General features: G+C 38.2%; 2 protein-coding genes across 5 annotated transcripts in view; one reads left to right on the forward strand and one right to left on the reverse strand.

The window, feature by feature from the left end:
• Window positions 1–2432: 2432 nt before the first annotated feature.
• On the reverse strand, window positions 2433–44467 carry CLCA2 (chloride channel accessory 2). Of its 3 annotated transcripts, XM_084874412.1 has the most exons (14): window positions 43743–44467; window positions 42714–42851; window positions 32239–32389; window positions 28840–28948; window positions 27079–27238; window positions 24860–25087; window positions 21764–21994; window positions 20278–20455; window positions 19173–19279; window positions 16683–16907; window positions 14157–14427; window positions 10894–11067; window positions 7456–7689; window positions 2433–3943 (listed from the first exon to the last, which is right to left on the reverse strand). In XM_084874412.1, the coding sequence occupies exons 1-14, from the start codon at window positions 43926–43928 to the stop codon at window positions 3501–3503; spliced, it is 2835 nt and encodes a 944-aa protein (XP_084730538.1). In that variant the 5' UTR covers window positions 43929–44467; the 3' UTR covers window positions 2433–3500. The 3 variants fall into 3 exon arrangements, with proteins under 3 accessions (XP_084730538.1, XP_084730539.1, XP_084730540.1); XM_084874413.1 differs by lacking the exon at window positions 42714–42851; XM_084874414.1 differs by lacking the exon at window positions 2433–3943 and having other exon boundaries at window positions 7594–7689; window positions 11031–11067.
• An 8469-nt stretch (window positions 44468–52936) lies between these two features.
• ODF2L (outer dense fiber of sperm tails 2 like) overlaps window positions 52937–72089 on the forward strand; it is a 38918-nt gene continuing 19765 nt past the window's right edge. Inside the window, exons 1-7 of one of the 2 annotated variants that reach the window (XM_084874425.1) lie at window positions 52937–53128; window positions 62343–62505; window positions 64749–64878; window positions 67250–67309; window positions 67430–67501; window positions 68020–68136; window positions 71592–71777. In XM_084874425.1, coding sequence (XP_084730551.1) covers window positions 62396–62505; window positions 64749–64878; window positions 67250–67309; window positions 67430–67501; window positions 68020–68136; window positions 71592–71777 — 675 coding nt within the window. In that variant the 5' untranslated portion in view covers window positions 52937–53128; window positions 62343–62395. The remainder of the gene's footprint in view (window positions 53129–62342; window positions 62506–64748; window positions 64879–67249; window positions 67310–67429; window positions 67502–68019; window positions 68137–71591; window positions 71778–72089) is intronic. The other variant, XM_084874426.1, reaches the window with a different exon arrangement.

Here is a 72089-nt window from a genome sequence, read left to right on the forward strand (position 1 = left end):
TCCTATAGCTCTGCCATTAACCAGCACAGTATTTTGTTTTTTTATTTTTATTTATTTATTTATTTATTTATTTATTTATTTTAATAAATTTTTATTGTTCATATTATTACAAGTGCTCCTTCCCCCCCCCTTCCCACCCCACCCTCTGCCCTTTCCCCATTCCCCATTGTCCTCATCCATAGGTGCACAGTTTATGTTCAGTCTCTTCCCACATTCCCCTCTTCCCTTTTCCCCAAGAATCATCAGTTCACTCCCCTTCCATACCTCTGATTCTATTATATTCAACAGTTAATATTGTTCATCAGATTTTTCTTTTTAATTTCCTTGGTTTTTAGATTCACTTGTTGATAGTTAAGTATTTGTTGTTCATAATTTTTATCTTTATTTACATTCTCTTCTGAAAGAACCCCCTTCAGCAATTCATATAATTCTGGTTTGGTGGTGATGAACTCTTTTAGCTTTTTTTTATTAGTGAAGCTCTTTATCTGACCTTCGATTCTGAGTGATAGCTTTGCTGGGTAGAGTATTTTTGGCTGTAGGTTCTTGCTATTCATCACCTTGAATATTTCTTGCCATTCCCGTCTGGCCTGCATGGTTTCTGTTGAGAAATCAGCTGACAATCGTATAGGTGCTCCTTTATAGGTAACCACCTGCTTAGCTCTTGCTGCTTTTAATATTCTCTCTTTGTCCTTTGCTCTTGGAATCTTAATTATTATTTGTCTTGGTGTGGTCCTCTTTGGATTCCTCTTATTTGGAGTTCTGTGTGCTTCCTGGACTTGTAAGTCCAATTCTTTCCCCAGGTGGGGGAAGTTTTCTGTCACTATTTCTTTCAGTATGTTTTCAATATCTTGCTCTCTCTCATCTTCTGGGACCCCCATAATTCTGATGTTGGATCGTTTGAAGTTGTCCCAGAGGTTTCTTACATTATCTTCAATTTTCTGGATTCTCTTGCCTTCTAGCTTCTGCAGAGGAGTGTCTTCTGGCTCTTTATGTTCCAAATCTTTGACTTGATTCTTGCGATCTTCTATTCTGTTTTTAGGACTCTGTAGAATATTTTTTATTTCAGACAATGTATTCTTTATTTCTAGTTGATCCCTTAGCATTTCTTGTTGATCCCTTTTCATATCCTCATAGGTCTCATTTATTTTATCGGCCTTTTCTAGGAGTCTCTTGAAAAACCCTATAAGTGTGGTTTTGAACTCTATATCCAGTCGCTTTTTGTCCTCCATTTCTTTCGTTTGTGATCTATTTGGTTTAGGCATTTTCGCAGGCAGCTTTCCTGATGGGGGCGGAGTTTCAGGGTGGAGCCTACAGCCTTGGCTTCCGTCAGCCCCGCCCTATGCGACTCCTGAGACTCAGGGTCCTTCAGTACTTGTTGCAAGCGCCTCTGAGAGAAAGGTGCCCTCGATTTTCGCCTGCTACCAAACAGTGTAAGCTCTCCTGCAATGGGCCCGAAACTGGGGTTCAGTTCAGTTGGAAGTGGAGTTGGAGGTGGCGTTCAGAGCAGTCTGGAGCCTGTCTCCTTCCCGCCAGGGCAGTCCTACGGCACAGCCGGCCGGCCCTTCTCTGCGCCCTGTGTGCGCGCCTCTGGGACCTCCTTTTGCTGCTTCCCCGGGTACCGCTTTATAGCCCAGCTCCCTCTGGATGAGCCTGGGTCCCCAGGGTCTGGCCTAGAACGGGGGTTCAGAGCAGTTGGGGGCCCAGCACAGTCCGAGTGTTTATCTCCTTCCCGCTAGGGAACGCCAGCCAGGCACTCGGCCTCCCTCCTCTCCGGCTCTGTACTCTCCGCGCGCGCCGCGTGTCTCCGTACCTTGGGCTTTTACAGCTCCTCCGCGCTTCCTTCTGGTTTTCTCCTTGCTTCTCGTTGTAGAATTTCCAGTCAGTTGACTTTCCTGTAGTTCTGGGTAATGTCCATTTTATATTTTAGTTGTATTTTATTGAAATTGTTGCGTGCGGCTGCGGCTAGGTGCCTACCCGAGCAGCCATCTTGGATTCTTCCTAAGCTATCCAGCACAGTATTTTGGATAACTCACATAAACATTCATTTTCCTGTCTGTGAAATAAGGGAAACATTTGGGGACATAAAATCTACCACACCCCATCTCAATATTTTACCAGCCTTTTGATTACAGAGAAGCAAATCCCAAATTAGAGAGAGGAGAGACTGACTCTTAAGTGGGTGCTTGAAACTCTCCCAGCTGCAAGAATGTAGGCACTATAGACTGAGAATGTGACAGGCCAGGCCTGGGATGTAGTATGAACTGCAAGGAGGCAGCTTAGGTAGAGAGATTTGTTGGTTGTTGTTCCCCCAGTGCTGCTTTGAGGCTCTTACTCAAGGCTTCACCCTCTCTGATGCTTTTTCTTGTCCCAATTTACTACAATTTCTTCACCCAACCCCAAAACATATTCTATTTTTTTCTTTTATTTGGTCCTGATTATAAAATATCTAATTTACATTATCTGTAATTAGCCAATAAAGCTTTCAGCTCTTTAATATATAAAGCAAATGATTCTGTTGTTCAATAATCTTTTTTTTTAAAATAGGAGAGATAAGATTAGATAAAAAATGATTTTTAATTTCTTCTGACCTATGCTTCCTTCTCTCAATTTGTTCCCCATCCCCTCGATCAATATAAACAAACCCTGATCAAGAAAGGATTCCTGGAGTCTTAGTTAAACAGAAAACAGAATCAGTCATTTCCAAAGGCCTTTCTCCTGTGACCTTTTCTTGGGTTGAAATTGAACAAAATTATGTAGCCTGTGTATGAATTAAATAAGTTTAGAACTGTGTCTTTTATTTTTTACTTAAAGTCTTATGAAAATTATAACCGTTTGCTTTGAACGGTTAAGACAATAGCTGGGAAAGCCACTTTGATGAGAATAGAAACTGATAAACAATAAATTCAATAGGAATCTTTTATAAAACCAGTGTAAGGGGGAAAGGATAATACCCACATTTTGAGGTTAATTTTTACAGTGATCTGTAGTATAGTTAACCAAATGGCTAGAGGTAAGAATTTTACAAGAGGCACCATATATGAAATGAACATTGATCTTTTGTCATAAACAAGCAATCTGTTCTGAAGAGAAAAAGAGAATGAAAAATTAAAGTAACTAAACAATTGCTTCATATAGACAGTTATATCATCCAGATGTAACCTTCTTTCTCTACTTTGGGCTATGTTTTCTCTTCAATAAAAGGAGCTTTTTCTTGACTCTGATTTGACTTTGACCTTGCCTTGTTGGTCTTTAAAGGATTATCTTGGAAAATATATTTTATTATTTTATTCTTAGCCTAAGCTTAAGGACTTTCTACTTTACCCTCTAAATGTGAATGATAAAAGAATTTTTGTGTTTTTTTTTTATGTAAAAACAGGATCTGTAGTATGCAAAATTCAAAGTACTTTTAACAGTTTTGGTGTTAATTTGTTTTTATGGGTATGTTTTCGTAAAGTGCAAAAGGCATGGGTTTTTACATCTAAGAACCAAGGTAATTTTGTTCATAGTAGTTCTATTTCCTGCTCCTTTCTGTCTGCTCTCTTTTTCTTGTTTAAAATACAATGTGTTACAACTGTAGTGAGGCAAATGATTCCTATCAAACCCATAGCTGTTAAAACTCCTTTCAATATAAGATAATCTCTGGCAAGTACAGGAGCAAAATTTGGAGGAATAAACAATGATGCCTGGGCAATGTTAGATACTGCAGATTTTAAGGAGTTCTTATCTATGGTTCGTATTGCCACATAAATTGTGTGGCTTTCTTGCGTCTCTCCATCAGGTTGATGTTCAGGTCCATTTATGAAAAACTTTGGTGAAAATGTGAATATCTCCTTGGTGCCAGCTGGTTGGGGATTTAGCTTTGATGTATTCACTAAAATGGCATTGTTAAAATCATCTTGAATATTCTGTAGACTTTTACTCATTCTTATTTCATAGCTGTTAGCTGAAATTAAAAATAGAAATGGCAAGGTTAAGTCACTTTGAGTAGGTTTTGTTAATTTGGTACAAATGACTAATGAGAATAGCAAAAACAAGTTAAAATACCTAAGAACAAACATAACAAGAAATATGCACATGAACAAAACTTTACTGCATTATCTAAAAACTCAGATTAATACCTAAATGAGAGGAAAGACATTGTTTTTTGAATAGAAAGATTCAGCATCATAAAGATATTTTTCTCTTATTTTTGAATTTTATTTCATTCTATTAATAGTGCCTCTAAGTTTCTATTTTAACAAGCTTATTGTAAAACTTAAATGGAAAATAAATAATCAAGATTGGCCATATAAAGTCTAAAAAATAGCAATGTTGAAGGGACTAACCTTATCAGATATAAAAAATACTGTAATGCTTTAATAACTAAAAAATTGCCATACTGGTACAATAGTACACATACCAAAAAACAGGCCAAATGCATTCTGGAATTTAGTATATAAATAATATAGAATTCCTTAATTCGAGAAATACAAATTTCTTGATAATAGTGGTGTGACAACTGGATAAAAAGCTGGAAAAACAATATGACCTGTACTACAAACTTTTTTTTTTTTTGTCCAGGATAAATTCTGAAGTGATCAAAAAAGTTTGATTAAAAAATAAAAATATTAAGTATTTAGTAGATGACATAGATAAATTCCAATAAATCTTTAAATGGGAAAGTCTCTTCTAATTAAAACTCAAAATTCAAAAGCCATAAACAAAAAAAAATGATACATTTGAGTATATAAAATAAAAAACTTCTGCATCGGGGGAAAATTCCCACCTCCTAAGCAAAATATAAACATAAATGTTAAGTCACAAAAATATTTACAACTTAAATGTAAAGCTAATTCTGGTAATAGCTGAGTGGCTTCTCTTGGACTAACTGTCCTGCTGATAACAGGCATAAACTCTGAAGAAAGGAAAACATCTACTGAAGCACTGGACTTGGATAAAAAACAGATAGAAACCAGAGGAAAGATAACCTTTAAAAGAAGGGAACCAGACTGGAAATGATTTCTATTTATGTAGCTTTTCTTCTGAGGGCACTTACCACATCAGCACATAAAACTGACACTGATAGAAAAAGCCACTATCTCATTGGGCTAAGAAGTCAGAGAACCAAGTATGGATGGGCAGACTGGTTGAAAATGGAAGAGGCCGAGAAGGACAAGTTCAAAATATGTGTATTAACTTCTCGCAAATCATTTGAAGACTCAGTATTATGCATGTGTGGGTGAAAAAATCAAGGGCTCAAGGGAAAAAATAGTGGGAAGGCTGAGAACTGAGCAGGGTTTTATGCTAATGCCCACAACAGGGGAGATACTGAGTTTGGAGTATGGGTCTTGCCAAGTTAGAAAAATTGCAAAACTCTTCAGAAAAATATCAGATTCCAGAGTCTACAATTTGAAACCACATGTCCAATATATACCAAAAAAGTACTAGCCAACAATTAGTGAAACAAAGAAAGAGGCGATGAAAGCATATATTTATGAGTTAAACAGATACCTTCTTGCTAGTTGGTCTACTCAGATACCTTCTTGCTAGTTGGTTAATTTTAGCATTGCTGATCATTAAATCAATTACAGCTGAGTGATCTCAGCAACTTTATCCATCTATCTTTTGTGTTCTGAGGTTTTGTATAACAAGTTTGAATCATAGTGTTCATCAATAAGGTCTCTATTGGAGCAAAGTTCTCTCTATTCCTTTCTAATGTCCTTTATGATATCAGTTATATACTAAGTTCCAATTTGGTTGTAGTTATTCTTTTCAAGCCATTACTAAACACTAATTCCACATCTTCACTTTCTTTTCTTTTACAGAGGTGTACTCAAAACTATTAGGGGTTTTGAAAAAAATGGTCCCTAGTAGGAATGGGAGTCTAAGCTTCTGTTTGTCTCCTTTGACACACTACTATGCTTTGGAAGGCAGTGAGAAAATGGGGAAATACTAGATATCAGGCATCACTCTTTCCTTTATTAATTTATTTTTTGATATAATTTTATTGATTTCAGAAAGTAAGGGAGACGGGGAGAGAAAGACATCAATGATGAGAATCATTGGTTGGCTGCCTCCTATATGCCCCACACTGGGGAATCTAGCTTGCAACCCGGGAATGTGCCCTGACTGGGCATTGAACCATGACCTACTGACTCATAGGTTGATGCTCAACCACTAAGCCACACCAGCTGGTCTCACTCTTATCTTTAAATAGAATTGGGATTAAGTGTTTGTGGCCTTTACTCCAAATAAGAAACTGGAGAAGTCTCCAGCAATGCAAACTAGTAGCCCAAGGAACTTATTGGGCACATTTTCTTTTCTGATTTCATATGTTTATTTCATTTCTTATACGCAATGCCTTATGAAATAGATAGCTCTAGGCCTCTTTTCCACATAAGGAAACCGAGGCCAATAAAATTTACGCGACTTGCCCAAGATGAAACAGCCGAACTTAAAGCCAGAGTGGGAATGATTTTCCCCCCTTACATCTAGGTTACAGCTATTTCCACTATATAAGGGGCTGTCCATCCCACAGTTTCATTCCTTTCTTCTCTGGCAATAACAGATATTTTGATAAAATAATAGAGGATAAACCAACAATATTGACTGTTTCTCAGAGGCACAGAATTATTTGTAATTGATTCTTTTCAGCAGTGTAGTAAACAGAGACTTATAAGCCAAAGAAAGATGGTCAAAGTTGGAAGCAAGACTGGCAAAGGTCCAAGAAGGTCACTATTATTGTCAGATATTGAAACAACAACACACCAGCAGCCAATGAAATTGGCTTTTCTAAGCTTCCAATCAGAGGCATCAGGAAATAAACCATTTAATGTGTAATCAATGATAACTTTTTGTGTGTATGAGATGGCAAAATGATTGGAAAGATTATTTTTTGAGAAAAGTTATCCTGTTGAATTACTTTGGAGATCAAAAGATGAGGTAGGTGGGAGCCTGAATGCTAGAAAGTTAGAAAGGAACTTCATCAACATTCGCCCAAGCAAGGTAAGAAAGCCCAAGCCAGGGAACTGGTCCCAGCCTTCCCAACAAAACGATGGCCAGAGGTGGGAGAGGCAAATGTGCCAAGTTTATGTGACTTAGGGAAATTGTCTTAAACCCATCTTCTAAATCTGAGCAAGGAGTCACTGTCCAATCTTCAGAAAAGGAATTTCCCACAGTCCATGCTCTGTGATACAGATTCTGTTTCTGCTGATAAGACCACCATTGCATGTGGTATTCATGATTCCAGTCAAGATTTCTGTTTGATTAGCGCTGATCAGTGTACGAAAGGCCTCTTCAATCCAGGGGGAGCTGGCACACTCTCATTCCCGGACTCCACTATGTTCATGACAAACCTCTGTCCCTTTGTCATCTCTAAACTCCCAATGTCATTCTTATTCATTTAACACCTGATGTCATTATTAGAAATGCCTCCTGGTAGAAAAGTAGGTACAGTAATGAAACCAAGAAACCTACCCTGGCCCTGATCGAAGTCTTCTCCAGGCGCTGTCCAAGACAAGGTCACCTCCTCTTCCCCCTGCGCAGCTTCCAGGTCGGTAATGGTGCACGGTGGCAGCGCGTCAGGGTGGGGGCCAGCCGGAACGCCCAGCACGGAAAAGGAGCCCCCCGAGCTTGTTCTGCTGAAGCCCACCTTTTGCTCCTCCTCCCTCCTGCCCACTGATGTTCTTAGGACATTCATCTGAATATTACCTGGGACAGCGAAGAAAAGAAGAGAAAAAACAACAAATTACAACCTCTTGAATAGCTTGTTTTTGACAGATAGTTGATATTTTAAAACTTTTTTTCTTTACTACATTTTTAGAACAACTGAGTATGTTTAGTCCACAATTCATTCATTCATCTATTCATTCATTCATTCATTCATTCATTCATTCAATAACTACTTTGAGGGCATATCCTGTGCCAGTAATAATGGACAAAGCAGCGCCATATGGAATTTATAGTCATATTAATAAACATATATTTATAAATTGTGATAAAGGTAAGAAGAAAAAAAAGCAGGGGACTATAAAATAAAATAAAACAAATACATAATTTAGAGTGTTGTCAAGGAAGTTATGTTTAAAGGTTTCCTAAAGTATGAGTATATGTCAGCTGGTAAAGAGTGGAGGTAAGAATGTCCTAAGCTGAGGGAAGAGGTTGTGTAAAAGTCTGAGGTGAAGAAGAGATATGAAGATTAGAAAAACTTAATTAAGGTGAGGAGGATAGTAGTTTGAGATGAGACAGGAGACTTCATGCAGGACCCGTGGGCCTTGTCATGGTTTTAGAGATTAGTGTTACATGCTGCAGAAGCCGAGCAGTAACACCATCACAGTTGTCTTCCAACAGGTCCCTCTGGCTGCTCTCGCGGGAGAATGGATTCAAGCACAGCAAGTAAAGAGGCCACTGAGATGGCCATTGCCAACAGTCCAGATGAGAAAAGATAGTAGGTCAGGATGGGTGAGAGCAGTGGAGAGGAGGCAAGTAGAAGGCAGTTTGAGGTGTATTTTGGAGATGAAATCAGCAAAAGCTGGTGGTGGATTTGAATGTGTCAAAAAGAGAAAACTGGTGAACAACAACAACAAAGTAGCTCCCAGGTTTGAAAGGGAGCTACTGTACTTTGGCCCTGGCCACTGTTGCTCAGTAGTTGCAGAGTCAGCCTACACATCCAAGGTTGCAGGCTCAATTCAGTTTGGGGCATGTACCTGGGTTACAGGTTCAATCCTGACTCTGGTAGGGGCCTGTGTGGGAGATAACTATTGATGTGTCTCTCTCAGATCGATGTCTCTCTCTCTCTCCCCTTCCCTCTTCCCTCCTTTCTATTCTCTCTTTTTAAAAAATCAAAGGAAAAAATGTCCTCAGGTGAGGATTAACAAAACAACAAAAAAGAGTGAGCTACTTGGGAGGAGAAGCAGATTAAAACTGTAAATTTTACAAGGTTTGTGATTCCTGGAAAACATCTCATTGAAGTGTCAGTTAGTTAGAGATGGATTTTAATCTCCCAAAGAGGTTTTAGCTGGATTTAATAATTTAGAAGTTATGAATTTGGAAGTTATAGTCATATAGATATTATTAAAACTATATGGATTAAGGAGGCTATCTAATAAGATTTCAACTATAATGATAAATTGCATTTATTGAGTGCCTGGCTTACCATGTATCTGATGTGTATCAAATATTTAATTTTCCCAGCAATGCTAGGTGGAGGGTACAATTATTACCCTCATTTTTACCAATGATGAAACTGAAGTACACAGAAACTAAGTAACTTGCCCAAAGTCACACAGCAGGGAATTTGGGAGCATAAGAGGTAATCAAGAGAGTGTCCTATCAGAGAAACCAGGAAATGACAAAGGAGAAATCAATCAGTTGTGTCAGATACTGCTAAAGTCAGGTAAAAAGAGACTGAACTGTGTCCTTTGAGTTTAACAGTGGGGAGGATCTTGGTGACTAGGGCCAGAGCTAGTCCAGTGGAGTGATTTAAATAGGAGAGTGACTCGAATGGAATTCATTGCAGTGAACAGAGTAGTAAATGGGGAGGTGAGAAAGTAGAGACAGCAGGTTTACTTCAAGGAACCCGACAATGGGGACTAGAAAGGTGGACAGTCACTGAAGAGGGACCAATAAAAGGTATTTTAAAATGGCACATAACAAACCACGATTGACTGCTGCTCAGAGGGATGAGTGGGCACACACGAGGCAGAGCCAGCCCTTGGGGAGGAGGAAAGGAGCAGATGCTATTGTGTCTGGAGATTGGGTGGTGTAAACAGCAGCTCTCACTTTTTGGTAAAGTGTGTGCTCAAGGTCATCTTCTGAAAATTAGCTGATAAAGTGAATATTGTGTATGGCAGCCAGGTCTAGGGAACCCTAACTTTTCTTTCTATGCTATCAAGGGCCCGTAAGAAGGGCACAGACAAAAACACAGGTGAATATTACTTTTCTAATCTCACTGTCCACGAGATGGTATTTTTATCCTTTAGGCGTGTGTGTTTTAAAAAGATTCTGAGACCCGTCAGTAACCTGTAAACTCCTTGAGTGGAATCAAGTCTTATTCTACCTGGTATCCCAAGATCCTAGGACTGAGCCTGTCACCTGGTAGGCCTTCAAAAATCTTTGATTTATAAATGAAAGAGAGAATATCTACTTACAAATGAAGTATTGTATTTAGATACAAAATAATTCATTATAGCTGATAAAATACATGGAAAGTATTCATAAACATTCTGCAGTTTTGAAAATAAACAGACTTAGAAATGTTTCTAAGATTTATTTTATAAAATAATGTAGCATATTTCTGTTTGTTATACTTATTCACGGTTTCCTATCAGGAACTATAATAATGGTGTTGAAAAGATGTGGATCTTCTATTTATCTGGCCCTTTTATCTTGAAGGAAGACATAGCATCGTCAGGAAGCACCCAGTTGTTTGTACTATCCAAACTCTTATTTTTTCAGGAACTCATTTCCTGTGTGGATTGTTTGGGTTATTTGCTTCCCTCTTTTAACTCCTAACTACCAAGCGCCTCTTTCCCCTGCCTAAACCTCTGTAGAGGAAATGCAGGAGCTGGAACTGAAAAAAACTCAATAAATTTCTTTATCTTTTAGTAATTCTGATGAAATAGTCACAAGAAGGAGGTCAAAATAGTGACTGAAATGGAGGTAGGAGACATCTGTGGTAATTACCTATCCCCTTCCTGTGATCTACTACCATGAATCTTTGAAGGGTAAAGAGATAGTCAACAACTTATGCACTGACTTGAGTATAAAGTTTGAAATTCCATCTCTCTTTTTCTTTCACTTCTTCCCCCCTCTCTCAAGTATACACACACACACACACACACACACACACACACACTTATCAGTTATATACACATTACATGATGTTACTCAAATAGCAGTGCTAATGATTCTTACCATTCGTTATGTAACCTGGTACATACTTAGCATGACTCCCTGGAAAAGAGTGGTGGCCTAGGATGCTTATACTGGGAGAGTGGTTGACATGCACTTTCAAGCTATATCTACCATTTACAGCAAAGGAGAAAAAATACCTCGAGTAAATTCCATCATTTTTTATAACATCAGCACCTGTAGGTATATAAAAAACAACAACAAAAAAACAAAACAAAAACCCTCAATGTCAACATGTCATCACAGCTGAATAATAATATTTAATTAAATCATTAAGAAATAAGTCATGCCCTAGCTGGTTTGGCTCAATGGATAGAGTAAATGAGCCTGCAGACTGAATCATACAGGCCAAGGCACATGACCTGGTCACGAACTAGATCTCCATTGGCGGGGTGGGGGTGGGGGTGGGGGGAGCATACCACAGGAAGCCCTGATTGATGATTCTCTCTCATCATTGATGTTTCTATCTCTCTTTCCCTCTCCCCTTCTCTCTGAAATCAATAAAATATGTTAAAAAAGAAATAAGATTCACTCTCCTTATTCTTCTCAATTTAGCATATGATGTAATGGTCATAACTATTTTTGATATCTTCAGGTGATTAAAAATCCAGTGGCTCCATAATTTCTCTCTGTGCTTCCTTAATCTATGAAAAATTATTTTCTAAAGGTAAATGAATTGTACCTGCTTCAGTGCTAAGAAAGCATTTAATTATCACCTTTAGAGCTCTCCTTCCTATCCCGGAATAATACTAGTTCCCCACAGAAACCAAGCATATTTTAAAGCTTATTTACAATCATAGATCCTTTTAAAAGTGATCTGTTCCGAGGAAATTAATATACATGCATATATGTATATTTTCACATAATTTCAAGTTTATGAATATCCTTGAAGCCCTTATTTTAAAAAAAAGAAAAATATTCTTGATGAAAAAAATATTTGTAGTTGGTTTTAAAAAGTGTGAAATCATTTAACTTTTTCCTTAGAGGGTACATGGGACTGTTGTTCTGATCAGAAGGGGCTCTCTGACTTGGCGTTTGACAGGGTTTGGTTCCGCCCAATGGCGCCTTGCTTCAGGAGACAACCTGAAAGCTTGGCCCGTGCTGGCCTCTGCTCCTTTTTTTTTTTTTTTTTTTTTAATACATTTCATTGATATTTTACAGAGAGGAAGGGAGAGAGATAGAGAGCCAGGAACGTCGATGAGAGAGAAGCATCGACCAGCTGCCTCTTGCACACCCCCCACTGGGGATATGCCCGCAACCAAGGTACATGCCCTTGACCAGAATCGAACCTGGGACCTTTCAGTCCCCAAGCTGACGCTCTATCCATTGAGCCAAACTGGTTTCGGCTGGACTCCGCTCCTTTTGCATGGACCCTCAGAGAGCAGTTCAGTTCCAAACCAAGTCCAGGACTGAGTGGCAGGAAGGCCTAGATGCCAGGGCAGCAGGGAAGTACAGCTCAGCCCGAGTGCGGATCACATTCCCTGTGCGAGCGTCGTGACCACACTGGCCAAGCAGCTTGCCCTGCTCCCACACCACACACCCAGCCCGCACTCTGACCCTGCCTCTTCACCGAAGTGAGTGTTCTAGAGTCCCTACGGCAGAGGGAGGGCTGCTCCTTAGTCCGAGAAAAGTAAGATTATATTTAATTAAAATAAAAAGCGCTAAGCTAAACTTATGATCGTAGCAGGTTTAGAAATTGTTTTGTGTACTGACTAGTGACTTAATGATGAGTAAGGTCTATCTTGGTGGAGAAATGATAATGGAAAATTTCTCTAAGCCATGGTTTATTTTTCAATTTTATTTAGCAGATACATACCACTTCCAATATAAAAATAAGTATTAGACAATACATGTGTACTAAGGGAAAAAAATCTAAATTGACACGTTAATGCCTAAACAATCTTTTTTTTCATTGTTTCTTTCATTAGAGTATAAATTTAGACACCAAATAGAATGGTTCCAAGGGAATAAATATTAAAGCCTATTGAGTCTATTCAAGTGATCTTTCCCGAGATAACATCCTCCTGGAGGCCAGCCTACAGGCTGGGCAAAGTGGGGACATTCTGCAAAGTGCATTTTTGGACTCTATACAAAATCTGAAAGGTGTGGCCACGGGTAAGCAATGAAGGGTATGCAAGGTCATTTGGATCCATTCCAAGGGACAAAACAGGAGGACTTCTCTGGAATCCCTCTGAGGTAGACTTGAACTAAAATCCTTTAAATGGATGTTTGTTTCATAAATAGCATACAAGGTTGCCATGGCAACATAGTAATGGGTTTTCTCTGAAACAATAGAGGGAAGGGACATGATTTTATCAGTAGATCATACACTTGGTGTTGCTAACATAGACTTGAGGTCTATTGTCATTCTGAGAATTTAGTTTAGGGGGGAAAAAAAACAAAAAAACAGAACAGGAAAGATAAAAGAGCCAAGGAGTTTGTTTTTAGAAGTCAGAAAAGTTCACCAGGAAGAGCCCCTGATGCTGCCGTTTGCCAGCTGGATGTATGCCGTCTGTGTGAGGAGGAAGCTCTGAACTCTCCCCGTGCGGGGTGGGTGCCTTAAAGCAGGGTTTTGTTTTGCTTTACTGTATTTCCCCAGCAGTGGCAAAATCTCTATCTGAACTCCACTAGGCTTGCTGGTTTGGCCTTCTTGTGACCAAATCACATGTGCAAAAGTCACTGGCCATGTCCTCTTATTGACCCAGCTACTCGGCTAAAGAAAGTGTCCAGCGTCATCTTGTGGGTCACGAGTTCAACTTGCAATTTTCTCTTCGCTATTGGGTTCAAGGAGAGAAAAAATGGACTCACTGTCATCGCATCCCCCTTCTTGGGGTTTCATTTGCTCTTTTAATTGTCCCATCTGATGAGTTCAGTGAATAGTGAAGCTGGTGAGTCTGGGCAGAATGTGGGCATGCCATAAGGACACAGAACCTGCTCTTGTGTGACCTCACTGAGTGTGGCCAGCTCCACTGGGCAGGTAGAAGCCAAGACCTATTAAGCGGCTCTCCATCAGTTTGTTCACGCACAGACACTCGGCAGAGGTTCATGGATACTCCCCTTTTCCAAGTTCACATTTGCTTTCCTTGTGCGAATGGAACCTGTAGCTACTTTGTAGGTCAGTGATTCTATGAGAATTTGAGAACCTCACAAGTTTGGGTGAGCAAAACGATTGAATTGAAAGAATATTAAAGATAAGCTGGATAAGGATACTGCAGCATCACAGCAGCTCCTGAGCGCATGGAAAGTGACATGACATTGCTTGTTACCTGATCCATCATCAAAAAGCGTCAGCGTAACAGGATCTCCAGTCTCTGGCTCAATGGTGGCAGTTACAGTGGCATTGAGAATGGGGTAAAACCCCTTTCTCACATTGGCATAAACCATCATGGGGTGGGGAAAAGAGGTGCTGTCGTGTTCTACAAAGGCCTCCACGGTAGCAGAAGGCTTGGCTGAGTGGGAGGCACGAGAGGTCACCGTCACTTTCAAGGACTGAAGAGAATGGTGGGTATTGTTCAGGGTGTAAGTCCAAAGCCCAGGCTGCAAAACAAAGGGGTTCTGCTTTGTCAGGTGTGAAGAACAAGGTAAACCCTTAATTTTAAACCATAGATCTAGGATCCTAGAGGTATTTTTTGTTGTTGTTGTTGTTCTTATCTTATTGATGTTGCATTTTCTAAAATACTACAAAAGAATGTCAGGAATAGTAATATTGCTTAAAATTCAGTATCTATATGGCGCTCACAGCACAACCCATTTACATAATTCTGTACCTCTTTAAGGAATTATGCCCTGAATTTATCTGTGGAGGAGAACACATCTTGAGTCACGTTTTAGAAGATGATAATAGTGTGTCAAAGCTTCAAAGTACTTTGCAAATATTAATCTGGGCCCGTTCACCCAAAAGGATAGTCAATGTTTTTATTCCTTTTATGTAAAGGAGACAATTACAGTAGATTAAGCAGACACTTGTGATTTACAGAGATAACCTTTCCTAAAGGCAATAGTATCCTATCTTGCCTCCACTTCCCCCAAACCTCAACATACCCCCAAATCTCAAGCAGCAAAACTCACATACACTGTTAGGGATGAAGAAAAGGAATACTCTTTTTTAATTGGTTGGCATTCGATAACATCTTTGTTGAGTAATTTATTAAAATATTGCTAAATGTCATCCTTTTTTGCTTGTCTAATCTATGGGAGGAGAGGAGGCAGGGGAAACATACAAAATAATGTCTGGAAAAAGAAGCTTAAGCTTCAATATAGCAGAACTTTGTTCTTTTGATTAAACTGTACATAAATGCTCCTTTTCTTCTCTTTCCTGCTGCTGCTCCTTAAACCCTGGAAGTAAGAGTTGGAACACAATTGAGCAGGAGGAACAAGAGAGGAAGCAATGGCTTGAGGTGTGACTGTGACTCAGTGTGGAAAGGTAAGACAACACACCTTATCCAGCTTTCTTTGTGAGACCCAAGTGCTTTACCATTTGTCAGGGAAGTCACATTTCAGACATCAAGATCATTTATAGGTGTCTACCTATCTTTATTGTAACCATAAAATTAGTAACATACATAGCAGGAAACTCCACATCAAAAACTTCTCCTTGGGTATAATAAGTGTGTTCAGATAGGTTTTATAGGGCACCTAATCCAGACTAAGAGGTTGGGCAAAGGCAGGGAGAAGTAGGTCAAGTATTTCTGGCCCTTGTGCACAGGTGTGTAAAGAACATGATGAGCTTGAAGAAAAGTTAAGTAGGAACAGAGCACAGGCTGTTTGGGAGAACTTGGGCAGAAGCTGGAATATGAAGGCCTTGGTATATAAAAGTAACCACATGGGTTTTATCCTGGGACCAGCAAAGAGTTTTGAATAGGAGGCAGGTTTGTGCTTCAGAAGGATCACCTGACAGGGATAATGACGGCTAGCCCAGAGGCAGGGAGACTGAGCAGAGGCTGGGGGGAGGGAGAGCCACCAGTTATGAGGCTGGGACGGCATTCAGGTAGTGCAGGAGTAATTCTGGTCAATTCACCACCCTGCAGAATTCAATCTTCTGTTCCCTTCAAACTCCTACCCCCTTTCCTGTCCTTGCTGATGTGGCTCCTGTGTATCTGTCTAGTCTCATCACCCCCTCCACTTTCCTTCCCCTACATCCCCACCTTACATGCTACGCAGTAGCTCATCCATATTGAACAACTTGTAGTTCCACGAAGAGCTGTGTTCCTTTTCTCTGAGCCTGTCTGTGTGCTGTTCACTCTGCTCAGAATGTCATTCACACCTTTGCCCCCTTTATCTTCCGTATTTCCAGTTTCATATTTTCACTTCAGGAAGCATTCTTCCCACCCCTACACCCCATCCCATCTGCATATCCCTCCTGTGTGCTCTGAGAACCCTGTTCTGATTCATAGCATGGCATTTTATTATGAAGCACCTAAAACAAGACTCAATACATAGTAAGTGCTCAAAAAATATGTATTGCATGTATTCATATTATAAATTCTAAGTAGAGGGCTTTTTCTAAGTGTACAGATAGGTATGTTTATATAGATTTTGTAAAGAAGGAAGTAAGCAAAAATAAATTATTTTTACTGCATACATACTAATTTCCTTTGTTAAAGTTTTGAACATACTTTAATATGTTCCCCCTTAAAATTTTAGCATTCACAAAATGCCCTCATAAATTTAAAGTAAAATTTTGCTATATCAGAATAGGATTTCCTTTACACAATGCATTTAATTAGGTGATTCAACGGAAAGTCATTTACTTGACTAAATGTTGTCATTATGAACAAGCTCGGGACACCTACCTTAGCAGTTCCTGGAATCCTGAGGCGCGCAGCCCTCAAGGCTTGATTGACAGTAAAGTTTTGTGTGTAGTATTTTCTCCCATGAGGTTCAAACAGTTCAATCTCAGGGGGCCCGCTGGTCTGCCATGTGACTAGAAAGGTAGTATCATTGCCCACACTGTTATCCACAGTCACAGTGTTTTCCAATTGATGATGAGGTTTAACAATCTCACCCACACTTTCAAGCTGTTCAAAAGAATACATAAAAAATATGTATTATGAAAGTTTCTAGTATATGCATAATCATTCCATCTTTTTCTTTTGTGACAAAAATGAATAGTAAACAATAATCACTTAATGCTAACATGTATTATATTTGCATAAATCATTTTTCATGTAAAAATCTGTTGCCAAAGCAAAATATAGTGTATTATATAAGTACAGTAGATATAAAACATTTTGTTACAGATAATACAAGTGTTATGCAACAGCATTTAATCATTGTGTAGTCAGAATAGATACAAGTTTATAAATAACTTTGAGAAATTATTCTCAGTCTTGGAAAGCATATAAACCTTTTTTGGTGGATGACAACAGAGACATTGTGGACTATTTGCTAAAATCAGTTTAACAAGTGTTTGTGACCTGCTGACCTCTATACCATATTCTGTGCTGGGCCCTGGGCTATTGGAGGAGGTTAGATGTGGTTTTTACTCACAGTCTACTGGGGCTAATGACAAAAGCAAGTGGGGAGAGGTGGCCAAATCTGGGAACATAAGTTTGATTTAAGACATATAAATAATATTTTGTTACTTTTTAATATATTTGTTTTTGTTTCATACTAGAGGCCTGGTGCATAAATTCATGTACAGATGGGGTCCAGCTGACCAGCACTGATCATAGCCAATAAGGCTGGGCAGGTCAGGGGGAGGGCACATGGAGGTTGGCTGGCCAGCCTTGGCCTCGATTGGGGTGAGGGATACTTGGGGTGGGGTAAGTCAGGGGGAGGGGACCTGGGTGATTAATGGACTAGCCCTGCCCCCTGGTCGAACTCTGAGTGGAGGGGGCAATTTGCCTATTACCCTTTTAATATAATATATAGGACTAGAGGCACAGTGCATGAAATTCATGCAGGGAGGGTGTCCCTCAGCTCAGCCTGCACCCTCTCCAATCTGGGACCCCTTGAGGGATGTCTGACTGCTGGCTCCCACCACTCGCCTGCCTGCCGGCCTGATTGCTCCTAACTGCTTCTGCCTATCATCCTGATCACCCCCTAACCACTTTCCTGTCAGCCTGATTGATGCCTACCTGCTCCCCTGCTGATTGCCCCCAACTGCCCTCCCCTGCAGGCCTGGTCCCCCCCCCCCCCCAACTTCTCTCCTCTCCTGACCTGATCACCCACAACTGCCCTCCCCTGCTGGCCATCTTGTGTCCACATGGGGCAGCTACTCTGTGTGTTGGAGTGATGGTCAATTTGCATATTACCTCTTCATTAGATAGAATTTTTGAAGTGGAAATCACAGGTAGAAAGATCATTCAGAAAGCTAATTGCAGTCTAATAAATATTGTCATTTTTAATTCACCTTTTTTCACTTCTTAATTTTTTTTTTTTTATTGTTGACAGTATTACAGATAACCCCCAACCCACCCTCCCTTTTTCACTTCTAATCATGGAATGATGGTTATTGCCTCTACTGTGTACATATAATCATGTTAAAAATTTCCTAGGAATAATTTACTGACTTCATGTAAGGCCATTAACTTGGCAGGTTCACTTACCACCTGTGAGGAAACAGCAGCTGAAATTTTGTTCAGCTATGTTCAAAATTTACTTAGAAGAAAAATGTGGGCCCTTTTAAAAATTAGCTTGATTAGAGGATGCTTTTGTGAGCAAAATCAAACTGTGGTTGTTAAAAAGATACTTAGGAGGGCAGGTGACAGGGGGTAGGGGAGGCTGGGGGAAGATCTATGGGGGGGAAGGAGGTATATGTACTACTATATGTAATACTTTAAATAATAAAATAAAAGTTAAAAAATATATTTAGGAATTTTTAGAATTTAATGGAATAGTTGATATATATATATATATATATATATATATATATATATATATTTGTATTTGAGAGGAGCTTCAAAAAAGTTTTTGGATAAGCTAAAGTAAAATGGATTCTGATTTATGGAAAGTTATTATGGAACTGAAACTAAATACATCGTTTTTAATTTTCCTTCTGGGCCTTACCTCCACTGCATCCCCACCCCCACCCCCATTTTGAGCCATGAGGAAGGAGCAATAGTCTGCTTATAGACCTTGAAAAGCAATTACAGAAAATGACTCCCAGGGCTGGGAAGTACAGACATCAGGTAGAAATGAAGCCTGGCTCGGGTGATTCCAGGAAGTTCATTACATAATCAAATAAAGTGATTGAGGCAATTAACCCAATTCATCTGTTTTCCTTGTCTCTCCCCCCACTCCCCCGCCAGCTGTAACTATGACATTGAGAAGATTCTGACCTGAATACATTGTTGAAAAATGTCTCCAGTTCCCGAGGAAATTCTGCTGAAAGCATCAATCATGCTATTGGAGGTTGATTTATCTGGAACAAAGAACTTCAAACCTCCTGAAATACATGATTTGGATGTTAACTCTTAAAACATATAACAGAATACAAGAATAAAATCTAGGATGTTTCCAACAACTTTTCTTTGTATAAGAGGGTTGGTTCGGGATAACTAGGAGCAGTGCTTGATTTGTTTACATGGCGCTCTCACAATCACATAGGGAGCAGCACAAAGGGGTGGTTTTGTCTCTTCTGTCCACAGATGTAATGTGAGGGTCTAGAACTCTACTCCGTACATGGTAAAAACTCAATAAATATATGTTTATTAATCTTATAATGAATATAATTCCTGGATAATCTAGGTTAATTGTGAGCTAATGTCTGATTTATTAATGTCTCCCAACATTATTAATGGCTCCCAACCACTCACCTTCCTACCTGCCTGATTGCCCCTAACCACTTCTGCTTGTCAGCCTGATCACCCCCTAACCACTCCCCTGCCAGCCTGATCAACACCTAACTGCTCCCCTGCCAATTGTCCCTACCTGCTCTCCTATATATTTATATTTGCATTTTGAAAACATCATTTTCAAAAGTAATTCAGTAAGACTTAACTTTCAGTTTTCAAGTCAGCATACCCATTTTTATTGAATATAAGAATATAAGATAAGATTATTCTGTGCCTCATTTAGAAAAAGACACGTGGCTTACAATATTACATGTGTCTTTACCATAGAAGTTAATGCATTTCGTCTTAAACATATTTTTAGTTCCCTGATCATACATGCTCAGGCTAGTTTAACAAAGAAATTATAAAAAAATATTTTCATTGGATGAGTATAATTGTCACCTTTTAAGTAAAATGGGGGAAAAAATATTCAGCAAAATTCAGGGAACTTTTAGCAACGATTCGTGTGTATTTTTCCTTAAGAAAGCGGTTGTATTTTTTTCAGTTCAGCCATGTATTCTGTTGACATAATCTGGTTTCACTGTTGTGCTTTGAATACTCAAATTGAGAGGAAATGCTCTAAAACGTAAATTTCTAGGAATTCATTTACCTGTACGCTGTGCAAGTCCCTCCAGGTGTTTGTCCGCAGAGGCACCCAGGGCAATGGTGTGAATGGTCGAACCCCTGCTGAGCACCGTGAGCAAGCAGCTGCTGATATGCTCATCATGCCCGCTGGTCACTAATATCAACACAGCGCCGGAGGCTTCTTCGTTCAGTTTCTCAGCCACCTGAACAGGGAGTATCGGTCATTCGGAAAGAAATATAAATCAAATTGTCGTATTGAGCAGGAAAGTTCATTCCGAAATTCCCCACCAGGGGGCACATGCCTCTCTGAGGTCCTCTGTGGCACCTGCACTCCATGCCCATCCCCATTTAGTCCTCACCACCCCACCAGCACCTGCCACCCTACACACCCCTGCCCGTTTGCTTGTGCACAGGGACTCTTTCTATTCCAATCACCCTGATGTGCCACTAGTTCAGAATAGAGTCCCCCAGGGGGGATATGAGGGAACTTGACCCTGTGAGATCTGGCCGCTGAGATCCAGTGAGGGACCAATAAGGGCCCTAGAACAGTGGTTCTCACTTATGGCTCATATTAGAATCAGATGGGGAGCTTTAAAATATTTAGTGGCCAGGCCACACCCCTGATCAATGAAATCAGACTCTCTGGAGATGAGACCTAGACATCAGGGTTTTTTAATTCCCAGGTAATTTCAATTCAACGGGCAGCCAAAGTGGAGCAATAGCAGGGGTCCTCAAACTTTTTAAAGTGGGGGCCAGATCACGGTCCCTCAGAGAGCTGGAGGGCCGGACTATATGAACTACTAATTCCTACTGTAACACCTCGGCTGCGCTCACTGCCCAAAAAACCTGGCGGGCCGGATCAGACTCCTCTGCGGGCCGCATGTGGCCCACGGGCCGTAGTTTGAAGACCCCTGGAGGCCCTATAGGCAGCAGCAATGGCGATTGATGTGCTTTGCTTGATACCAGATGTTTGATTGATCGCTGCATCCCAGACACTGAATGCAGACTTACGCTAATTTAGATGAACTCTAACATTCCTGAAACATATCTCTGGTCTTGAGTTTTATATGCTTGAGGTCCGATATGACTGCAGGCAGGAGCCAGATATGCTGATTTTGACTGGAAAACCCAATGGCCACAGCTAGGATAATCCCAGAATTGACAGGGACAGTTTCAGCAAGTGTCCAGAGGATGCTGACATCTCCCCACCTGGGCCTTTCTTTTCATTTATTTACTCCTCCTTTCAACAGGCAGTTATTAAGCAACTATTACATGTCAGGTACTTTGTTAGGCACAGGGACTGCAATGGTGACCAGGACATGGTTCCTGGCCTTAACGATGATCCATCATTGCTCTTCTATAGTGAGGCTGTACAACCACATTGTAACAGATAAGCCCAAATCGGATTAAAAACAAAACAAAAAAACCAAACAAACAAACAAACAAAAACAACAAACAAACAAAACAAAGGAAAGGAATGTGATAGTGATCCCAGACTTGGGGTTCTGTACCTCAAATCCCCTCTGAAGCCCTGAGCAGATGCTGGTTTCTGCGTCAGCTGACACAGTGGCAGGCAGGTGTGAAACCAGCAGCTTTCGGTCGTCATCATTGTTAACTTGGTGTAGCTGGGCTCTGATCTCTCCTTTGCTGTTGAAACTGACAATGCCCACAAAGGTATGACTTTCAACAATCTGCATCAAGTAAAATTCTGCCGCTTGTTGCAGTCGAAGGAATCTGTCCGCCTATGTCCCCAAAAGAAAAAAAAAGGTAACAATATTTGGTTGGCAAACAGAAGTCTGATTAAGTTACCTAATGAGCAAAGATTTCTGCTAATTCTTTAGGGTTTTGATTTGCAAAGAGTGACACCATGCTAAAATATTGTTAGATCAACTGCAGGCTCAAAAACTAATGCTTTTCTGGGAGGAGAGTGTGGTTTGGAATTTCTTCTCTGACAAGCTGTTCATAATTACCACTCTCAGAATACACATCCTCGCTATTTCTCTCCAACTCAGAATTCCTTTAAAACTCAGCTGTTTCTTTTAAAATTCAATCTTCATAAGAGAAAATATTGAAAAGAAGTGGAGAGTGGCACTCAGAAGTATCTGTCCTGGCACTGACTTCTGTTATAATGTTCACCTTAGGCTGGGCACATCATTTGTAGAGGATGGAAAAATAATGTATTTCCTCCTAAAATAGAATTGCTGTGAGGTTCAACTAACATATATGTGCCACTGTACCATTACTCCTTGAACTACTAACCAAGTATAAAGTAATATTAGTGACCCGTCTGGGGCAGGGGATGATGCTAATGAATTCATTAGGGTCACTTGTTTTGATGGCTGGAACCGGAAGCTGAGCTTCAGGGACAACCTGTTTAGAGATAACCGTGGTCTCCATCTAGAACCTAGGCCTCTCTCTCAACATCTGTACCTGCACTTCGCACTGCTTAATAGAGACGTCACCAATTTAATGTCCCTCTAGTATCACAAACTCTACACACTTTGACTTCGTTGCCTTCTTTCCCAACTATTATTTCTCTTACAATATTGAGAGGTAAGTTAGTAGAGTGAATAAAACAAGGACTTGCCTTCAACTTTTGCTAACTATGTGACCAGAGAGAAATACTTATTTTTTTTTTTTAGCTTCAGTTTTCTATCTGCAAAATGGACACATAGTAACCACTTAGTAAATTTGCTCTTGCTCACATCACAGTCATCATCTCATTATTCTCAATGACGGCCTCTACTCCTAACAAGTTAAATGAGCAAGCTGGAACTCTCCTGTATTGTCCCTTGTTACCAGCCAGCCCCCACATCCTTGACCATATCCTATCAACTTGATGTCTTCAGTTTCTCTCAAATTCATACCACATCTCCATCTTATCTGCCAGTTCATCAGAGCCACCCAATGTCAGTTATAATCATACCAGTTGATACCCCTTCCCTGTACAAATCTTTCTAATTTTGCCTCTCAGTCATTGCACATACTCTTCTCTTCCTTGGGATGTCCTCCCTCCCCCCACCTCCCTCACTTCATCCAACCTAGCAGGTACTTTCACACCCTTCAAGGTTCAATGCTAAGGTCCCTTGCTCAGTGAGGTCTTCCTCAGTCCCTTTCTTCTACAGAACTAGGTGCCGCTTCACAACTCTGTGGAGCTTCTTCACACTCAATCGTATTTATTCCCACATGTCACATCTCCCTCACTACGTTGTATTTCAAAGCAGAGACTCTATTCTGTCATTTCTGTATCTCCCAAACCAGCATGGTATAGAGGCCCCTGGTAAGTAGATTAATATCAATGATAGTATTATCAGGAAAAGGAAGGGAAGTTGGCTTTCCCACGAGTTTGTTACTTTAGGCTTATTTCTCATCTGCTTCTTTCAGCTCTTCTTTCAAGTACAACTATCTTTCCCTTTCACTAAATCCATGCATACTCAACACAGGCAGATAGCTGATATAAATTACCCTGAGGCCAAATTTGAGAAGATTGTGCCCTTGTCAAACTACAGGTAGGCAAGTGTGCAAAATTACTTAGAAGCTTAATGTATTAGTAGTGTTCCTAATATTTCAGAGACCAGCCAGGAAAGGCAAATTTTCTAGGACTACTGATTCAGACAATAAAAAAGGACAAACTCTCCCTTAGGACAAATATGATTGTAAAATAATAGCTACCAGTTATGAACCAAAAACTTAATATTATTTCATTTATTTCACCTCAACAACCCTATGAAGTAGATAGTGGTGTGCTGGTAAATGTTTAAAAATTGGCTTTCTGGTGTGTGTGTGTGTGTGTGTGTATGTGTGTGTGTGTGTGTGAGAGAGAGAGAGAGAGAGAGAGAGAGAGAGAGAGGAGAAAGAGAGAGGAGAGAAAGTGGAAAACCCTGATTGGTTGCAGTTGACAATTTCTGACAATTTCTCCTCCCACTGAGGCTGTTGTTAAGCCATCCACGTGATGTCACTGAATGCACAGTTGGAAGAGATGTGTGGCAGACCCATACAGCTATATAATAGAGCAGAAATTACCACAGGAGCATAGATCAGGGGTCAGTGGACATTTTCTGCAAAAGCGTAGGAAGTAGATCTTTCAGAGACTAAGACATAAGCCAGTATCTGAGAGTTTTGGTGCTTTGTAGAGTGGGTTTCTGGAGGGCTGCTAGATAGTCAGACAACCGAGATATGGTTTTCTGTCCACAGTGACATGGAAAATGTACACAGAATGGATATTCACGTTCACTGCCAATTCACAGTCTCTTGCCTCCACCAAGAATCTTTCCTAGTGAGTGGAATATGGACAGATCAGAGCCTTTCATTACATGTAAGAGTTTTAGAAAAGTTCTTGGTTGGAAAATGTTGCAATTAGTAATAAAAATAAAGATTAGGAATTATCTATATATTTCATTTATCTGCATTATCTCAATTTCTGGGATACATTCTGAATTTGTTCCTCTTATCCCCAAGAAAAGATGATGTCTATGACTATTCCAAACTTTCGGCCTCTCCCTCCTCTGCTCTTAGACTTTGGGAAAAAAAAAAAAAAAAGAATTAAAAACTGATAGGGAAAAAAAAAAGAAGAATGTTTTACAACCATTGTGGTTCAAAAATGTTACCTCTGCCATCTTGCTGGACACATCCAGCACTAAACAGACCACTTTGTCCCCCGCCTGGACAAGGGAGAAGGTAGGAGGAGGCGGGAGCTCAGTCCCGTTCATGGGAGGGCTGTGATGAAAGTCAGTGGAGTCTGAGATTACGTCCCATGTACTTCTGAGGCTGCACACTTGGTTCTGTCGGTTTGGAGCTTCTTGGTTGTGGGTACTTGCGTTGCAGAACTCAACCACCTGGAAGAAGAGCAAAGCCTGTGAGAGACTGAAGCTCTTCTGTCATGCTAGACATGCTGCTCGTGCTCAAGCAACTAAAGGGAAAGGGGAAGGTGAGCCGAGACATGGAAATAAGTGCCACAGCAATGTTCTTCTTTACTTCAAAGCTGACATCAAATATACACCTAACCTTTGGCACCCTTTGCTTGAAATACTGGCATCCTTGTGGTACTGAGATCAAGCTCTGTTATAGTTTATTTGCATTTGGATAACAGAGAGAAGACTATATATAACACACACACACACACACACACACACACACACACACACCCCAAACTATCTCCCACCTTCCTTAGCATGATATTGTGTTAAAGAAAACACCACTTGGAGATTATATTTTGGTCAGCTTATTTCTTGAACTAATATTTAATGACTACTGCTCCTTTATTGATCAGTCAACACATTGACCTAGTTCAAATATTGATATCTGTAAGAATAGGATAAGGAGAAAATTGACTTAAATCTACTTCCTGATCTTTCTCCTTATTTGGAAATATAGGTAGAATTCATTTAATAATACTAGATCTGTGTTAACAACCCTTTTAAAGGTGTGGTTTTCATTTTTAAGTAATGTGTCACCAACTATTCCCAATGCTATATTCCTATGAAGAATGGCTGCTTCCTGTTAAATGGAACCAGGGGCTCTTAGAGCCAGAAGAATCTCTTAGTCCCAGTTCTAATTCATAGAGGAGGAAATGGAAGCTCCAAAGGGTTCATGATTGCTTAAGAACACAAGTTTTTTAGTAGAATGTGGAGACAGGAGTAGAACCTACTTTCTTTGTTGTTATTTGTTTTTAACTCTCTGTTTCATGATCGTGGTTAGATGATTGTAAAGCTTATCTTACTGGGTATTAACACGTCGGTCTTTCAAAAGATTACAAGAACAGTATCTAGTCACTTCAATGTGGGTGAAATACATGGAATTAGGTTGGCTTCATAGACTAAAGCTATACATTAAAAACATAATGGATCAGACAAGAAACTAAGAAATATCACTTCAAATTTAAGGAATGACTCAGTCTTGACTAAAATCAGACTGAAGAAAAAAGTTGTCTAAAAAAACTGTATTAATCCAGGGAGTATTGGTCGGCTGTGGGAACTGATAACTTCACAGAGACACATGCCCACGGTGCTTTAAGCTCCATGGAGCAGAGATGACTCACAGACTTGACCTTCAGGTTTTTTTGTGAAGATGGATAGATTTATCTAGTCAAAAAGGCTGATGCCACTGAACCCCTATATCACCTAAGTCCCTCCTTTCTGAGAGATTTCATGCTCTCAGAGCAGGCTTCTGATGGGGACTTGATTCCATGCTGTTTACTTTAGAGAGAAAATGGGCTGGACTAAGGAGGCTAGGATTGGATGCCCATGGCAGAGTACTCTTTTTAAGTAATTTTTAAAATGGTGTTCTGGATTTATACACTAGTCTCTTGCCAGTTGGTGTGTAATGATGACAAGGTTGAGTTTCCCAACCTGCAAAGCCAGGTGTTAGTTGATGTTTCTTGGTAGAACCTGAATTTTCTTTTTAAGGTCTAGGCTATGTGAAACAATGGAAAGAGAATTAGTGCAATTAAAATAAGAGTGGATAGCTACCTCAAAAGAGAGAAGCAATCCTGTTATATCCCTCATTAACCCAGTTCACTTCCCTGTGAAAAGATATAAGAACACCACCATATGAGCAATTTATTTTTTAGATTTAGTGTTCACATTGTTACATCACCTTCTCTGGAAAGCAAATAATCACTTTTCTTAAGGAATCTATTTTTGGTGATCATCTTTGGGGTCTCAGTTACTTTATAATCTGTAAAATAAAAAGTAGATGAACTCTAAGGTCCGCCAAGCTCTAAAAAATAGTGAGTCTTATTTTTTTGTTTAAATATTTAAAACACATCAGTCTGTCTTGGGAAGAGATGAGATCTTGCAGAAGTTTGTGATTCCAAGGGCATACTTACAGAAGATAAACTTTGCATGAACATTATTGATGATGTTGCATTTTGCATGCTGTTGTATAAAAACAAGCAACCTTCTTGGAAAAGCTTACTAGTAATACAGTTCTCTTGGGGGCAAGGCCCTTTTTCACACACAAATACGCCGGTGATGTCAGATGAGCACCTAAAAATAGAAAGAAAAAGTATGTCTATTTTAGAAATACTTGTGTTTTTTTCTTCACTAGCTCATATAATAATGAGTTGCAAAGACTGAGGCTTACTAGAAACATATAAAATATTTTTAAAACTACTTTATTAAAGTTCAATTTAGAAATAGACTCTATTTTAAAGAATTTTGTCCTGATGAGAGGTTTTGTATTGCCAAGGATTTTATCAATTAAACAAGGTCAAAGCAAAAGTTATAGGAATCAATGTGAACTTTTTGAGATTCCTGGAAAAGCATGAGAGGCAGTATTCTAAGTCAAGGTTCCTTTGAGCTCATTGCCATTGGACATTGGAGGAAGAGAAAATGGACATATGATAATAAAAATGACAATATTTAATGCATTTTTGTATGTATATTTTATGTATGTATTTTATGTATTTTTTTCATTCCATTGTAATAATTACACTCTAGTGTAATTATTAAAAATAAAAATAGAATGAAAAAATACATAATAAAATGATAATATTTAAAAGAATTCCTTCCGCCGAAACCGGTTTGGCTCAGTGGATAGAGCGTTGGCCTGCGGACTGAAGGGTCACAGGTTCGATTCAGGTCAAGGGCATGTACACTGGTTGCGGGCACATCCCCAGAAGGGGGTGTGCAGGAGACAGCTGATCGATGTTTCTCTCTCATCGATGTTTCTAAGTCTCCATCCCTCTCCTTTCCTCTCTGTAAAAAAAAATCAATAAAATATATTAAAAATAAAATAAAATAAAATAATTAAAGGATTCCTTTCTAAATACTAATTTCAAATAGTTGAAGGGAGTGAAAAAACAATACAATCTTAAGGAGAGGAATCAATCAACACCTAACAAAATTACAGCTTGGCATACCTTTTGAGTCAGTAATTCTTGGAGGTTATTTAATAGATATACAGATCAGCCTGCATACATGAGAAATGGCACATATATAGCATTATCACCTGTAGTAATATTGGTAGTAAAAGACTGGGAACAACACACTTGTACAATAGGAGAGTGACTGAAAAATTATGTTACATCCATATAATAAAACACTATCCTACATAATAAAAGCCTACTATACTAAGTGTCTGACCTTTCAACTAATCGCTATTATGTGCACTGACCACCAAGGGGCAGATGCTCTGACTGGTAAGTTAGCTTGCTGCTGGGGTCCAGCTTATCAGGACTGGACAAGATGTGCTGGACATACCCTGGAGTCAACCTCCCATGTTCCTTCCCTGATCTCTAAAATATTTCTTCTAATTAATTTCCTTTCAATCTGCACAAATCTATGCACTGGGCCTCTAGTGTAATTATTAAAAATAAAAATAGAATATAAAAAAATACACATTTTAAAAAAAACATCTAGAAAAATCCTGAGGAGAAAAAAAGAAACTAATAAAAATGGTTATCTAGAGGGAATGAGAGAGCACAGGGTAAAGACAATAATGGATCTAAGATGTCTAATATAACTTTTGGATATTTGAGTCACATAAGCATTTTAAAATTGTCAATTAAGTTTTAGCTGCCATTATATACTTAACTGTAGAGTAAAAAATAAATAAACTGAATTTTTAGCATTAGAAAATTACTAACCTTGTTACTTCAATTTGATTTTGCCCATTTATGTAGAAAGGCTTTTCATTGTTATATTCATCAAACACACCCCAACGAAGATGGGCCCATTCGTGGACAAACACTCTGCCTGTGGACGAGAGAGCTTTTGTTTTGAGTCCCTAAAATCTCAGCAATAGATTTGTTAATCAGTGCAAATGTAACAGTACTTGACTATATATGCTCAATCCAAAGGGTTGAAGTACAGTTTTCTCTTCCACTTTCATCTTTCTCACTGCATTTCATCACCTCTCCTTTATACCCTACCATCATAAAAGAGGCAGAGTCACATATGTCTAGACCCATAAATGCAAACCGGTGATTGACTTGCACATCTATTTGAAACTGGTGAGCAGTCCTACATCTTCTCATTTCCTCAATGAAGCTGCCTAACAGGCTTCTATTTAGCTTCATATAGGCCTATAATGTCAGGATTTGCAGAAAAGAAAAGAAGCATATTTAAGTGCAATGAACTGAATGTTTACATGCCCACAAAATTCAGATGTTGAAATCCTAATCCCCAATGAGATAATATTAGGAGGTAGATTAGATCATGAAGGTAAAACCCCATAATGTGATTAGTGACCTTATAAAAGAGATTCCAGCCCTGACTGGTGTTACTTGGTGGTTAGAGTGTTGGCCTGCACACAGAAGGTTCTCGGGTTTGATTCCCAGTCAAGGGCATGTACTTGGGTTGCAGATTCCATCCCCTGCATCAGTTGGGGTATGTGCGGGAGACAACCAATTGATATGACTCTAGAACATCAATGTTTCTATCTGTCTCTTTCTCTCTGTCTCTCTCTCTCTCCCTTTTTCTCTTTCTCTTTTCCCACTCCCTCCCTTCCACTCTCTCTCTAAAAAAAAAAAAAAAAAAAATAAATCAATACAAGCAATATCTGTGGGTGACGATTAACAAAAAGAATAAACGAATTAGAGAGAGAATCCAGAGTGTTCCTTTCCTGTTTCTGCCAGGTGAGGACACAAAGAGAAGATGGCTGTTTATGTACCAGGAAGGGTATATTTAGTGTCAGCAGACACCGAATCTGCTGGTGCCTTAATCTTGGACTTCCAGACTCCAGAACTGTGAGAAATTTCTGTTGTTTATAAGCCACCCAGTCTATGATATTTTTATAGCAGCCCAGACAGAATAAGATACAAAATAAGCAAATAAACCTTTCTTATTGATCAGTCTATGTTATCCAAACATGCCTGATTTTTTTTTTCTTGGAAATAATTCTACTATCCAGAACCATGATTAGAACATTGGGGCCAGGGAGAGAGGAAGGAGCAAAGAAATCATAGAACTTCCTCTCTAACATAGATGATTCTTTTTCTTTCCTTTTCTTTTCTTCATTTTTCTTCCATTTTCTTCCTTTTCCTTCCATTTTCTTTTCTTTCTTTTCTTTTCTTTTCTTTTCTTTTCTTTTCTTTTCTTTTCTTTTCTTTTCTTTTCCTTTTCTTTTCTTTTCTTTCCCTTCCCTTCCCCTTCCTTTTCCCTTCCCTTCCCCTTCCTTTTCCCTTCCCCTTCCCCTTCTTTTCCTTTTCCTTCCCTTCCCTTCCCTTCCCTTCCCTTCCCTTCCCTTCCCTTCCCTTCCCTTCCCTTCCCTTCCCTTCCCTTCCCTTTCCTTCCCTTCATTTCCCTTCCTTTCTCTTCTTTTCCCTTCTCTTTTCTTTTCATCCCTGATTCTTCACATTTATATTTATTTGCAACTCTTAGCTCATGGAAACTCTCATCCTTAGCATACAATCCTTTATAATTTTTTCTCTACCTCTCTAAATATTTCATTTTCTTCAACATTCAGATAAAAAGTGACTTTTCCTTCCATGATGCTTTCCAGTTTAACTCGTCTTTTAAAGTGCACTTTAAAAATTGTTAAAGTTATGGAAATCCAGGAAGTGTTTGCTCAGATGACTCAAGCTGTGGCATATTGTGCAATTTTTGACCTTGGGACAAAGGAAGGGAGGGGAATAGTGTAAGTTGAAAATCTTAAGGAAAAATTTGTGCCTACTCATGGAATTTAGAAGTGCTGATGAAATTATATGTTTATGCAGAAATTATCAATAACACATAGTTACCAGAAAAAAACTCTTACAAAGTTTTAAGTGTCTTATAAAATGTGTTTTATAGAGTGTGTCACCCCAACTCCTACTAGCTATATAGAGGATAACAGAATCTATTTAGATTTAAATGGGGGTAATCATAGTAGCATCATTGAAAAGCAATACTATATGTTAAAATAAAAAACAAAAAATTAAGATTGGGATGGTTAGTTCTTGACCTGCTGATCTTTTCTCACCATAGTTTCCCCCTCAGATCTCACCCACTAAATGCCAGTTTCCAAACCTGACTACTCTCCCAAACTCCAGCCACACACATTCATCCACAGGCTTCTTCCTCCCCCCCCCCCCCCTCAGGATAGTTCACTGTTCCTCACAATCCATTTGCCTTAATCCATACATATGGATTTTCTCCTTTAAGTTGATTCCTTCCATTTCTGCCAAAAACTTGGTGTGTTCCTAATGCTGCTCACACACATCCCCCTTATCCTTCATACTATAGCACTTCAGACCTCTTTCTCCTTTTCCCTTCTGGAATGTCTCTCATCACGTAGAGTTGTTAGGATTAAACACGATAACATTTGAAAAGCAAACAGCACAGTACCTAGAACATGGAAAATTCTCATTGTTGTTATTCCTACCTTTCCTGTCCTTCTCATCTCACTGCCTCCACATTCCAGTCTCGTGGCCTTGTACCTGAACTTCTCTAGGTTGTTCTCCTTTCATCCAGTTTTCCCTCATTGAGATGAGGAATACAGCTTATCCTCACAGCCCGGTTCATCATCTTAAAACACTGCTTTGATGTTGGCACTCCCATGCTTACTAGTATACACTTTCAATGGTGACTTACTAATTTGAGCACTTGAAGTTCTCCATCACTAACTCCCATGTGTATGTCAGCATTTTCACCTGCTACTTCACTGCCCACAGTCACTCTGCCCCATTAATAGGATCTGCTGCTCACACGTTTAAATATGCCCTGAATTTTTCTGCTGGAACAAATTTATCCATACTATTTCCACTGTTCTCTCCCCCTTTTCCTTTTATCAAAATGACATTTAACCTTGAAGATCCTCTGCTCAATGAGGCCATTTCTGACATCCTTAGTTTTCTCCTTTCACTAAATTCTTACAGTACTAACTGTCGGGGCCATTAACCTGGTGCTTAATTCTTTCTGGCCCACTTTGTTCCTCATTTTTTCATGGGTGTATGGCCTCTCTCCCAACAATAGGGTAAATCTTGGCAAATTTCAAGTTCTCTGAGTCCTTTTCCACACTAAGCCCAGAATATTGTAAAAAGTAATGGCAAATGTCTATTTCTTACCTCGTGGTCCATAGCCAGCTGTTAAGTCATCATTCAGTAGAAAGTCAGGTGTGAAATAGATGTGTTTTCCTTCTTTTCCACACCCTCTATATTGTAGGGTAAATGGATCACCTCCATGTGCCCCATACCAGGCAGTCACTATAACATTTGCCTAAATTAAAAGAAATTCCTTGTAATAGCTCAACTGTGATGTTGGTGACATAAAAATATACACATTAAAATACTTTGAACAGTACACTTAAGATCTGTACATTTTATTGTACAAATTATATTCATATTTAAAGACATATGTTTTAAAGTGCCTTATAAATGGAGTTTAAAATGCATTTCACAACTAAATATCAACAAAATTATTTGGCTACTTCAAAAACCATGTACATTTTTCTGATTGCCAATGAGGTTGAACATTTGTTCATATCTATTGGTCGTTTGTATGTTTTCTTGGGATAGGTGAATTTTCAGGTCCTCGGCCCACTTTTTGATTGGATTGCTTATTTGTTTGGTGTTGAGTTTTATGAGTTCTTTATATTTTTTGGAAATTAAACCTTTGTCAGAGCTACTGTTTGAAAATATCATCTCCCATCTGGTTGGCTACCTGTTTGTTTTGTTGTCCATTTCTTTTGCTGTCCAGAAGCTCTTATATTTGATATAGTCCCATTCATTTATTTTTGCCTTTACCTCCCTTGAATTTGGGGTCAAGTCCATAAAATGTTCTACTGCAGTGAAATACCACCTTACACCAGCTAGAATGGCCATTATCAACAAGACAAGCAACAAGTGTTGGAGAGGTTGTGGGGAAAAAGGAAACCTCATTCACTGCTGGTGGGAATGTAGACTGGTACAACCACTATGGAAAGCACTCTGCGACCCTTAAAAAATTAAAAATAGAGCTACCATATGACCCAACAATTCCACTCCTGGGTTTATGCCCCAAAAAATAAAAATAACATATATGCAAAGATATATGCTTCCCTATGTTCATTGCAGCATTATTCATGATGGCCAAAGGTTGGAAATAGCCAAAGTACCCTACGATGGAGGACTGGATAAAGAAGATGTGGTACATATACACAATGAGTACTACACTGCCATAAGAAAGGATGAAATAGCATCATTTACAACATGGATGGACCTTGAGAACATTATGGGAAGTGAAATAAGTCAGACAGAAAAAGCTAAGAACTATATGATTTAACTCAAATGTGGAATATAAAACTGAAATTTATGCACCCAAACAGCAGTGTGGTGGTTGCCAGAGGGAGGGGGATGGGGGAAGAAAGGGGTCCTAATATGTGGTGACAGGAGAAGATTTGACTTTGGGTGGTGGTTACATGGTCCTATATATAGATTTTGTAAATTAGTAATCCACACATGTAACCTATATATTCATGTTGAGTAATGTCACTCCTATAAAATTATATTTTAAAATCTACATTTTAAAAGTTTAGCAAATTTCCAGAGAGTTTAATTTCTTCCATTTGCCCTCCCCGTTTCCCAGATTAAAATTTTCTGAAATTGCACTGAGCTGTGCCACCTTCAGATGGGGGTCCAAGATGGCAGCACAGGAAGATGCTGAGCTCGCCTCCTCCCTTGGACACGCTTCCCCTGCAGGTGAGAGCTTAACATCACACCCCCAGCACCTGGGATCTGCACTGGAGAGACATGCCCCATACGTGTCTGGCTTAGAAAACCTACGGGGATGATATCCAAGGGACCCAAAGGGCTTTAGGGAACTGAGATTCTTCTTTTTAAGGGCTCATGTGAGGTCTTATTTGTCTGGGGACCCAGTGCAAAAGAAGAAGTTTGAAAAGTGCTTAGACTATATGAGAAGGAGAGTCATTTACTAATCTTAAAGCACCTGAAAGCACCTGCTGATGGAGCAGAGAATAATTGAAACTCTCTCTGGAGATGGAGGCACTGGCAGATTCTATTTTTTCATTCTCCACCTGCCCTATTACCGCAAGTGGTGAGACTGAGTGTTGCACCCTACCCCACTACCAACCCCCTGCCCCACCTCCCAACACACATACTGCATTGCTAGGACAGGCAGGGTGAGTAGTTTCCACACCGTCCCACTACCTTGCTGAAATGGGAGAGTGGGGTTGCAACATCCAACCACTCCCTGGCTGGGAAGATGAACAGAAAGTCACCAGCAAAGCCAGTTGCAACACTTTCCCACTCCCTGGCTGGGGCCTGCAAGCACTAGCAATCAGAGCATCCTCCTGCTCCCTCCCTAAAGGCAGCATGTGTGCATGTGCACACACAGACAAGACATTTTCTCCAGGCATCACTGAAGCCCAGGCAGGACAGTGAAGGGTTTCTTGCTGCCTTACTGAAGACAGCCAGCATCACCTAGGAAACACTTCCAGATCTCCTGATCTGGAGATCAGCAGGGCTAATGATTGTGGATATATTCACATACTTTAAAAGCTGCTGCCTTGAGAGTCTGGCTTCCAATGAACTTGAAACTAGGTGTTAAATAAGATTGATATCCTTGAGAAACTGACAGGTCTTGCCACCCCCTCAACAATGGGGACCTGTTAAGAATAAATCAGTCTGTTTAAACCTCATAAAGGTTTAAGAGACAACCAAGAGCTAGGGCAAAGTTGATTAATAAGGTTCATCACTCATTCCAGACTGAGAGAAATAGCTGTTTTGCCTAATACACACAAACAGAGAGTTAAACGAAGTGAGGAAACAAAGCAATATATTCCACATAAAAAAACAAGAAAAAAAATCAGAAAAATTTTAACAATATAAAGAAGTAATCTACCTGATAATTCAAATGAATGGTCATAAAGTTGTTTAACAAACTTAGAAAAAGAGTGAATGAACATAGTGAGAACTTCAACAAAGAAAGAGAAAATAAAAGAAAGTATCAGAAGATATAGCACTGAAGCTTACAATAACTGAACTGAAGAATATACTAGAGAGGTTCAAAAACAGACTGGATAAAGCAGAACGACAGATCAGTGAGCTGTAAGACAAAGCACCGGACCTGACACAAGCAGAGTACCACAAAGAGAAGATAATTTTTAAAAAGTCAATATGGCTTAAAAGACGCATAGGACAACATTGAGAGGAATAACATTTGCATTAAAACAGAAGGCAAAGAGAGAGAGAGAAGAGTCAGAAAAGTATTGAAGAAATAATGGCTGAAAACTTCCTGACCTGGGAAAGTGAACAGACATCTAGGTTCAGAAATCCCAGAGAGTTCCAAATAAGGTAAAGACATATGCACCAAGACACATTGTAATTAAAATGGCAAAAGATAGAGACCATTTTGAAAGCAGTAAAAGAAAACAACTTATTTCATATAAGGGAAACCCCATAAGGCTATCAGAAGATATTTTAGCAGAAATTTTATGGGCCAGAAGGGAGCAGCAAGACATATTCAAAATGCCGGAAAAAAATAATTTTCAACCAAGAACACTCTATCAGCATGGTTATCACTCAGAATTCAAGAAGAAATAAAGAATCTTCCAGAAGAAATAAAGCAAAATCCAAAGAAGTTTGTCACCACTAACTTATCTTTATAAGAAATGTTAAGGGATTTCTTTAAGCTGAAAAGAAATGGCACTAATTAATAACAAGAAAACACATGAAAGTAAAAATCCTACTGATAAAGGTAAATACATGCTTAAAGCAACAGAGTCATCACTTATAAAGGTATTATAAAGTTAAAAGAAAAATGTAGTAAAATTAACTAAAATTATAGTAATTAGTTAAGGTATGTATAAAATAAAAAAATTTAAATGTGACATCAAAAATATAAAACATGGCAAGGGTAATAGAAGTGTAGAGTTTTAGAATGCACTCAAATGTGACTTGCTATCAATTTATAGCAGACTGTTTTATGGATATAGGCTGCTCTATGTGAGCTTAATAGTAACCACAAAACAAAAACCTATAGCAGATATACAAAAGAGAATGAGAAAGGAATGTAAGCATAATATCAAATAAAGTGGTCAATCCACAGGGAAGAGAGCAAGAGAAAAGAATAAGAACACAGAGAGCCAAAACCGGTTTGGCTCAGAGGATAGAGCGTCCGCCTGCGGACTGAAAGGTCCCGGGTTCGATTCCGGTCAAGGGCATGTACCTTGGTTGCAGGCTCATCCCCAGTAGGGGGTGTGCAAGAGGCAGCTGATCGATGATTCTCTCTCATCGATGTTTCTAACTCTCTATCTCTCTCCCTTCCTCTCTGTAAGAAATCAATAAAATATATTTTTTAAAAAAAGAAAGAAAAAGAACACAGAGAAACTATAAAACAGCTAATAAAAATTAATAAAATGTCAGTAATTACATATCTATTAATAATTACTTGAATGTTAATGGACTAAATTATCCATTCAAAAGACACAGAATGGATAAATGGTTAAATAAACAAAATGTGTCTATTTGCTCCCTACAAGAGACTTACTTCAGATATAAGAAGACTCACTGACTGAAAGTGAAGGGATGGGAAAAAATGTTTCATATAAATAGAAATTTAAAAATCAAATCATATAAGACAAAAAGACTTTAAAAAGACAAAGACTGTAATACAAGACAAAAGGCATTAAATAATGATAAAAAGGCTAATCCAGCAAGAAGATATAACAGTTGTGAATATATATGCATTCAACATAGGAGTATCAAAATATATGAAGTGAATATTAACATACCTAAAGGGAGAAATTGACAGAATTCAATAATAGTAGAGACTTTAGCACCCCATTTTTATCAATGGAGAGATCATCCAGTCAGAAATCAATAAGGACATATCAGGCTTAAGGACATTTTTAGATCTATTAAGATGGATTTAATAAATATATGCAGAACATTTGATCCAAAATAAGCAGAATACATCTTCTTCTCAAGTGCACATGGAACATTTTCCAGGATAGATCAAGTTAGGCCACAAAATGATTCTCAATAAATTCAGGAATATTGAAATCACAAGCATCTTTTCTAAATACAATGGTATAAATCTAGGAATTAATTACAAGAAGAAAACTGGAAAAAGCATGAATATGTGGAGATTAAACTACATGCTATTGAAGAATTACTGGGTCATTGAAGAATTCAATGAGAAAAAAAAAAGCTAGAGGAAAGTGAAAACAGAAATACAACATCCCGTAATTTATGGATGTAGCAAAAGCATTTCTAGGAGGGAAGTTCACTGCAATACAAGCCTACTTTAAGAAACAAGAAAAACCTCAAATAAATATTGTAAGTTTACACCTAAAAGAAATAGAAAAGAAGGACAAACATACCCAAAGTTAGAAGAAAGGAAATATTAATGACAAGATGGAGATGAAATAAAAATAAAAACAAGTCAATGAAATTAAGTGTTGATCCTTTGAGAAGATACACCAAGTTAACAAACCTTAAATTAGACTTATCAGAGAAAGAGAGATTGAGATGAGAGAGAAAGAGAGTGAGAGTGGGGGAAGGGGCTCAAATAAAATAAGAAATGTAAGAGAAGTTACAAATGTACTACAGAAATGCAAAGAATGTACTGTGAACAATTATACTCCAACAAATTAGACAACCTAGAAGAAATGGATAAATTCTTAGAAACATACAATCCCTAAAGATTGAACCATGAAGAAATAGAAAATCTGAATGGACAAATTACTAGTAAGAAGATTGAATAAGTAGGCAAAACCCTTCCAACAAAGAAAAATCCAGGGCCAGATGGCTTAATGGATCAATTCAACCAAACATTCAAAGAAGATTTAATAAATATTTTTCTCAAACACTACCAAAAAAATTTGAGATGGGGGAAACACTTTACAAAGCCAGCATTACTCTGATAACAGAACTAGGCAAGGACTCTACAAAAAATAAAATATAACTAATAAACATAGTGACAAAAATCCTCAACAAAATATCAGCAAGCCAAATTCAACATTATATTAAAAGGACTACACACCATGATCAAGTGGGATTTATTCCAGGGATACAAGGATTTCTCAACATCCACAAATTAATTTAAGACACCAACATAAAACAAAATGAAAGATTAAAATTGTATGATCATAATATGATCAATAAATGCAAAGAAAATGTTTAACAACATTCAAATGTTTATCAATGATTTGTGATAAACATAAATACATTTCCTCTATAGCAGCTCTCAATGAAGTTGAAATAGAGGAAATGTACCTGAACATAATGCGTCCTGATTTCTAACTATGCTACAAAGCTATAGTAATAACCAAAACAGTATCAGTATAAAAATCGACACATAGATCCATGAAACAGAATAGAGAGCCCATAAATTAATTCATGCATATATAGTCAATTAATTTATGATAATGTAGGCAAAAATATACAATGGAAAGGACAATTTCTCAATAATGGTGTTGGAAAATTGGACAGCTACCTGCAAAAGAATGAAACTGGATTATTATCCTACACCACATAGAAAAATTAACTCAACATTGATTAATGACTTGAATATAATACATAGTAATTTTGGGTGTTTTTTTTTGGAGGAGACATCTCACTCTAAAGACAAGGGCAAAAATAAACAAATGAAATTATATCAAACTGAAAGCCTTCTGCACAGTGAAGGAAAGAAACTGTCAGTTAAACAAAAGTCAATGGGAGAAAATATTTGCAAACCATATATCCAATAAGTGGTTAATATAAAAAAATATAAATAACTCTTACAACTCCATAACAAAAAAAATATGATTAAAAAATGTGCAGAGGGTCTAAATAAACATTTTCCCATAGACATATTGATGGCCAATAGACACATGAAAAAATGCTCAGCATCATTAATCATCAGAAAAATGCAATTCAAAACCACAATGAGATATCACCTCATACCTGTCAGAATGTTTAACCTATATAATAAAAGCCTAATATGCAAATTGACCCAACAGCAGAATGATCAATTGGCAGGGGGTAGGGCCAGCAAGTGGGTTGATCCAGGCCAGCCAAGGCAGGTGCCAGCGGGCAGAGGGAGGGGATGTCAATTGGGGGTGGGGGAGGTGGGCAGCAGCACCTAGTGATGGCAGAGGGGTGATCAGGGGATAGGTCTGGCCACTTGCCAGCCGTCCCTGTCCCCCTAATGGCCCATGGGTTGCCTCCCACAGAGTGAGGTCAGACTGCAGCTTAGGCCCACTCCTAAGGGATCTCTTCCTGAGTGCATGAATTTTTATAAATCAGGCTTTTAGTTATAAAATAAGACAAGAAATAACAATGGATGAGGATCTAAAAACCTGGGATCTTTTATGCACTTTTGGTAAGAATATAAATTGGTGCAATCACTGTGGAAAACAGTATGAACTTTCCTCATAAAATGGGAACTAAAAGTGGAATATGATCAAACAATTCCAATTCTAGATATTTATCTGAAGAAAATGAAAACACTAATTAAAAAAATAATAGATGCACATTAAGTTCATTTCAGCATTATTTACAATTAGAGGCCTGGTGCATTAAAATTCATGCACTGGAGGGGGCGTCCCTCAGCCCAGCCTGCCCCCCTCACAGTCCGGGAGCCCTCAGGGGCAGGAGGCAACCCAGTGATCAGGAGAAGGCGATGCCACATCACACCTCTGCTGCCACCATCACACCTCTTCCAGCCCTGGTTACCTGTGCCTCAGTGGCCCTGGGCAGCCAGGCAGCCACCATCCAAGGCTTGCCTGAACCTTGGGCCAGCCTGGGAGGTTGGGGGGCTGAGGGAGGAATGAGGAAATCCAGAGGTAGGAATGTGGAGTGACCAGGCCTGCCCGGGAGTGGGCCCGGCCTTGCCACATGCCTGCCACCCTAGAGGAGTTGAGAGGAATGGGTGGTGCCATCTTGTGGCTGTGGGCACCACCATCTTTGAGAGCAGGGCAGTCAATTAACATATTCCCTCCCTATTAGCTGTGGGCGCCACCATCTTTGTGATGGTTTGATGGTCAATTAGCATATTCCCTCTTTGTTAGATACTAGCATAGCCAACACATGGGAGAAAAACCCAAGTGTCAATCAAAGGATGAATGGATAAAGAAGATATTATATATATTATATATATACTAGAGGCCCGATGCATGAAAGTCATGCAAGGGCCGTGGCCCCTGCTAACACAGGGCTGCTTCTGCCTTGACCCCCCACCACCACTGTGGCTTTGTCTGGAAGGAAGGACATGCATTAGACTTTTGTTATTATAGATGTTATTACAGCAGCAGAGGTGTGATGTGGCATCGCCTTCCCCTGATCGTCAGGTCACCTCCTGCCCCCGAGGCTCCTGGACTGTGAGAGGGCAGGCCAGGCTGAGGGACCCTCCCCGCCAGTGCATGAATTTTCATGTACTGGGCCTCTAGTACATATATAATATATAACATATAACATATATAATACATACACACACACATACACACACACATACACCCACACAATGAAATGACAAAGTATGTAATCTTGTCATTGCAACAACATGGATAGACCTGGAAGGCATTATGCTAAGTGAAAGAAGTCAAAAAGAAAGACAACTACTGCATGATTTTACTTATATGTGGAATCTAAAAAACAAAACCAGACTCATAGCGAACAGATTAGTGGTTGTCAGAGGACAGGGGGGTTGGGATGTGGAAATGGGTAAAGGGGATCAAGGTATAAACTTTCAGATATAAAACATGTCATGGGGATACAAGGCAACACCCACAAAAAAGCAACAGTTGTCATGCCCTTGTCATTTGGACAAAATCTCATTCCTATTTCCTGAAATTTGTCCTGAAGCAAAAGAGAAAGTGCTTTGCATAGAATAGAATACTCAGGCTGTTCAGGATTAACTTTTTACCTTGTAGACCATAGTAACCCAGCGCAGGCCTACTATTCCTAACCCTTTCTCTCCTCCCCTCCTTTCTACCTACATGAAACTAGATTCACAGGAATCACCTTGCTTGTCCTTGAGTCCTCCATAGTGCCTAGAACGGATACTGTGCATAATTATTATCCACTAAGTGTTGCCTTAATTGATATTATGAGGTTAAAGAAATTGGTATCCAACAGATATAGGAACAGCTTTCAATGACTATTATTTTCTTTAATCTTTCTGTTCAGTCATATTCTCATTTTTGCTTTAGTTGTTTATTTCTTCATTGGGATCAGGAATACTACCTGGTTTGGGGTTGATTATCTCCAATACTTCTTTGTTCCACAGATGGCAAAACTGGTTAATGCAATCTGTATAGAAAGCTAGAGGCAACATAGCTTAGTGCAAAGAACATGGGTTTGGGAATCAAATTGCGGCTCTGAAATTTGCTAGCTGTTTGACTTGAAACAAAATCCTTAATTTATTTGAGCCTGGGTTTCCCAATTTGTGATAACAGCAACCAATTTTAGGGTGTGGGGGAATTAAACAATATATTTGTGTAGAATTCCTGGCACTCAGTTGCATCTTAAAAAAACAGCAGCTCTCTTTCCAGTTTATCCCAGGTCCTCCATCTCTCATACCTCCATGCTCAAGAATTGCAAAATGCTTTCCTCTGGTCATAAATCAAATGCTTATCAGAGCCTCTGTAACCTCTTCAGGACGCTGAGGTGCCTATCTAGATTGCTATACCATTCCATTACGGAAAGAGTAACTTCAAAAAAGGGCTAAGAATTAAAACAGGCTTCATAGCAATGACACAAATGAGCAGAGGGGAAATGATGGCATATGTCCCAGTCCTGTTTGAGCTGTAGTTACAGGTCTCCAACCCACTCCATTGCTGGAGCCCTGAGCTACATTTTCAATGCCTCTGCTTCTGTGCCTACTGGCAGTGCCATGGCTCCTGTTCACAATAACTTCAGTGATTTACCAGATTTACTTACCATTTATTTATAGCATGCACACCAGTATGAGCCAGACATCATTATAGATGTTTAACTATAATTTATAGCTTATCAGAGTCCTTTGAAGATTAAATTCTTTTTTTTTTTTGTTTTTTGGTTGGAAAAGAGGAAATAGCCACACACCCCCCTCCCCACTTTCTGCCTTCCTTCTTATCAACATACTCCTTGAAAGCTGTCCTAGATATGAGGTAATGTGAAATTTTCCTAATTTACACTTTGGCAGAAGACGGTCATATTTTCATGTGCATGGGTGGCCAATGTTTCTCTATGGACATGCATGTTTACTGCCCTGACATATTATAAAGATAGCCATAATTGGAATTGTTCCCTTTACAGCTCAGACTCAGTAGATAAAGCTAGGTTTTGGTCCTTAACCAGATATTTCAGGAAATATTCTGTAGGTTACAAAGTAAGGAAATCTGAGAGGCTACCTGAGCAATGGCATTTTGCTCACCTTTTAGCACAAAATTTGTACTCCTTTATTAAATATCTATATATTTTGTGGTTAACAATCTTCCCAAAATGTCATTTGCATATTAATATCAATGACTTGTTTTTGCTTAAGTTCTCACTTTTAAAGTTTGAACACAGTATATTTCGATTGTTTCACCCTCCCACCCTTGATTGAAGCTCATTTAATGAAACTGAATTCTTACCTTTTCATATGATTCTTGTTTAACTTTGCTATAATTATTAGCTTTCCATGTGGCAGGTATTAAAATCTTTACACTTCTGAAAAATACTCTTTTCTTGGTAGCATTGAACAGGTAAAAAGAAGCTTCAGTTACCATTTCCTATAACCAAATAAAAGGAAAGCTTGTTTTATCCTTTATCATTATAAGTTCTTTATGTTTGAGTTTGCTGGTCACAAATAATGAAAATATTTTGAAGGAGCCCATTTCTATTAGAGACAGCATTAGACTGTGCAAACTTAGGAAAAAACTAAACTTAGATGGTTGTCTGAAAGAGATTTTTAGGACAGTAATTAGGTGTCTGGGCTTGCCTATGTAATTTTCCAACTTTGTGAAAGGCTTTGCAGGTTTTACCAACAAATCCTTTTCATGTTACACCTGTGGGCATGTTCAAGACCACACCTTATAAATGTTACTAATTTCACTAAAGCATCAATGAAAGGAGGCTCATGAGTAATAGAGTTGTGATCCTTCCTGATTGTAAGGTGAAAATAGTCAATTAGAGAGCATTCAGGTAAAAAGAAATATTTTTTTGCTCTTTGGCACTCCATCCAGACTACCACTCTTTCTGTCTGAGGATTCTCACCCTCAGGAGGGAATCCAACCACATGATTTTAATAAGCATGAAACCATGCTTATTCATCAGTCAAACATCTGGTCTTTGTAGCCACAGTACTTATTTCTTAAGTTGCTACCCCAAAACAGTCATGCAGGAACACAAAAACACTAAAATTGGTAGTAATCAACAACAAAAAATAAAAGAGGACTAGATCAACAGTCGGTGAACTGAGACTCCACAGAATTAGGTGAACACACTGGCATGCCCATAATTATAACTAAAGCTTGGTGCAATCTTTCAGAAACACTGCTCTCTTTGCAGCTCAAATTACAAATCAAACAGGTTTGTTAGCTCCTTACAGAAGGCTACGGGATAATGAATTTGACATAATGTCCTAATGGGATAATGAATTTGACATAATATTTGCCACTCACCTTGATATTTGGGATGAGGTTCTGATCCTCAGACACCTGAGGGTTGATTGCAATGAGTAACCCGTCATACCCATTGTCTCGAAGCTGCACTCCAGCTCCCAGGAGTAGGAGTTCTGGACTTAGAGCCACCAGGAGAGTCGCAATCTTCAGGGGGCCAACAGTACCTGCTTTGTCCCTGTGGGTCATGTTGTAGAGAAGCCTCCGACTGGTTCACTCACACTGGTCCTGCCGGATGCATGGTGCCAGGTGACAGGGTAAAATAGTTTCCTTCTGAACTTGAAGGTCCTAGAACGTGTAGTGGAGGAGGTGCCTTCTTTGCCAAATCGAGGGGTGGACCTAACTGAGACCTGCCTCTGCAAGTCCTTTTTCTCTAGGCAATGCCACACGTGCCTGTTCTGTGGCTGAGCTTTCTCCTGAATCATAGTTGGGCAATAAATCTTCCACCTCAGATTCATTTTATATTTCTCTGAAGGAAGGGGAAAATAAGACAAAAGGAGCTTGAAAGAGAGAGGCATGAGTGGCTGGGCTGGAAATGAGAGACTCTGGATTGTTCAATCCACTTTCTCTAGAAACACAAACATCTATAATGATTCTCCTCTCCTTATCCTTGACAGCCTTCTCCATCCGTCCTCGCAACTACTTCCCCACGGCACTCCAGTCATATTTTGTTTGTTAAGATTCCTTTGTCTGGTTATTTTGAAGATGTAGAAATCCATCCTGCGGCCCTGTGCCCAGAGCCTTGGGTCAGATAGTCTGGGCAAGCTCTCAGCTAATGGCTGGGGGAGGGTATCAGGTATCCCCCCAGGGAGCACCAAGTGCCGGGAACTTGGATGCCTGAGCAGACCGCAGAGGCCTGTCCCTCTGCCCTGGCTGCCTTCTTCCCTCAGAAGCTGGGAAAAGAATGAATTTCTCCTTCAGCAACTCTCTCCTTGAGGGCAAGACTCTGCCTCCGTCAGCCCTCCATTTCTCCAGTACCTATTATAGGTTCTGGATTGAAGTAGGCCTCTCAACTATTTTATGAGTGATCAATAATGCCTGATCATTACAGAATGCTTTAGAGTTTGCAAATGAACACACTTCCGTGTAAATTCCCTGATGCAGGTAAAGTTTTTACTTTTTCAACGAAGGCACCGAGTCTCATGGGGATTATGAAAATTAGCCAATGGGGTGAAAACTAGTATTTATTGTGTGATGGGTCTTATTGCCCCAATGTTATGGCAAAACTCAGGCTCAGAAAATCAAAGTAACTTGTGCAAGATTGTAAACGTGTTGTCATAGTGCAAGAATGAGACCAACTGACTTTAAATTCCATTTATTTATTTATTTATTTATTTATTTTATTTTATTTTATTTTCTATATCATGGTTCACTCATGTTCTCAAGAAACTAGAAATGAAATGTGAAGAACTGTAATGCACTGCTTCTCACCTGCTTTCCTTCCAATTCCAGTTCTGGTACAGAGCTCCCTAACTTTCAAACCCCCTTTTTCATAGCATCAGACCCCTCTCCTTTGTAGCATGTTTATGGTCATGATGTCACATGTATACTGTGCAGTTGGTTGTCTGCTTCCTGCTGAAGGGCATGTGAGAGGGGAGACTCTGTTTGGATCACTACCTCCTCAGTGCCTAGCTCAGTAAACTCACAGTGAATATGTGTTGACAGAATAAATTGAGTCAGGAGAAGTAAATAAAAGCCAGGTTACGAAGGAGCCATGAGTTGTAGTGTGATAATATTTCCCCTGCTTCTTATTTGATGGTATCCCTTCCAGAAGGTGTCTCTTCTTCTTGTTCCCTCTTGCAGAAGCTCTTTAGTACTGGTGCTCCCCTGGGTGTGGAGGGGAATGGAATGTCACTGGTCGTCGCTTGCTGCCAAAGTTGCTCACTCTGCAGCTCAGAGGTCAGCTTAGCTGCTGATTATCTTCAGCGGCTAATTCCCAGCTGTGGGCTTTTCCTGCTCGCTCACTGTGTCGGCAGAATGGAAATCCACAGGTGTGGCAAGGCCAAAGGCGTTACCTCTAACTGTGACTCAATGAATGGAACAATACTCTTTATCTTCAACTTTCCTTGGCAGTTTATTTCCTTATGCTAATCTCTCGTGACTTCAAGAAAACATTATTATTAAGAAATATGCTTAAAAATTCAACTCATAAGCCACACTGTGGAAGTAGCTTTTGGCCAAGAATAAGGGAAGAGTTCCTTCTTGTCAACATCACAACTTGTATAAGTAGTTCACTGGTTCAGGGTCATTGAGGACTGAGTCTTCTTCACTTATTCTTTTAAAAAAATTTTTTTTTATTGATTTGAGAGAGGATCGGAGATGGAGAGATAGAAGCATCTCAATGATGACAGAGAATCACTGATTGGCTGTCTCCTGCATGCCCCCAACTGGGGATTCAACCTGTAACCCAGGCATGTGCCTTGACCTGCTGGTTCATAGGTTGAGAGGCTCAAACACTGAGCCATGTCAGCCACGCTCTTCACTTATTGACAGTTATAATGGCTCCCCTAGAATGTGCATGTGAAAATATTGGCTATAGTGTGCATGCAGCTTTAAAAGGAACAGACATAAGCGAACAATCTTGTTCAACTCCACCTGGGTTGAAACCTAAACAAGCTACGCAGGCCTTTCTTACCCTGGGCGGAGACATTCATTCCTGTCTATCTGCTATTTGCTTCCTTGGTTCGGGAACCCAATCCCCAGGTCTGGCCACTTGACTGTATTCCACTTTCATCACGTGTCCCTTCCAAGATTCCCAGTCACTGATCTATTCCCTGGGAGAGTCACATTCACTCCTAAAAGCCTGTTCCACCACCTCTCTTCTGACCTACCCTCAGAACCCTTCTTTGCTGTCAGCAACCAGGCCTGCTGAGTATCTCTTCTTCCTGCCTTCTCCTGTGGCCAGGCTGACCCTGCAGGGGAAAACTGACTTGACTAAGTGACTTAAGAGTCATTCCTGAGCAGAGTATCACTTCTGATAAAGTATGACTTTGAGAACAGAAAGAACAATGTATCCTTTCATTCAAAAAATATTCACACCGTAGATCCGAATACTCATGTCCTTAGATTTTATGATATCAAAGAAATGAAATATGCCCGAAGTGAAAAAAAATGGGAACACAATGCTAAGCATTTATTCAATGTTGTAAAAACTATAGGAATTTGTTCTGTTCTCATCTGATTTCAAGAAAATAAGTTATTCAATTTCAGTAACTAAGGAATCTAAAGCACATCTTTGTTCATTCTCGGATGGTGCAGTTCAACCTGTTCCCAAAAGGCCACTCTGTCTGTTTCTTTTTATAGAATCTGCTGGTGGAGACCCACAAGCAAAGTGAGTAAAATATGTACCCGGTGTCAGAGAAGCCAGGCGATTTCACATCCTGAGGAATAAAAAAAAAAGCCGTGGATTTTTACCTCTCAGGCCTTTGTTACAGTTCTTGCAGCAATCCCACTCCGAGGAGGAGGGGAGAGGACTACATGATTTATGGCCACTTTAGTTTTTGAAATAAATAAAAATGGAAGTGAGACAAACTGTTCAGACTAAGAATCTAAAAACCGAGTGCCTTCCTTACCGGTTTTCTTCATCCATTTTATGCGGCTTCAGTTACCTGCAGTCAACTTCGGTCTGAAAATGTTAAATGAAAAATGGCAAAAATAATAAACGAATACGTTTTAAGCTGTGCTCCGCTCTGAGCAGCGTGATGAAATCTCAGGCAGTCCCGCTCCTGCCCGCCCAGGTGGTGAATCATCCCTTTGTCCAGCGTTCTCACGCTGTGTACTCTACCTGCCCTCCAGTCACTGAGGAGCCATCTTGGCTTCAGGCTGATTGTCACAGAATCGCTGTGCGTGTGTTAAAGTAACCTGTATTTTACTTAAGAATGGTCCCACAATGGCAAGAGTAGTGAGTCTGGCAATCTGGATATGCCAAAGAGAAGCCATGAAGCGCTTCCTTTAAGTGAAAAGGTGAGCACAGTACAGTAAGATATCTTGAGAGAGACCACAGTCACATTGTTTTTATTACAGTATAGTGTTACAGTCATTCTATTTTATTGTTATTGTTAATCTCTTATAATGTCTAATTTATAAGTTAAACTTTATCACAGATATGCAAGGATAGGAAAAAAAAAAACACCCAGTATACTTAAGGTGCAGTACTGTTCCCCGTTTCAGACACCCCCTAGAGGGCTTCGCTGCACCCTGTGGGTAGAGGGGACTACTGTACTCATTTTCACAGCAGAGGAGTGAAGTGCATGGTCCAGATGGGGCCCAGGAAGCGTTTTGTGTTTCCCCACTCACCACAGTGCCAAAGCATGGAGCTCTTACACTTCGTTTCTAGTTTCTTGAATTCTCCCCATGCAGCCTTTTACCTCCATGCCTTGGCTATGAAGCCTCCTCCTTGCCCTCACTGTGGCAATAACTCTGCAGATGACTTTGTACATTAAAAAACAACAACCAAAAACAACAACAACAACAACAAAAACCCTCCAAAGTTTGCCAAAATAAATGGGAAACAAGAACTACTTTTAACGATAAGCCAATAAAGAAAATGTGGAATATTCCTCATTTGCCAAATGGGCATAAAACTGCCTCCTATAAAATCCTTTATCTGTTACATCATGTCGAGATAAGGTGTTATCATTATTCCTATCATCATGTTGCAGAGAAAAAAAGAAAGAGAAAGTAGAAATGTAAGGGAACTTTTTTAAAGAGGTGAAAAATAACCAGGGAGACTCAAAGATCAATAAATGAAAGCAGAAGCACAGAATTTGAGCTCTGTTTGCCTAGTCTCCACTCCTGTTTTCTTCCTGCTCTGATTCTGACCTCAGTGTCTCTGAAGCTCAGAGGTTCTTCCAGAATTCCCCGCTGCCCTGACTCCACCCACAAAGGGCATCAGGTCTTTTGGGTTTCCTTCCTCTCCTCTGCTACTGCTGATACTCCATTTAACCACACAAAGCAGAAAGCAACTGCAACACGTTGAAAGATCTGGCAATTGGGGCATTAGGGCTCCCCCTTCTGTTCTTGGGGTGCAGGTACCTGGAGCTCTGAATTTCCAGAAAAAAAAAACTCCAGACAAATTATTCTGCAGGAGCTTCCCTCCAAGAGTGCTAGTTAGAGTAGTGTTTTTAAAGTATTTTTAAAATTTTAGAGAGAGCGGAAGTGAGAGAGAGAAAGAGAAACATGGATTTGTTGTTTCACTTATTTATGCATTCATTGGTTTCTTCCAGAGATCAAACCTGCAACCTTGGTGTATGGGGACAGCACCCCAAGCAACTGAGCAACCAAGTCAGGGCTTATATTTGAGTCGAGTTTTAATATATCTCAGAATCACCTGTTCAGATGCAGATTTTGACTCTGTAGGTGAAGGTGAGGCCAATATGGTGCAGGTTTACCAAACTCCCAGGTGCTGGTCCTTGAGCCACACAGTTGGAGTGTCTATCAGAAGGGCTCCCAGGGAACATTCAAGGAGATACTTTGTGATTACAGCCCTTTCACCAGAAAGCAGCAGTCTTTGTAGTCTTTAAGTATATTTTTTTAACTGTCCTCCCCTGCAGGCTTGATTGCCCCCAACTGCCCTCCCTTGTAGGCCTGGTCCCTCCCAACTGCCCTCCCTGCTGGCCATCTTGTGGTGGCCATCTTGTGTCCACATGGGGGCAGTATCTTTGACCACACGAGGGCAGCCATCTTGTGTGTTGGAGTGATGGTCAATCTGCATATTACTCTTTTATTAGATAGGATAGAGGCCTGGTACATGGATGGGGGCCAGCTAGTTTTCCCTGAAGGGTGTCCTGGATCAGGGTGGGGGTTCCCTTGGGGCATGGGGTGGCTTGGGCAAGGGGCCTGTGGTGGTTTGCAGCATGGCCATGCCCCCTGGTGACACAAGCAGAAGCCCTGGTATCTGGGCTTTATTTTATCTTCTACAATTGATACTTTGTAGCCTTAAGTGGATGCCTTTGCCAGCCATGGTGTGTGGAAAGCTTGCCAGAGAAAGCCAAGCCTCCCTCCGTGGCAGCAACCATCTTTGGTTAATTTGCATATCTGTTCCTAATTGGCTGGTGGGCGTGGCTTGTGGGTGTAGCAGAGCGATGTCTAATTTGCATATTACTCTTTTATTAGAAAGGTTTTTTTCTTCATATTTGACACTTGGGAGGCCATCATTTTCTTGATGTGTTTAGCTCTCAAATTAATTTCTAGTTATATTAATCAATTTTAAAACAATACAAGAATAAAATAGTGTCTATACTCTCTATGAGCACATAGCATCTTTATGCCATGAGACTTAAATCTCTTACATTATGTTCTTAAGGCCTTTAATACCTAATCAGAGCCAAACAATAATAAATTTAAAAAAGAAAATTGCATACCCATGCATCATTTTTGTTGTTGTTGTTCAGCCAGTAAATATCCAGAGAATTAAATATTGAGCTTAACATATAAGGATAAAGCAGTGTTCTTTTATGATACTCCAGGCTCAGCAGCAATCTGCTTGCAATCTGATGAGAGAACCCAGCTTCTGCCACATGGAGGAAAAAAACCACCCAGCTGAACCCTGACTGAATATCTGATCCACAGAACCATAAATAAAATTTGTTGTTTTACACCACTAAGTTTGTTAAATTAAATGAAAACATATTGAAAAAACACATGTAATTCAGATAACGGGGGATTAACCCTATGAAAATTTAGGGTTCTGGTACCACAAATTTAGGTTTTCTTGGGTTCAATGGTCTGAGACATATTAGTTTGTCCTTTCAAAATGAAAACTATTTCACTTGTCATTCCCTTAGCTCATGGCTTTGGCTAGGGTCACTCACACAGGTACATTCGATGGGAACATGTTTGGGTCTGGAAAGTTAATGGCTCCCATGTCTGGCACTGCAGGTGAGTGGCTTAAATAGCTGGGATCTGGCTGCATTTTGCTCTACAACAAGAAAATCAGATGATTTCTTATATGGTACCTGGATTCCAAAAGGAAAGCAGAACCTGCTAAGTCTCTTGATTGGCATTTTTGGATGGGCTGGAATGAATTATTGCTCATTTTAATAACAGTAGAATAAGGGGTCTATAGAAAAATTCATATCCAATCAGCTTTCAGGAAAAGATTAGATTTAGAGGATGAGGAATCCCATATTTACTTGGACAATTTGGTTAAAATAGTTAATTTGTGAATCTTATGAAATCTTTTTGAGATTTTGTGAATGTTTCCTCTGCCATTTTAAAAAAGTAGTTTTCATAAGATTAGCCTTTTATATTTGCAATTATTATTTTTTTAACTTTATTGTTGAAAGTATTATGTCCCCTTTTTTTCTCCATTGACCCCGTCTAGCCCCCCTGAGGCCTTTACCACACTATTGTCTGTGTCCAAGGGTTATGCATATACGTATACAAATTCTTAGGTTAATCTCTTCCCACCTCCACCTTCCCTCTGCGATACAACAGTCTAATCCATGCTTCTATGTCTCTATACTCTACCAGTATTACATGATTTTATTCATATGTGGAATCCAATTAGCAAAATAAACTAATGAACAAAATATACCCAGAGGCATATAATTATTTTTCTAATTGTGATGATTAGAAAGGTTAGCTAGAATCCTAGATTAGTGGTGGAAAGGCCCTCAGAATTATGTATTTTGCCCCAACTCGACTGATTTTATTTTTATTTTACTTTTTGTGATAAACCTGGCCCAGAGAAGTTAGTTAACTTCTCATTAATGAGAGATTACTTATATCTCCAGTCCCCAGTGCTTTTACCAGTTGCATATATGAAAGTTGTATTTATTATTGTTAACGAAAAAAACACTGAAACCTGTAAAGAATTTTTTTGTGAGTTTATTTGAGCCAAAATTGTCGACACGTGCCGGGAAGCAGAACCTCAACGGATTGAGATAATGCTCCGGAGAATGGCAGGTTACATTTCTATATTTATACATTGCAATCAAAGGAAAGGGACGTAGGTGAGTTACATGAAATTCATTGGTGATAGATTAGGGAGGTGGGACAGAGCGAAGCGGGGAAACCTCTGGGATAGGGTAAAAGGTTAAATGATGGACATGAGCTTCTTTCACAGAGATGGATACAGGATACTCTAATGTAATTAACAGTTGACAATTAACTTGATAACAATAACAATGAGGAATGTCTCGAGGCCATTTGTTGTGCCCTGAGGGGTCGGGGTAAAAGGAAGTTACAAGTTACCCAGACATCTCGCAGATATGTTTTCTTAGATGCATGAAGGCAGAGGGGCTCAGTAAAAGATCAAAGTTGATCTTTGTCAGGTGAAATCTCTGGGACATGACTACCTACTATAACCTGTTAGATATTTAATTTTCAAACCATCTCTTGTGGTTATCTTAGGTCTCTGGGTTTGCAAGACCGCCACACAGGCCTTCCCTGAGCTTGTCAGGTTAGCTTGTGGCTCTTTTCTTTCACATTATGAATAAACTTGTAATTCTCATGAATTTTTGGCTGCTGGGGAAAAATATGTTGCTGGAATAATCAATGGAAAATATTTTTTTGTGTGTAATCAATAATGAGCAATACCACAGTTAAACTGCTCAGCTGATAGTTGTTCTATTTGTGAATATGATGTCATACATTCTTAACATGAATTTTAAGTTGAAGTGTTGGATAAAGTTTTATACTTTTCCAAATAAAATCTGGCTTGCTTGTTCTGGTGTTTATAAACCATAGCAGCTGATTGTGGCACAGTTAGACTTTGAGGCCTGAAGGCTTCTTGGGAATGTACATAAAGTGTTTTCTCATTTAACTGAAGAAAACAGAAGCCCAAAGAGTGGCTCTTTGTCTCGGTTAACAATTCCACATAGTATTTAAAATGAGATGTCTTCCAGTAGTGGTAGCTTTGGCTTTTCCAAATCTTCCTTTTAACAAGCAAAAGCAGGGCACTTCCAGGCCAACCAGAAAATTCGGAATCTGTCAGCCTTCTTTCCCATTCTGGTTGAGTTCAGGTAAGTTGTTACTGAAAGTCTTACCTTCCATAAAACAAAAGACTGGGGAGCGGAGGGGAGAGGCAGAGTGTTTAAGCTGAGAAGCATCAAAGAGACAAAGAGCCGCCGCTCCCGGGCCCCGCCCTTCACTCCTGCCAATAGCAATAGGCGCCGGCGTCCCTTTTCCTGCGCTTGGCCAATGGGCTGCGCCGTCAGCGGGCCTGACGGAAGGGGCGGGGCGGGGCGGCGGTTGCCACGGAAGCCACAGGCTGGTTACTAGCTGGGCTTTGGTCCCTCTGAGCCTCAGCGGGCACAGTTCCACCGCCCGCGGTTCTAGGAGCTCGCCTGCTTCTGCTCAGGGCCTCGCCTTCCTTCCTAGCTTTCACCTGCCGCACTGCCCCTGCGACCTGCCCCCTCCCTGTCGACCGGGTCTGGAGAGCACAGGTACCCTGGCCCGGTTTCCCCAACGTTCGCGGAGCCACCCTCTGGGACCCCTCTCATCTCAGGGCGGCGGGATGACGTCACGGCGACGTGATGACGCAGCGGTGGGGGCGTAGGCACGCTGGTCGGGGAGGGAAGCTTGAGTTTGCAAGGCGAGTGGGCGATTGAGCGGGCGGGGGTTTGGGGTTCTGGGACCCTGAGCTCAGGCCCCTGGGCCCACGCCCTCCGCTCCCCCAGGCTGGCAGCCTGTGCTGGGAGAAGGCCGGGAGGCTTGGAGGGATTTCTTTAAGGAACTGCCTTTTAGTCTGGCGGCTGACTTTTAAACGCCTGCCTTATGACGTAGCAGACCGTAGGTGCATAGTGGGCCTGGGGCTCTGGGCCTGAGAAACACTCCTGGAAGCCTCGGGAAGTAGTTCCTTCTCCAGGGGCCTATGTTCCAGGCTCTGGGAAAGCCCTTCAGGTGTGTGGCCTTGGGCAGGTGGGTTAATGGTCCCTGCGTCAGTGTCCTCTTCTGTAGAAACGAGGACGACAGCCACTTTGGAGTGGTGGTCATGCAGGAGATTAAACCGGCGCCAGGTTTTGAGTCAGGTGGTTAGTGAGTGGTGCTGCTTGTTGGCTGAGAAACCAGAGGTGGCGGGTGCTGGGAATGGAAGTCTGTTGAGGAGACAGTTTCCCGATAGCCTCAGGCATAGTGAGGGGTCGGGTGGTTTTGAATGAATTACTTGGAGTAGCCTTAAGCACCACTGGGTTCATTGTAGTTACAGGAACAACCGCAGAGAGCCTGTTTGCTTTCAAAATTAGTTTGGTTTCCTTCTGCTTGCAATAAAAAATGCCATGGTCATGTTTGTAAATCTTTAACATCTAAGTGTCCATTTTTTTTCTTCTCTCTCTTTCCTTTATTTTTGCAATTGAAGTGTATTAATAATGTAGTTTTGTATCCCAAACACCCAAAGGTATGAGAAAATGGCTTTGTTTGTATTATTATTAATCATTGTGCTTGGTCTGTACAAATGATGTAACCCAAAAATTTGGCTATAGCAATGAGGTTGACATAACATCTATTGACTGGGCACAATTCTTTTGGAAGTCAATAATTGTTTTCCCCTGGGCTCTGGTTTAGTAGTAGTCAGTTTATGACTACGTTGAGGATGATTTGTAATAGTCCTGCAAAGAATAGGTTTCAAAAATTGTTTTAAAGGTAGAGTTGGTTCTATAACAGATGATTCAGGCCTGCAAATAATTTCAGGAATGGTTATTGATTGACTCGGGATGATTATTTTTAAAAAATGAACACTTAAAGGGAAGACTGGTTGGGAAAGCAGTCCCAACAGAATGAGCCAAAGAGGTCCTCAATAAAACAAACACAAAAATTCTCGCTTGTAAGTGCTTCAACTTCATTTTGTTTGAACTTCACCACAGCTTTGGCTGACAAAGGTTAGTCTCATTTTATAGAAGAAAAAAACCAAGGCACATTGTGGCTAAGGATTGCCCATGTCAAGTGGCTCACAAGGACAAAAAACTGATGATTCTTGCTCAGTATGCTTTCATTTTAATACTAGTATGCTGCATCTGGGTCGTCAAGGAATGCTTAAATTACATTCTGTCCTGTACTCCGTTTGAAAAGAAAGAAATAGTACTTTTAAAAGATTTTCTTCAGTCTGGTCTAAGTTAATTTTGGTAGTTAAAGCTATCATTTTATAAAACATGGAGCAATTGATTCAGATAGTTATGGGTAAATGAGGTGTTATATTTGATCACTTCTTTCTGTGATCTCTTGCTATTCTGGCATTCTAATTCTAATCCCTTTGCTGTTCTTCATGTTTTTATCACCAGTGGAAACAACTTCTGACTTCTTCAAACATTTTTATAGAGAAAGAATGTTGAAATTTCATCTCTCTGAGACCCTAATAACCAGTTTCACTGCTTCTGTTCTCCCTTTCATATGCCTAATTCCATTCTCCAAAATACCACTGGGTTTGTCTTTTAAAGATGCACTTCTGATCTCTCATTCCCCTGTTTAAAATTATTTGATGGTTTGTTTTAACCTTTAGGAAAAAATTCAAGCTCTTGAGTTTGGCATGCAGTTACTGTTTTCATCTTTTGCCACTTGTCCTTGCAATTCATGTTCCCTCATGATTCCTTGCTTTTGTTGGAACTTTGCTCTCTACCTGGAATGACTTTTGCTGTTCTGTGTTGCCAACCTCAAACTGTTTGCAGGACTCAACTAGGTTCCACCTCCTCTAGAAAGTCTCCCAGGATCCTGCCAGTTGGTGTTGGGTATCCTCCTCCATGTTTTCATGGTATCCCATGAGTTCCCTGTCACAGCCTGGAGCACACTGGAGCTTAGTGGTCTGCTCACTGTCTGCACTCCCTTTAGATTGTATGCTCTCCCTTCAAGGAGCCCAATCTTATTCATCCTTCATTTCCTGGTACAGAATATATATATATTTTAATATAAACAGAATTTATAATACTAGTGTTGTTAAAACCTGACTGGATTAAGGCAGGTTTGTATGTTATTTTTTGCTGTGTAGATTCTTATTTTTATTAATATTTTAGTATCTTATGGCTTTGGTTGAAAACTGAGTTCTACCACTTCCTTATTTGTATCTTGGGCAATCTATTTAACTTTCCTAAAACTTTTTTTTTCATCTGTAGCTTTTAGAAATTAATAGCAATCTGATTAGGTAAGATGATGTGTATAAGGTCAGTGCTCCATTAATAAATGACAGAAATTGTCCTGGTATTGAAGAAATGGAAAATGCTTTCTGTTTATCTGACTTTACTAGGTATTAGACAATGTCTGAACAACTTTGGGCCAGTATTCTACCAGATAATTGGGTTTTATATGGGGCTCCTTTCTTTTCAAAACTGTTCCCATTGGAGAACTAAATTTTTTGATCACCCTAACATATATTAGATCCTAACCTATGACCTTCAGTGTGTTAGGTAATTTTTTAGGGCACAAGGTGATGGATATGACATTAGTTCCTACAGATTTAGTAGCAAGTTAAAAGAAAACAATAATATGAGCATTTATGGAGCAATTAAGTTCTAAAATATGGTTCTGAAATACTATTAGATGTTTATGATTCTCGGTGGTTTGGAGCAATCAGGGATATTTTGGAAAGGAGGAGGGATTGGACTTGAAGTAATAATCCAGTATTTACAAATCAGTCTCTCTCTCTCTTTTTTTTTTTTAAATATGTATTTTATTGATTTTTTACAGAGAGGAAGAGAGAAGGATAGAGAGTTAGAAACATTGATGAGAGAGAAACATCGATCAGCTGCCTCTTGCACACCCCCCACTGGGGATGTGCCCACAACTAAGCTACATGCCCTTGACCAGAATCGAACCCGGGACCTTTTAGTCCGCAGGCTAACACTCTATCCACTGAGCCTAACCAGTTTTGGCTACAAATCAGTCTCTCTTGATGTCAACTTTCCCCCTATATTATCAATTCTGCAACCCTTTTATATTTAAACTAGATGCCCCTTGCAGGAAGATACCTGCAATAGGGCTTCCTGTTGCGGTCTCCGCTGCCCCACCAGCTTCTCTCCCTTCTCCCCGGCCCTGCCTGATTCCCTTCCTTCTGTGCCGCCCCACTTACTTGCTTCTCTGCAGCTTAGTCCTTTCTGCAGCAGTTGGCTTCCTTCTATGCTGTCTTCAATCTTTCCTCTGGCCTGGATATGCAAATTAACCACCATCTTGGTTGGGTTAATTTGCATACTCACCTGATTGACTGGTGGGCGTGGCTTGTGAGTGTAGTGAAGGTGTGGTCAATTGGTCAGTTTGCATGTTTCTCTTTTATTAGAGAGGACTAGAGACCCAGTGCACGAATTCGTGCACAGATGGGATCTGGCTGGCCCAACCCCAATCAGGGCAGATCAGGGCTGGGCCTGTCGGGAGGAGGAGACAACAGGAGGTTGGCTGGCCAGCCCACCCCGATCAGCCGATCAGGGCCAAGTCGGCTGTGGGGAGGGGCCGTGGGCAATTGGCCGGCAGGCCTCACTCCCAATTGGGCTGGCAGTGGGTGTCATAGCGACAAGTGGTTCTGGTTGCTGGCTTTTTATATGTATAGATTATTTATTGGACAGAGGAGTTAGGCAATTATTTACAGTCATGTTTGACATAATGAAATTTCAGTCAACATTGGACCCCAGATACAATGTTGGTCCCATAGGATTATAATGGAGCTGAAAATTTCTTGTCATCTAGTGATACTATAGGCATCCTAATGTTGGAACACAACACATTACGTGTTTGTGATGATGCCGGTGAAACGGACCTGCTGTGCTGTCATTTACATAAAAGCATAACACATACAGTGTTGTATAGTAGATAATATGTGATAATAAATGACTATGTTATTGGTTTATATATTCACTGTACTACAACTTTTATTATTTTTATTTTAGAGTGTACTCTTTCTACTTATAAAAAAATTTGCTGTAAAAGAGTATGCCATGTTATGGCAGCAGCAGCCTCATACATCTATTTACCATGTTTCTTGATTATATTAGTTCTTTTGTGTCTGGTATAATCTCATGTTGTTTTGTACAGTAACATGCTATTTAGGTTTGTAGCCTAAGAGCAATGGACTCTACCGTATAGTCAAGATGTGTAGTAGGCTATACCATCTAGGTTTGTGTAAGTGCACTCTATGATGTTCACACAACAATAAAATTACCAAAAGCATTTCTCAGAATGTATCCCCATCATTGAGTGGTGCATGAATGTATCTAAGTTAAATTCTCTGTATCAGAAAAAAATTTTTTTTTCTATTTATAGTAGCCTTTACTCATAAGATCAGTTTTCTACTTTGGGTTATTTTTTACTCTGCCTATTTTAAAATTTCTTATACATTTTTTTTTTCATTATAGAGTCTAAAAAGACCTACAATTATTTCTCTAGTAAACTTTTGACTAGTGTCCAGATTAGTGAGAGAAAGGATCAGCTTTCCTGTATCTATTTTGTGTTCCTTGTTGAATATTTCGTAGTGAATTTTCTGTAGAAGCTTTGTGTGCCTTTGTTTGAAGCCAATGGGAGCTACATTTCCAAGAATTAATGTTTGACCAAAAAAACAAAAAAACAAACAAAAACAATCTGCAAGATTAATACGCTTTTTTTCCCCCCCACCAGAGAGATTAGTTTTAAACGCATATTTGTTTGCAGATGGTTAGTTTAGTTAGAACAATCTAGGTGCTAAGGAAGGTCTCATGGATTGTGATCTCGCTTTTTTTCTGACCATGGCCAGCATCACAGTCCCTGAACAGCCATCCCTCAAATGTTTGTTACTGGCCAAAATGGAACATAGTTTAGTGAATGTAGCTGGATCAGCATAAACCCATGACCACTCCTGGAAAAAGTTTTAAGAACATGCCTTTTTGGTAGAGGACTGGTAAAGTCATTTCTGTATAGGAAATTTAATTCTTTAAACATGAAAAATATTTTAAAATTACTAATCTTTAGGGATTTGATCATTAAGTATATGTGCAGAATATGTGTCTTCGTTTCACCACAAGTTGTTCAAAAGTATTCTTTATACATTTGTCAATTGGCAGTATATTCTACAAAATTGGCAGTATATTCTACATTTTCTTTTGAAACATCTGCTTTTCCATACAAGAATATATTTGGGCCACTATGATGATAGCATTTTTAATGAAGATAGAACTTTTTATGCTAAAGAAAATTACTACATTGTTGTTCAGCACACATATGTTTTTGGTTATAGTATTGTCACAACACAAAAATAGTGGAGTGCCTTGGAACCTCTGAACAATTTTTATCCTGGAAAATACTTCTAGATTGTAAGACTGTGATTGTTGATGATTTCAGTGGAAATAATATCTGAGATTTGACTTATATTTTTCATGTTTTGAGGAATCAGTAATGAAGATAACCATTTTAATGCTGGGCCAAAAGTCACTCTAAAATCCTTATTTTTACAATGTTTTAATTTTATTTGTTTACCTTTTAAAATGACACAATTACTTTTATAGGTGATAAAGCAGAAAAATGTTGTATGATTTTATCTTGTGATAAAACTTTTAGAAAAATTATGTAAGTAGCTATCAGTAGCCAACAAAACCATGTAAGAACTCATTAAAAATACTAGGTTTTCCAGTTAATAATACGGATTTTTTTTTTCCATAAGATGGAGTTACACATACGTTGATACATATGCGATTTGATATGTATGCTATTTTGTGAATTGACAGCGAGCTTCAAAACTTCATATGTCAAATTTGCTGAAGGTGTTAACATAGGTATTTTTACACTTAAAAATGAATTTTGTACCCCCCCAAAGAGAGCAATTGCAGGAAATTTTAATTCATTACTTTATTTTGAAGAAAATTGCTGCTGAAAGTTGTCATATATTTCGGGAAGCTTGTGATGAACATGCTCCATCTCAAGATACTTGTGAACACTGGTTTAAACGCTTTAAAAGTGATGATTTCGAAGTGAAAGACGAATGTCCAGGCCAACCGAAAAAGTTTGAAGACCAACAATAACAAGCATTATTGAATGAAGATGTATGTCAAACTCAAAAACAACTTGCAAAAAGATAAAACTTTGCTCAGTAAACAATTTCTGATCATTTACAAGCAATGGGAAAGATTTTAAAGGTAGGAAAATGGGTGCCACATCAACTAAATGAAAGACAAATGGAAAACTGAAGTCATCAGTAAAATGTTGCTTCAGTGACACAAAAGAAAGCTTTTTTGCATTGAATTGTGACTGGCGATGAAAAGTGGATTTATTTTGAGAATCCCAAATGCACAAAATCATGGGTTGATGCAACCCAAAATCATGGGTTGAACCATCAACATTGACTGCAAGGCCAAATCGCTTCAGCAAGACGACAGTGCTCTGCATTTGGTTGGATCAGGAAGGTGTGGTGTTATTATGAGCTTTTAAAACCAGGTGAAACTATTAGTACTGATCGCTACTGACAATAAATAATCAATTTGAACCACACTTTGATTGTGAAATGCCCAGAATGTTCCAGAAGACATGGCAAAGTAAATTTGCTTTATGATGATGTTCCATTACACATTTCAAAACCAGTAAAAGAAAGTTAGAAGATCTTGCCTGGGAAATATTAACCCACCCACTGTATTCACCAGACTTTGCTCCTTCAGTTTACCACTTGTTGTGATCTATGGCGCACACACTTTCTGAGCAGCACTTCAAAACGTACGAAGAAGTGGAAAATTGGGTCTCTGAATGGTTTGCCTAAAAATAAGAAAAGTTTTATTGGGACAGTATTCACAAATTACCTGAAAGATGGGGGAATTGTGTAGCTAGCGGTGGACATTACTTTGAATAAAGCATTTTTGATGTTTCTCTTGAAGTTATCATGTTTTCTTTGATTACAAAATCCACCATTATTAACTGGTACAACTAGTACTGATACCAAACTGAATCTTACCTCATAAAATATTTCCTAGAAATTGAAGATTCTTAACCCCTCACATTGATTTAAAAATTTTTATTCCAAATATAGGAACCATTTTTTTTAATGATCCCCCAAAAGATGAATCAAAGCATGAATAAGTAAAAAGTCTTTATTCATCCTACTCATTAATTGCTTTAAGCCTTGAGTCCTCTCTTTCAATTATTGATTAAATTATACAAGATTTATTGGTGCTGAGGATTCAAATATAAATTAGACATTCTTTCTTGATATACTAGAAAAGCAAATATTAATGATTGAAATGTATAGTTCCTCTCTGAGTTGAGTATTGCATCTGTACAAAGCAGTAGATGATAAAATTCTCTTGATTGTAGTGGCTTATCCAGAGCATACTCTTATTCATTCTTAAATTGGTTTATTTAATTTTGTGTATGTGTATATTTTTAATTCTTCTAAACTATAGATAGCTCAATTATTGTTACTCCCTTAATGGTGTTGCATGTTTGCAGCATTCAAGTAGATAATCTTAGACTATATGTAGGTTTATTCAGCAGTCACGTTGGGCATGTGTTTCTGGTATTTCCAAAATATGATCATGTTTTTCATTGGTCTATATCCTAAATATTTGCCTCTCTGATATATATAGAATCTTCTCACAAAAGTATATATATATATATATATATATATATATATATATATATATATATATAACTATATATTATAGTTGTGAAAACATAGCCTTAATAATTGCTGAAATACTAACACATTACTTAAACTGGAACAATTTTAAAGGAATTAGTAAGTACATTTAAAAAATGACATCTCCATGTTTGGGTGAAACAATTAGATTAGTAAAATCTATAATATAAATTAGCATAGTACATATGTACCAACTAACTAAAAACTTATATACTTCTCTCTCTCCTCTCTTTACCTTTTAATTGTTCTTATGGAGTCTAGATAGCTGGAATTCTATATAAGATGTTAGTATGCAGTGGTAGGAAGTAGCACAAACTTTATTCAGACATTAGCTTATTTCGTTTAACTTATGTCAATTTATTCAATATTGACTTAGAAGTAATGACAACTCTCTATTATCACCAAACACTATCCTAGATTGAGCTTGGAAATAGGAGTAAATGAATTTAATTTTGAAAGGTCTACTTTCAAAGGAATGACTTAACTTTTTTTGTAGCTATTATTGTCAAATACTTTCAAAAGTATGTTAATTTTACTATTCTAGGCATAAGTAATATTTCTTATTGGGTGGATCTAATGATACATCATTATCAGTAATCCATGGTGGTTTTTTTATAAATATATTTTTTATAAATATAAATATGCTCTAAAGATTTTTTTTTTTAGAGTTTCATTAATGTGTGGTAAATTGTGTAGTCTGTAACCCATGTTTTTTATATATGTTCTCTAGTCCAACTGGATTAAAATATTATAATACTTTAGAAGTCAATTAATTATAATAAAAGTTTCTACATTATGTGGTCATATAGCAAATAGTGGACTTTTTGGAAACTTTATGGATATTGACAGTTGTTGAATGGTTATATTGTGCAATCTTTTTTATTTTATTTATTTTATTTTATTTTTGTGCTGTGCAATCTTGATACTATTTTGAATTAGTATTCACAATTAGTAGCAGTTAAAATCCCTATTTGTTGAGTTTTATCTGTGAAATATTTTTTTATATATTTTTAGATTTTTATTTTAGGGTAATGACATAAAAAGAATCTAATGAAATGATAATTTTAATAACGAAATTATTTCCTAACTTTCAGCTTTTGTGGAGAAGTTGTTGTGTTAGCCACCTATAAATTCTTTGACCGGATTTATGGAGAAGCCTGCAAATGATGGAAGTCATTCAGAACTGATTTCCCATTTTAAAAGCAGACCAGAGAAAGAACATTTACCACAGCACATCGGTGAAAATCATCTCTGCTGGTATTCTCAACAATAGGGGATATCTAATTTTCTGATTTCAGAGTTTCATGTTTTGCCTATATTATAAATTATTTGAATCAAATACAGCATTCTTTCTAGAATATCTTCTTCAAATCTAGTAGTTAGCATATTTAATTATTACAATATACTCATTTAGCAGAATTTGACTAGTTTTTTTTTTATCTCAGTGAATAAAATTAAAAACGAAACCTTACTTATTAAGAATTTATAAGGTATAAAGTGATTTAACTAAGGTAAGTAAAGATATAAATTCTGAAATATTGGAAATGTAGTTCATGAGCACCAATATGCTGTCACTTGCTATATTGTCATTCAACAAATACCTGCCATATTTTGCTTTTTTATTTTTTATTTATTTTTCATATTTTGCTTTTTTATTATAGAATGAGGCATATACTCATTATTTATATGACTTATTGCTCCCCAAAATGACAATCTTAAAATACCAATATTGTTAGTATGGATGGTATGGTCCAGCATCCAGTTTAGCTTGTTATAAATGAAAATGTTCAGTCATATAGAATCATTCTTGACTTTCTGCCCATAGTTTTTAATAATGGACAATTATCATTCAGAGCCAGCATGTTCTTAGGCCCATCACTTTAAGCCAGAGGTGCTTTAAGAATACAGTCTACTTTTTGACATAGTCTCTAAGATGCCATCAAGTGCTGATGAGCCATTATGTGTTCCATAAAGAAAGAGAAAAGCTGCCAATTAAAGAAAGACTTGGGATTTTATTTATAAATATTGAAAAAGCTCCTTAATTATAGATAGGTTTTTATTCCAAATAACTGTGCTTACATAAAAGTAAATTTACGTATAATAAACAAGTTAAGGTATTCTCAAAATTTCTCTATACTTAAGTCTAACTCTTCTAGGTCACTTTTTGACTCAAGTGTTGCCCTTGCTATTAAGATTATTGGTGATAACAGCATTTTTTAGGAGCATCTCTAACTGGAATAAAATTTCTTGCTGCTGGACTCTTAATGACCATATACAGCAAACCTACATTGGAGTCTTGCTTCTGGAAGGTTGCTAAACATTCCTAGATTCCTAGTTCACCAGCTCCCTCAGCCCTTTTCCATGACCCTTCCTTCCTGGGGGTTACAAAATTGATGCAACCCATCTCTGGGATATTTGGCAAAGCATTAGACACTTATTCTATAAAAATGAAGCACGTACAGGATAGACAGCTAAAGACTTCCTCCTGAGTGACAGAGATTGTAGAAAGCACCCTGATTTCAGAATATAACAATGTGACCTCCCCCCCAAAAAAAAATTTAGAGTGATACACAGTAGTTAGTGTTTAGGTAAAACATAATGAAGAAGGCAAATACTATCAGTTTTGTCCTGAATGATAATTATTATCAAGCCAAATGTAAAGGATTTTTAGGTATATGGAGAACTTTAGTTTTTTGTTTTCTACTTGTTTAGATTATTCATTCTCAGGATTTATTTATTTATTTATTTATTTATTTTTGATGAGTAGTAAGTTTCAAGAAAGGGCTTGGGCATAAGATCAAGAAAGAAGTATTTTGGGTTTGAAATAAAGGAGAAGGAAGGGAAGAAAAAAAGACACTCCCACAGATTGTTTTACAAACCAGAAAAGGGGTGTTGACTAATGATCAAATGGTACAGTGAAAACACTGCTGTTGGTGCTCTTTATGTTTTATATATCTTACTAGAGGCCCAATGCACGAAGGTTTGTGCAAGACTGCGCCTTCCTTCCCCTGGCTGCCAGCACCACCTTTGCTCTGGCCGGAGGCTACCTTTCTGCCTTCCCACACTGCCCAGAAGCCCAGAGTGGCTGGGGTGGTGCGGAATGCCTGCATTGTCGCCATGGCGACACAAGCGCGCGCGCCCCCCCCCCCCTCCCCCGTCCCCAGCCACTCCTTGCCTGTGTATTCAAATTAGTCCGCCATCTTTGTTGGTTTAATTTGCATACTCCTGATTGGCTGGTGGGTGTCACAAAGGTATGGTCAGTTAGCATGTAGTGTAGATCATTTTATTAGTGTAGATCATTTAAAAAGCTGCTTTTCTGTTTATAGTAAATGTAGAAAAAAATATAGGAGTATTGAAAAGTTTATTACATTTCCAGTGATAATTTGCAGAACAATTTATGGAACTGTAATATTTAGGTAAGTTATCATATATATGCATAAAAATATACCTCATTTATGTGGCAGACTTAACATAAATTTTGTTCATGCATATCTAATTAGTCTAAAGCAGGACATCCTAAATGAAAAGACTGAGTTGGAAGCAACATTTAAGGAAGCTGAGTTGGCAACCTATTCTGTAGAATCACGTTTACCATGTAAGGACACCACTGAAGAAGTTAGTTTTGAAAATGTGAGTACTTTTGACTTGTGAACATCTAGTGAAATTAAAAGTTAACATAACGTTCAGATTGCACTAACTCATATCTTAAAGTAGTTATGCTCATTTACTGGCATTTGACATAAAAAAAAAAAATGCAGGCTTATCAGTGTCCTTTACTCCACAATTCTTCTCCTCAAAGATAGTCTCAGTCATGCACTTGATAAGAGGCTAAGCTATACACTGTTTACCTTGGTGGCTGATTTACCTGGAGTTGAACTAGAGAGTCAGCTTTTTTCACGAGTGAATTTAAAACCAAAATATTGTGAAAGATGAAATATATCTATTTTCTATAATGTTTTGTGTGTGGAATAGAAATCTCTAAAATTTCAGTTCACTAAAGTTTGAGTTAGGGACAAAAAAATAGATTGTATAATATTAATTTTATCAAAATAAATGCCAAAAATACTTTATAGTTTAAGTTCTTATTTTGATTTCATTTTACTCGAATGTACTGGGTAATAGAGTCTATTACTTTTAATAAACTTGGCAGTATTTATTACTGTGTACAAAAGAATGATTTTATTACTAAGAAAAAGTGTATTCTTTGAAAACAGTAATATATTTTAGATTGTATTAATACTGTGTCTTAACTATGTGTGTATGTGGTTCTTACATTTTGTCGGGCTAATCTTTCTGCATCCAATATGAAGAAGACTTTTAAACAGGAGGAAATGTTAACAAAAGAATGAGATACGTTTAAATGTGTGAAACAAGCTTTAGAACACCTTCTTACTTGTTGGTATTCAGTCTTTAGCTAATCGCTAAATGTCGATATTTCTCACTTGACGGCTATGTTATTATTATTTTTTTAAATATATTTTATTGATTTTGTACAGAGAGGTAGGGAGAGAGAGATAGAGAGTTAGAAACATCGATGAGAGAGAGTCATCGATCAGCTGCCTCCGGCACACCCCCTACTGGGGATATGCCCGCAACCAAGGTACATGCCCTTGACCGGAATCGAACCCGGGACCCTTCAGTCCCCAAGCCGACGCTCTATCCATTGAGCCAAACCGGCTTCGGCTTGACGGCTATATTATTTTTCAAACTATAGAAATTAAAATGTTGGTATATTTGAGATGGAATTTTTGAATTTTTGTTTGAAATGGCAATCATTAAACTAACCCTTTTAATGTTTCATAAATAGTTCTATGTGAGAGCAATATATTTTTGTAGAAATATATTTTCATTATCTCAAAAACTTTGTTATGATGTTATAATTCATTTCAGCCAATTATAATAAAGTACTCATAGAATTGAAGCTCTGTGTACATTACATTTATGCATTCATGTATTCTTTTTATAACAGTCACATTCCATACAATTTACCCATTTAAAATATACAACTCAGTAACTTTTAGTATATTCACAGAATTGTGTAGCTATCACCACAATTTTAGAGCATCTTATCACTACAAAAAGAAACTCGTGCCCTTTGGAATTTCACCTCCCAGCCCTCCTAAGCATATCACCTACTTTCTGTTTCTATGGATTTGTTGATTCTGGATATTTCATATAAATGTAATCATTTAATATGTGGTTTTTCATAACTGCCTTCTTTTATTTAACAGTGTTTTCAAGTTTCATTCATGTTGAGCATGTATCAGTGCTTTGATATACCATTTTTATTTACCCATTTTTCAGTTGATGGCCATTTGGGTTGTTTCTACTTTTTGGTTGTCATGGATAAAGCTGTTGTGACATTCATTTATAAATTGTGGACACTCAGAGAAATGAAAACATGTACCAAGCAATTCTACTGTGTGACCTTATGGAGCATATGGGAGGGTTTCATGAAAGTCCACGAACTCTCTGAAATTGTGTATACAGTTTGCATTACAGTTACAAAGCATATGTGCTTGTAGGTGCAAGGAATACATAGCTTTTTCACATTCTCAAGCAGGAATATAATACTCAAAAGAGTAAACATTCTTCTTCTCATTTCAGATGTCTACATAGGATTCTGTTTTGATTCACAATAATTAAAAATAATTCTTATTGGTAAAATTAGATTTTTTATGCTTTTTACCTACTTATTAATAGCACTGTGAGTTTCCACTGCCTATAATATTTTTTTTTGTGATTTTTATGTCATTGGCTTATACTTTCTGAGACATTATTTAGAAATTCATGTAGTGAATTAATTAATTTCTTGAATTGTAGATAAAACATGATTTGGAACACTTAGGCAAAAATTTTTCTGATGTTAACATTTTTAAAAATCTGCACTGTGCATTGTAGTTGTCCATGTTCATTTCTTAGTTGATGCTGTTCCACTTTCTATTTTTTACATGGAGAAATTTAATTTGTGAACACTGATTATAGCCTTTTTTCCCCACAGATAGGTGACAGTTTATCCAGCATATTAGAGGAGCTAACTGATAATGAAAGTGAAAATACTGTAAGTCTTTTACACTTGTGTCTATTCTCCTGACATTTTTGTTTATATGCTGCTCGGCTTTATAAAATTAGCTAATGTTAAATTATGATATTCCTAACTCTAACATTATATTTGCTGAAGGATCTTAAGAAGAAGGTACTTGAAAAGGAGACCTATATCCAAGAACTTATACGTTTGTTTCAGAATGAAAAGGTAAGCAGATTTTGAGCTTAATTCATTTATTTTTTTAAAATTGACTCCTTTCCCTTCTTTTCATCCTGGCTCTCATATCCCCAGAAATAGGATATGAGAGCCAGACACACAAAGATTTTTAGATTATTTGGGTATTTTACATAGCAAATAGCCTATCTTAATTTAAAAAAAAAATTTCTGTTAGATTTTTATGGTGTTTTGTCGAGGTATGTGGCTTAAATTACTGTATGTTAGGAACTTTGTATAAATTTGTATTATAGAGCATTTTAGATATACCCATAATTTTACTTAGGAGCATATATGGGAATTTTTAAAAGAGATAATTAAATAAAAGGAGGGAAGAGAAAACATCCCTAATAGCAGTCCATAAAATACATGTGTAATGGGGGGTGTGTAATATGGTTTATTTAAAGTGTTACTTTGTTTTTTATCAGTTTTTTAGTTCAGGTTTAAATACAGGTAAAGTTAAAGATTGTGGAGAAATAGATCAAATAACACATTTCTTTTCTCTGTTTTAGGAAAATGCTTTGAAAGCCAGCCGTTTTTCACAATCAGTTAAAGTAGTTCATGAACGACTACAGCTCCAAATACATAAAAAAGAAACAGAAAATGATAAATTAAGAGAATACATAAAGGTTATAAATATTCATTTATTTTTATAGTTTGTGATTAAATTAATGATCTACTATAAAGCCTTTCCTTAATTCTGGAAATTTGGTGGTTTTGAAAGAATTCAACTTAAGTGTTGCTATGGGAAATGTAATATTTGAGGCAAATCTGAATCTTAAGATTTCTGGGCTGCCTAAAGACTTGCCTTCATAATAAAATGCTATCTCTTTTTAGTACCACTCTAGGAAGGGTTATAGAGCTTGAATTACTTAAAAATCCTTTCCCATTATATAGTTAATTTATGTTTATTGTGATTCATTTGTAACGTTAAAGAGAAAAAAATTAAAATAACTCAAAAACTGAAACAATTGTTTATATTTTGGAATATAGTATTCTGGTCTTTATCTGGCGGAGGGGGGGGCACATCTATGTATATATACATACATACTCTCTCACATATTTAGTAAGCATTCAATAAATGTTTATTATTTTTATGTTTACTAATGCCAATAACTTTAAAATCAGTTACCCTGCCCTAATCAGTTTGGTTCAGGGGATAGAGCAGTGGCCTAAGGACTAAAGGTCTCCAAGTTTGATTCTGGTCAAGAGCATGTATCTTGGTTGCAGGCACATTCCCGGTAGGGAGTGTGCAGGAGGCAGCTGATCGATGATTCTCTCTCGTTGATGTTTCTAACTCTCTATCCCTCTCCCTTACTCTCTGTAGAATCTATAAAATATATTTAAAAAATAAAATCAGCTATCCTAGGTTTGGTGTTTAGATAATCAAGTAATCTTGTTGTATAGTTTTTAGCAGTATGAATAAGAGACATTTTTTTGGTTTAAATTGTATGGTTTAAAAATTGTTTAGGAAGCCTCACAGTCACTTGCTATAAGAAGTTAAGGTGGCTATGATATGACACTAGCTATCTGGATTTGCTGCAATTATTTTTGCCAAAGGAAACTAAGTAGTGTTCTCACTTTCAGAAGAGAAGTGTACAAAGACAATCCCTACTGAGTGTGAGGACTTCTGGGTTAAATTAGTTTGCTTTTGCACTCCCGAATCTTAGCAGACTTCTGCAATCTGTGGCACGTGTTTCAAGAGGACACTTGGTGTGTTTCTTTTTTTTTCCCCTTCAATGAGCTTTGGCCCATCAAAGGGACGTTAACAGGCTTATGGGGGATGTAAAACTTTGTCCTCCGTCCCCCAACATGTGCTTTTAAGCTCTTTCCCCATAGATGCGCTGCGCCCTCTGCATCAGTGTCCTGGCACTGCCTATGAGTTAAGGGTTGTTATTGCATTGCTCATGATGGTCAATAGAAGGGACTACATGTGATTTAATATCTCAAGTAATCATCTACTATAATTTACCTTACTTACACAGTTTTTAATTATGTCCTCAAATAGCAGTTGGGGAAGTTTTTGAATTTATTTTCAATTCAGAAATGAACTATTAAGTGATTTTTAAAAGTAAACAGTTACTTTTTATATTTCTGATAATTTGAGGGGAAAAAATATAAGGCCAAACTCCTAAGATTTTGCAATTGCGAGCCCTCTGTGTAATATTTGAAGTTCAATTTACTTTTTAAAAATTAAACTGGTTTATAAATGACTAAAAGAAGTTGCATTTGATTGCTGGTTTTTCTACATTCCATCTTACACTTTTGGAATTTGAGACATTAAGAAGTAATTGCATGTCAGAATTCAGTTCTTTGATTTAGGTTTAAGTTGATTTAGTAACAACTCTAAATGAACTCTGGCAACATAAATCTCAGGTTTTTTTAGTTATTGTTGATGCAATTCATTATATTGAGTCTTTTAAACATATACATTACATTATAATTCTCTGAGAACTACCTCAAAGATTCTTTGAACTCATTTTTTTCCAGATCTTTATTATAACAATTAGAGTTAGAATGTTTTCATATTTTAGAAGAGACAGAGAATAATTATCTTTATAATATGCAGTGTTAATAGTTATTTGGAATTGTGAAAAGGCAAATAGTTGTTTTTAAATGTGTCTCTTCATTTGGCAAATGACTGTGAGGGGTTAGTTTTTTCTGAAACTAAAAATAATTTGATAGTTTAGTTATACTCCATAATAGTGCTTAAGTGTAGGATTTGATAAATCTAGTGAGAAAGTTTTGGCTGGAAAATGTGCTTCACCTTTAGTGTTGTGAAAGGTTAATAGGATAGCAATTATTCATGGTGTGATGATGACATCCCGTGGTCTCATCGAGGAATGACAGCTGTATTTCCTATGGGGTCTTTGTTTCTCTTAAGTAGACACCCTACTGCTCTTACTTATTTTCCCCCAACTACTTAGTAAAACATCCCTGGGGTTTTTAGTTTAAGATAGATTTTTAAAGACAACTTAAAAATATTTTGCTTCTCCCATCTGTCTAGTCACTCTTCAAAGAAATAAAGTCTTTAAATCTTATTTAAGATCTCAATTTTAGTAAAAGTTATAAAGCAGTTAGTTATTGGTCGTAGAGTTAAGTAGTAAAGGCCCATTTTCTACTGTGACTTCTTTGCTTTTTAAAAAATTAAAATTATTGTCTCATTGAGACTAAAACTTAAATTCTGTAATAATTTTACATTCTTTTAAGTACTGCACAACTTTCTGAAAATGTAAAAGCATTAAAATCTTAGGTCTTTAAATTCTTAGATGCTTAGTACTCAAATACTTTACATACAAACTCTTAAAATAATTTTGGGAGAAAAACATGAGAGTAGTCACACTAAATCATATTCATCATTAACCCAGCCTAGTAGCCTCTCTTCTTATGTCATCAAGAGATATAAGAAAACAGTCATGCTCTTTAACATCATCAAACTCAATAGACTGAAACATGCCTTCAGACATCTTTTTAACCTCGCTCTTTAAAACTAATAGTCATTCCTCTATGTAACCTCATTCAGTCTTGGGATAATAACTTCCACTACTACTCACTGGGTAAAGCAGTACTTTTATTATCTTTGATGAACTCTTTTAAGTGTCAAGGCATGCCCCTTAATTCTACTACAGTTTGGTAAATACCTGTATGTTTATCTCATCCATACCCTTCAGGATCTATTGATTTTGATCATATTTTGGGTGAACCTATTGTTTGTGTTGTCTCTAGCTCAACTATTTTTTTTTTTATTCAAGATAACTAGTTCTGTGTGTAATAGTCTAGATGTGAAGTTCTAGTTAAAATCACAACAGTTTCAAGGAAGTTAATGTTTGTACTATAATCAGCAATATTGTTATCCATAGTAAGAGTAGCATTTGTTTTATGTAGATTGTATATTTTAAATTTGCATTCTCTAACTGGTTAGAGATAAACACTGGTAAAATCATCTATCTTCACTATTTTGTTTTTTATTAATCATGTGATGAATGCTTTAATAATCTCATGTGGTAGATTATTTACATACTATTGCAATGTTTACATAAATATTGGAGTTCTAAAAGTTTAATTGTTGCTGATATTTTTTTAGAGCTTAGAGACCAAGATAGTCCAATGGAACTTGCAATTGAAAAATAATAAGCATGAGACAGCAGCAATGAAAGAATCAAGTAGGAAAAAAGCTATGGCCCTAAAACAGGCATCTAAAATTTACAAACAAAGGATTGAACATTTTACTGGAAACATTGAAAACCTTACTTCCCAGATTAGAAACCAGGTTAGTATATACTAGATTCTTTCTTACTGAACTATTTTATGTACTTAGCTTATGCAGTTCATGTCATGATGCTTAATATAATAATTTTATTCTTCTCTTAAGGCTACTGATAATAGAAAAACTCATCGTTTTTTTTGCTGTAGTCTTTCTTTTTGAAAGATTATATAAAATGTCAAATTTACATATAGAACTATATCAGCATTTCCTTGGGAACTTAAAGGCTATGTTAATTGTGTCCCAGAGCTTCTATGGCCAACTAAGGGTAACATTTCACACACATTTCCCTTTGGAGACTTACAGTGCCCATTAGCA

This window comes from Pipistrellus hanaki (assembly GCF_964339955.1).
Source record: "Pipistrellus hanaki genome assembly, chromosome: 2".
In the NCBI taxonomy this organism is placed as follows: Eukaryota; Metazoa; Chordata; class Mammalia; order Chiroptera; family Vespertilionidae; genus Pipistrellus; species Pipistrellus hanaki.

What these genes read in the sequence shown, in the direction of transcription:
- CLCA2 (XM_084874412.1), bottom strand. Translation starts at nt 43,928, where the DNA reads ATGACCCACAGGGACAAAGCAGGTACTGTTGGCCCCCTGAAGATTGCG. An exon ending in AGCTGGCTATGGACCACGAG is followed by an intron (nt 28,949 to 32,238) that starts GTAAGAAATAGA and finishes TCTCGTCCACAG; the next exon opens with GCAGAGTGTTTGTCCACGAA. An exon ending in GGATTCCAGGAACTGCTAAG is followed by an intron (nt 14,428 to 16,682) that starts GTAGGTGTCCCG and finishes TTTGTTTTGCAG; the next exon opens with CCTGGGCTTTGGACTTACAC.